The sequence below is a fragment of the Channa argus genome, chromosome 20 (genome assembly GCF_033026475.1).
Source record: "Channa argus isolate prfri chromosome 20, Channa argus male v1.0, whole genome shotgun sequence".
In the NCBI taxonomy this organism is placed as follows: domain Eukaryota; kingdom Metazoa; phylum Chordata; class Actinopteri; order Anabantiformes; family Channidae; genus Channa; species Channa argus.
The window spans coordinates 16,332,125-16,404,213 of record NC_090216.1 but is presented as its reverse complement, the minus strand read 5'-3'; the positions used below and the strand labels follow the sequence as shown (position 1 = coordinate 16,404,213).

The window sequence follows — 72,089 nt, the reverse complement described above, 5'->3', positions numbered from 1 at the left end:
ACCAGGTTCAGCATGCGGTTTCTGTTCTGCAGATTTATGGAGTGAAACCAGCAGGTGTAAGAAAAAGTTATTACATTTTCAACAAAAGCATAATAGAATATGATGAAGAATGCCTTGTTAGTCCCAAATGATTTCAGCTTCCTGAGAAGGCACAGTCTCTGATGGCATTTCTCTGACTTAAAAAACTTCAGCAGGTTGTCAAAAATTATTAATATCAATATTTTATTAATATATAAAAAGTCACTATCATCTCTTTGTTTTTATTTATGTTTAGCTCAAGGCACGAGTTTCCATACAACTCCGCAAAGTCCTGCCGAGCTGAGCTATGATGTTGTTTGTGGCCAGAGAGCAGAGACAGGAGGACTGTGTCTTTAGCAGTTTTCACAATCTGACAGTTTGACTGAGCAGATCCACAGTCGTGTAGAAGATGAAGCAAAGAGGAGAGGGGGCACAGCCTTCCAGAGAGCCAGTGGAGGTAAAGATGATGTCAGACAGGGAATTATTCACCAAGACTCTGTGACCTGTTGGTGAGAAAGTCTATAATCCACAGGGTGAGTCGGTGATCGATATGGACGTGTGTAATGAGCCACTCAGCTAAAAAATGTGGCTTCATGGGGTAAATGCTGACCAGAAGTCTGCAAACAGGAGTCTAGCTGTAGTGTTGCGGATTTCCAGATGCTTGTGGATGGTATTCAAGATAAATATCGCTGCATCATTGACCCCACTGACCAAACTGCAGCGGATCCATCATCGGGTCATTTACCTTAGTGATATGATCTTTTATGATCCTTTCCATGGTCTTCATTACCAGAGAGGTAAGAGCCATGGGTGTGACATCTTTCAGGAACTTACCAGTACTCTTCTTAGGGATAGGAATCACCGCTGAGTGTTTCCACATCATTGTGACAGAGTCACCAGGTTTAAGTGAGGAGATAAATGAATTTAACTGGGTGCTGCTGTCCTTTTAAAATCTGGTGAAGAAAGAATTGGGGTCACTGGGAAGAGAGATGAAGCTACTGCCTGCAACCTGAATGGGCTTGAGGCTCGTGGAGACAGACTTCACTGCTGCCCTGTCCTTTGAGGCCCTGCCAAGCTAGGCGGGTGTTCCCTTTTGCAAAGTTCTCCTCTACTTTGTTTTTGTGTTTCTGCTTGGCAGTTTTTATCGCTCGCCTAACATCTCTGTTGACGTTTTTCTTTTCAGCTTCTAAAACCAAGAAAATTTTCCTTTTCTTATTTAGGACTTTCTTCAAATACTTAGTCACCCAGGGTTTATTGTTAGGAAAGATTGTGACCTCTTTGCTAGGGATGACATTGTCTACAATAAAAACATCGTATGCTGAGAGTGTCTCTACCTGCTCACTGCTACTCCAATGGATCAATGGATTCAAAATGACCCTGCAGCCTGTCAATGCTGTCCGGCACTGTTTAATGTCCCCTAGTGACTCTCTCTATCCACTTAAGCGAAGATAAGTAGGCAGGAGCAAGCAGTGTGCTATTGTGGTCAGAGGAGCTGAGAGTGGTGGGGGAGACAGCTCTGTAAGCATTTGGGATTGAACCATAGCATTTATCCAGTTTTTTACCCAGAGGAGTCGTACAGTTTACATACTAATTGAATCCTTAGTGCTTTGTCAACTGAACAATGATTCAAATCACGTTTGATGAATTTAGGGCCATCTAGGAATATCAGTTTGAATTTGTTTAGCATAACTTTTATATATTCTGTGGCTGTGGATGCATTTGCCCTGGCGTGGATCTAAACTGCAAGAAAAAACAGTTGTGGGAATTCCTTAGGAAGGTAGAATGGACGGGTTGCACAGTTCTTCCCAGACAACTATTTTGCACCAGCGAGGAATGATGTGGAGCCAAACACCAACTCCATGTTGTTTTCTTGTCAACTCAGTGTCTTGGTCCAACCTTGCAGGTGACCCAAACCCAACTATATCCAACCTTATCATTCTCGTTAAGCTAAATTTCAGTAAAAGCAAGAATGGAAGCAGTCCGATATTCATACATATTAAGCATCTCAGCTTGCAGTTCATCAGTGTTATTGTGCAACGGTGTTTAATATTTCTTCTCTTAAAGTCTTTTCTTTTTATTGTTGTGCAGGGTGTCCGTCCTGTCGGGTGGGTTTTTGTGTTGTAAATCCTCCAGTATCTTGTGTGTGACCGCAGCTCGGTTAAAGTCATATTGCATCAGCGTCACAAGATCTCTGGAGTACGTGATCCATTGGTTGTCCGAAATGCTGAATCAGTTTGTTACAGGCTGCACTAAAACAGAATGCACTAAACAGCATCACATAATGAAGCTGCCCGAGGCATCAAATATTGCTGCTTATTAGGGCCCATTTGAGCCTCATACAGATCACAGGTTCCCTTTGGCATCACTATTGGATGCCCCACGAGTGCCAGTATTTGATGCCTCTGGAATGATTGTGGCTGCTTGCAGGACTTTTAACCATGATGTGCTCTATGACAGTTTTGGAAACCTCACAATTTGGTTCACTTTATGCACAAACACAACGGTGTTACAGTTAGATATAAAAACTACAACTAAGGTTAAGTGTAAGATAAAGTACATAAAATCAAAATGTTATATACCTACACAAAGTAAAACTACATACATACTTCTTTGCTTTACTAACTAAGTGCATAATGTTTACCAATTATCATTAAAAAAATCTCACACTAAAGTCAAACCATGGTCTCTGTCCCTATGAGGATTATTTTTATTTTTTTTTAATTCTACATCATTGCTTTAATCACCAAATATTCAAGTACCAGTGTTTTCATTGTACTTAACTGACATTCCAATGTATCTCTGGGCACATTTAGTGTCAGCCTGTAATGTGAAAAGACTGGACAAAGCAACAGTTTTTTTTGACACCTTGGAAATTGGACAGTCATGAGCTCTGATAGCTAGAGGTTTCTAGATCCAAAGCAGTTCCTCTTTGTGCTATGTGTGTCCTTTTTGCTCGGCTTATATTCACACGTAGATTTCTTAAATATTGCTTAAATTTGCATGTATAACATCGATGAAGTTGGCAAACTGTGTAAAATGTAAATAATATAATTTGAAAATATGATCATTTTGAATTTGATACCTGCAACATGTTTCATTTTGTTGCATCACATTTTCTTTTTACAACACACTGCAAGTGTTTGGGAAGTGAGACCTGTTGCTTTAATTTTAAAAGTAACATATTTTCCTATTTTTGCTTGGATTTGAGCTGCTCAACAGTTCAGGGCCTCCTTTGTTGTATCTTTGACTTTATATGCTCCACTTTGCCTTAGTTTATGGGCTCTGGCTCCGCGAAGGTGTCTGGACAGTTTCTGGGACTTATTTGAATGTGCTTTTTTTTCTTTCCATGGTCGTTTTAACTTTAATTTGTAGATACAGAGACAAACTGCGTCACTGGCAGTGGCACTTCTGATATTCCCTGGAATGCTCAATTATTATCAAATTATCATACAGAAGAGCTGTATTTTTCGACGCTTTGTTTGGTCTGTATTTTTATTCTTTTATATTTTACCTGCTTAATTGAAAGCTCTCAGTTATTCAAGTATTACTATTGAAAGTGTGAATCAAGTTTCAATGTGGAAGCCAACAAAGATCTTAAAAAAACATCTGTAATTGTAAAATTATCACAGAGCTGCTGGCAGACATGGATCCATTTCTCTTGATACATTTTGTTCTTCCTTTGTTACAGAAATATGGCAAATGCCAAATACCATTCTCTTGTAGTTCGTCTTCATTTATTTGTTTATTTCACGTGTGTTAAAAGTTTTTTACTTAAAAAATATGAATGTTAAAAAAGAAATAAATTAATTTAAAAAACAGTTCATCCTCTAACGACCACGACCATATTTTCCAATTGAATTGGAAAATATAGCATATATTGTTATATAACAGTTAAGAAATTTCAATAGAACATTAAACTATTAATATGCTGGTGCCACCAATTTATTCAAGATGTCCTAAATCATTAGGATCAGTCCTCTCAAAACCATGAATGTCTTTTCAACATTCATTTTTCCATAGAAGAGCTGGGACAGACTGAAGGTTACTATTCTTCTCAGCATTTGATCTATAAAACCAACTAAAACTTAGGACACCAGCCAAATTTAAAACTGCCCTACTTGCTCTCTCTCACTGTAGGGAACTTGTTTTTGTTGAGTCTCAGGTTGGGGGTTCTTCAACTAAACTTGTAAATATCTAATGCCAAGGCAGGACTGCACAATTGGTGATTAAACAATATTGCGTAGTCATTACAAAATCAATTTGCAAATTAAATTTGTGATAATTGTTGTAAACTTATAGGGGGTCTGAACAATGTCTGTGCAAGATATTTTCCAGCCATCTGCTATTCTATTTAATTTTTTCCCCCATTCTTGTTCTCCTTTAATAGTAGATTCACAAAAATAATCCATGTTTCTCTCTTATTGTCAAAACAGAGAATACAGCATATACAGCCGTGTTAACTTTAAAGCATTTGTCATTAAAAGAAATTATGGTGTTTTGCTACAGACTAGTAGTAAGTTTAGAGATTTTAGTCACGACCAACTAAAACCTTTAAAAGTGACGACAAAAGGCAGATTGTGAGTGAGGTTGATAAAAGATTAAAATGTGTAATTGTGTCAATATTAAGTAGGATTAGTGTGTGATAATTATGCAGATTTTACTAAAGTGATATTGACAAAAGTGACTGTTGCAGGAACAGAATAAAAGGATGGATGACATCAGCAAACCTAACATACTGTTACCATAGAGACGGTCATGGTTGGTGTCGACTTTGATTAGGTTGGATTAGGTCTCTGGGAAAACTGGGAAAAACATCCCAGTCTATGCAATTATAATTTAGTAATTTAGATGCATTTTAGATTTCAACCTTCACGTTCATCTACCATTTCTATCGAGTAACTGCAGCATTTCCTACGGGGTTTATTTAAAGTTTCATTCCGTATTTTATAAGCACTGCACGCGACACATCGCAAAGCATTGAAGGCTTTTATGCTTTCAATATTTCAATTTATGTTAAACATTTTTGGCAAATATTCAGTGTCTGCAGCTCTGCTCAGGACAGTTTTGTTATCCAGAAAAAAGACTTGATTTTGGTTCAGGCCACCTGTGTCTTTGGTCTGCTTCTGCTACAAAGATTCCTTGTCTCCTCAGTCACCCAGACGTTGTCCTTGTGATTAATTGTGTGTGTGTGTGTGTGTGTGTGTGTCTGTGTGTCTGTGTGTCTGTGTGTGTCTGTGTGTGTGTGTGTCTGTGTGTGTGTGTGTGTCTGTCTGTGTGTTTAATGTGAGAAGCAGCAGGTGAGCACTTAGCAGTTTATACCGAGAGGAATTAAAAAGCAAAAACACCTTGCATTTTGTATCACGGTAGAACTGTGGTGACTCATAGACACACACACACACACACACACACACATATTGGGAGGCTTGTCTTGCACCAGTTTGTGTATTATTCCTATCAGATTCTGGTCATCACTGGTAAATGGTTGGAACCACACTGCTTTAGTTCGAATCTGTGGTCAGATCCACGTGCAGACAGCCAGAAACACTGTGTAATGTAATCTCAGCTTGACCTCGCACAGAAATCAATTACACTACATTTTTCTCTCACACACACACATTCAAATGCATGCACAAACACACACATACCCAACGGACTTCAGATTGTGGTTGTGTCCATTAGTGATGAAAGTCAGTGGGCCTAGAACAATGGATCCCTCAAGGGCCCCCATTCCTTCATCTCCTTTCACTCATTCCATTACCTCAAAGCACTTACCCTCCAATTCTTTGCAGGAAAGGAAAACAAATGGGATAATGGTCCATGTAGCAGCCAAAGGAATTCAGTATTTTAATGGCAAAAGCAAGATTGCCATTTAGAAATCGGGCCCCACCTCTAACACAATGTCATCTAATCCAGTGACAACTGTCATAGGCTCCAGTCTAAATAATAAATAAATAAACTAAAAATGTGAAAAATTTTATCACATCATTTCATTCACTCCCAAGTTCCATATATAAAGAAAAAAAAATTTGGTGGTAATGTAAAAACACAATCAAACTAATTAAAAACAACGATCAGTTGGCTGCTAAGTACATGAAGCGACATGGCCCCAAGGATGAATCAAAGGTCAAAGTCCCTGTGGCCTCTTGTTCTTCTTTCTCCTGTAAACGCATTATCACAGGAACACCTGGAGGGAATTTCTTCCAATTTCAAACAAACATCTACTTGGACTCAAGGAAAAACTCCTTTGGCTTTGGTGACCAAACGTCAAGCTCACTCAAGCCCTCTACATTATCCTTTGTCTCTTTTTGTCCCTCCCATTCATGTAAATGCTATACAACAGTAATAAGGCCGTGAAGGAATTTCTTCAGACTTGTGACCATGAGGATTAACTGATACATTTTGTGAGTCAAAGATTGTTTTACATTGGCTGTGACATCACACACAGTTCCTGGCTTAAATTTCAGGTGACCTGCATATCAGTTTGGACAGACCTGCATGTAACTGCAAGTTGACTAGTTTGCAGAGGCACACAGCCATGACGTAGATATTCAAATTTTTTATTTGTAGAATTGTAAATGGAACTGAAAACCCTACTTGCACTGGCCTACACATATAACCAGTCCACACGAAGCTTCATCTGCCCACATCGAATGACAAAGTGTAACTGTCGTTTCCTTATGCACACAAAAGTTGCATGAAAGAAATCTGTTATGAAAAGGCAAAGCAGAAAACAACTTGCTCAGTTTGAACAGTGGAGGCATTGATGCTGTTTGATGCCAGCCTGTTAATATTCTTCTGGGACCTGACCTTTGGCAGCTTTATTTCCCAGTGTATACTCCTGTTGCCTCTTTGCGTTCTCTACCAGTTTAGATAGTTTTCCTGTTTTTGAACGCTGCCTGTTTTTCCTGTTCCCCTGGATTTGGCCGCCGAACCTTTGGACCGCCTGCCGGATGCCAACCTTTAAAAAAAACCTTGTTGTTTGCTTCTGATTAGCCCTCTTTGTTAATATTACCTGAACTCCTGGTAACCCTGTTTTCGGTTCTCAATAAACACTTTGACCTGATCTGCATCCTGCTTTGTCTCTCTCGGCCCTCCACTTCCTGCCCGGTGTTATTTTACAAGATTGTGACATAATCAGTTATTATTTTATAAGGCATGCATGGGTCCACCTAGCCATAGGAAAAAAAACACTTTGTGCTTCATCAAAAGATTTTTTTTTATTACTGTGTACAGACTTAAGCTATTTTATATTGAAATAATGCAGAACAGCATCACTCTAATATCAAGGCAATCAATATTTGCTCCCCCTCCAGAAGCATTTATTTCTCAGGCAGCTACATATATTTAAAAACACTGGGTAGTGATTATATTAATATCACATTACTAATTGCCTATTCCAGCCAGTAAATTGCTGGTCCGTATCTTCTTTTGCTGCCTTTGAGAGTAGTAGTCTCAATTTTGAACTCTAAAAGTGGACGATTGTTTGGTTTGACAGCAATGTGGGAGATATTTCTTTTGAGGCTCCCAGATAGATCCATATCTTACTTTTGTCCTGGCATTATAGAATGATTAAGCTGCATTGATAAGGCATAAAATGACTTTTCCTGGCTTCTCATTTTCAGTATTGACCCCTGCTATTCTATGTTCAATAGAAGAGTAATGAGTTGTGCTGAGATGGTCTGCGGAGAACAAAACCCATCAGTTGTGTTTGAGTCAAATCCTTTTCCAACCTCGAGGAATAATATACACAAACACACAGACACACACACACACACAAACACACATACTTTATTGAGAATGATCCATGTAGGAGGATTCACAGTGATTGTCTGTCAGTGAAATAAATGAACTGTGAGGACAGTCTTTACTGCCAAACACGCACTGTAACTCCAGGCTGCATTTTTTTTTTTTCTCTAGTATTCTCTTTGTGGTGTCATCAGCTTTTTGTGCTGAAAGCAGCTTTGATGTGGCCAAAGTGTGACATCCCCTAATGATGCAGGTATTCACACTAGAAGTGAAGGCAAGCTTTTCATCTGTTTGTCATGGAGTTCATTCTTTGCATAAAGCCTAAAAAGACTGATCTTGGAAGAAGATGGTGTAGCTTCGACCTCTTACAATAAACTGTTAAAAAAAAGAAGAGCTCCATTGGTTTGGCACATTGTTCGTCAAGTTGAAGTTCCAAATTGCAACACTCCATTTTTTGAGGCACTGGGACTTTGAGTGTTTCAGAAAGAAAATGTCTTTTTACTCAATACATTTATCTGACAGCTGTAGTGTCTTCAATTCAACTCTTCAAACTCAGAGACATCAACTATAAGTGAACTTAAACCACTAAAACCAACAAGTTAACTTCCTCTGTTGGTTTTAGTGTCTGTATGATGATTGATGAAAATATGATTCATTTCCAAAATGAACCAACCTGTATTAACCTGTATATTAGCATATGTTAAACCAAACAGTAGCTACAGTAGCACTAATGGTTTTTATCATTTTAAAGCCTGTGTCAGTTTATACCTGATCTCCCTCTTCCAGCGCTATAATCCCTTCCACCCACTGTGCTCTGCCAATGAACACAATGGTGGTACAAGCTACCAAATTCTGCACGCTCAGCAGCCTCACTGCCAATATTCAAAAAAAAAAAAAACAGCTGAATACAAAACTCTTCTGCAACTTCCTTTGCACTTACATCTTAGAATTTCTTTTAAGATTTCATTATTTACATCTGTTTTATCTTGCGCTCTCATCTCATGAGACTGAACCATGTCTTCTCATAGCTTTTTTTCTTTCTGCTTTGATGTTTTCTCCTTGATTTAGATTTTTGTTTGCCTTTCCCCTCACAACATACACTACACTACATTACTCGACACAACTCGAAGTTCTCTCGCCAAGAAAAACGCTAAGCGCTTGGTTTTACCACCAGTAATCACAGGCGTGAACCGAACAAACAAGGTTCTAACTTTAAGGACTATAATTACAGAAGTGCTTTGTGCTGGTGAGATGTGTACTGTACGTTTTCTTTTAACAGTTGGACTTTCGCACTGTGATATTGCTGCTTTCACTGCCGCAGCCCAGGACCAAAAGAGAATCCCACATTTAATACTTTCCTTTTATTCTAAGGACTTCTTACCTCGGACATGCTTTAATGTTCCTTTGATGTGCATTCATTTTCAACTCTTCTTTATTTGTATTCCTCTGTTGTTGTACCATTTCTTCTCTTCTCTTCCTCTCTGTCTTCTACATTGACAAACTTTATCCTCTGTACCTGAGAACAAATGAGCAGAGAGCAGTCGCTGCTCGCGACTTCTTGGAACGAGGAAACATTATTATGTATGTTGTGCGCTCTGACGATGACACACGGCACAAAGACACATCCACACCTGTCATTAGATGCACCGACTCCCACGTCAAACTCAAATGGTAGTTAGGTTACTTTGAAGATGCGTTTTTCGTTCTGTCAACTTTCTGTTTACCACCAGCTTAAGGTTAATATGAGAAAAAGCAGCCGAGCAGCAATCGCTTAACAGTTGGCCTGTCACTTATTGTGCTGGGGTAGGGTAACGCTTACACGTGCAGATGTACCCACGCCGCGTTGGTTAGGAAGAACAATCTGCGTTTGTGCTCTTGTTTTAGACTCAGTTTTTCTTTTTTCCTGCCACCTTTCTTCTTTCCCCCTGTGTGTGTGTGTGTGTGTGTGAGAGAGGTGGCTAATAAGGTGGAGGTCGGCGTCGTTCTGTAAAGTCACTCATGACTGCAGAACTCTGTGACAGCTTCTTGCACTGCATCATTTACTGTGTAATCAGCCAAAAAAATCCAAGTCGTAATTTGTAATAGCTGCTCATCGATGCTCCCTTAATCCCTTTAAAGATCGCTTTTAGTTCTAGGAGGATGACCTCTAAACACGTACCAAGCAGAAGTAATGTTACTTATAAATACAAATACTAACACAAACACACAAATTATTCCCTGGAGAACAGGAAAATACATAACAGCCGATAATTTATTTTCATTTGTTTGTGAAAATGTGGAGAATTGGGTCTAACTTTCTTTGCTTTTGACATGTCAACATCAACTTACATGTGCTCTACTTTGATATGAATTCTTTGATATTTAATTCAGTCATAAAAGCAAATGCTTTTCTCCACGACATTCAGATTTTTGTCTCTGGTGTCTGAGTCATTCTAACCTTTCCATGTTGCTTCATGAATATTACATGGACACTGACCGGAAACAGTATCAGTTAATTGGCTTCGTCAGTGGTGCAACAAAGACTGATCCTATTGATAAAAAAGGAGACTTTGACCCGTGAGGTTAAAAAGGTCACAGCTGTAAATATGGGAGCGTTAAAGGTCTTTCTGACTGTCTCTTTCTGCATATGTTTTGTGTCCTTGAGTGCAAACTCTGATTAGATAAGTGGCACATGACAGAATGCAGGGGAAGGGTGCAATCAAATCAAGTTGAACTGACTGTAAATTGCAAGCTGCCCACTGGTAAAGACCTACCGGTAACAAATTAGGGAATGTGTGGATACGATTATCTCGCTCTCTTTTATAAATACGCATCAATTCACTGTAGAAAGTTAATCACCATTATCATGACCTTTCACCTCACTGGAGTAACTACTCTAATAAGATGTTCGAAATCCCATCTGGAACGTGTAGTGAATGTTACATGTGCAGCAGGTGCATTTGTGGAAATAATGTATGTATGATGTAAGATGTATGTACAATGTTGTATGATGAGTAGGTAGCTACTGGCCCAGATCCATTAAAACTAATACAAATAATAATAATATTAATAATAAAATATATTACAATATATGACAGTATCTTTTTATACTACTAATGCCACCTGCTTTGGATATTTTCACACCATTCAATCATCATCTGTTGTTTTAACCACAATGGATGTGGGCCAGTAAGTATAATAATAATATTAATAAAAATGATAATAAGTGTTGTTATCATTATTATAACTTGGCTGATATAAATTATTTCATTCAATTCAGTACATTCAAATTAAACAATCACATCTCCGTTCCAAAGCACAAAAGTGTGTTTGCCACAAAATTGGATGTTCTCCTTGTGCTCGTGTGGGTTTCCAGGTGCTCCGGTTCCCTCGCACAGTCCAAAGACGTGCATGTGAGGTTAGATGCTCAGTCTAAATTGCCTGTAGGTGTGAATGTGAGTGTGAATGGTTATCTGTCTGTGTGTGTCTCTCTGTGTCGGCCCTGAGAAAGACTGGGGACCTGTCCAGGATGTACCCTGCCTCATGCCCTATGACAGCTTGAATAGGCTTCTAGCCCCCCGTGACTCTGGACAAGACAAGTGGTTACAGATAATGGATGGATAGGTTTCTATTTTTAAATTAGCAGTGTCTGGCAGAAAGAGAAGAAGGGGCAGGAAATACTCCCCTTTAGCATTCTGTGCAACCCGATTAATTCGTTGTCCTTCGCTGAGCAGCAACAGAAGGTCAAAAACATTGCTTAACTTGAATAGCCCTCCCCTTGCAGCAGATGATGTTTGATGACTATGCTCAGGAGCACTGGTGCAGTGGCAGGTGACAATGACCCAGCTGCTAAAATAATGCACACTGTATATCAGATGGAACAAATGCCCAGTGATTTATGCTGCATAAAGTGTTTGTGTCAACAGGCTCTGGACGTGTAATGTGTCTCAAGACCCAGTGTTGCATAGCAGTTCGTGGCTCACACCAGCACTGCATGGAAATAGATGGCACAGGGGTTAGGGAGAGAGAGCGAGAGCAGAACACATTTCCTGCATACCTCCCTCTTGCCTGTTCTTTCCGCCTTCTCCCTCCCACTTTGGTCCTCGGAGGGAGAATGTCTCACTAGCAGTGCTCTCTCTCTCTCTCTCTCTTTGCTCTTCCTTCTCTACCTCTGACAGCCTCCCTCTCTCTCTCTCTCTCTCTCTCTCTCTCTCTCTCTCTCTCTCTCCTACTCTCAGTCAAAGGGGGGGATTCTCCGTAACCAGCTGTAGCTTAATGTGATTCTCACTGCTCTCATCATTTCATTGATGTTCTCTTCCTTTTTTTTTTTCTTTTTTTTTACATTTTCTCTCTGCTGCCGATATCACAGCTGACACAGTCACTGGATGCCACCAAGGTGCACAGAGGGTAGAAGAAATGGAGGAGAACTTTTGAGGCTGCTGTCAGTGCACCTTCCTCTTGATTTGGATTGGTTTATTTGCTGTTGAGAGACCAGTCAAAGATGGAGCGGGTTTTGTTGTAGTGGATGACTCATTTAGGTTGATTTCCCCCCCTAGAGACTGATGTAAATTTTGTATTTTTTTTTCGTTTGTTCCACCTGCATGTTTACCCTCTCAGCTGGTGGATCTGTTAGGACTTTTATAGGGTGTGGAATTTTTTTAGTAAGTGCGAAGTTTGGAGGAGCAAAGTGTGACAAAGCGTGGCGGATGGGACTGTAGCTGAGAGTTGAACCCTTCAGTCCAGGCATTCAGTCCAGGTAAGGCTGTGCATATTCTTATTAACCTGCATTATCAGCTTTAAAACTGTCCCTGTAATACATTTGCGTGTGCAGGCTTCGTGCTGCTATGCTTATCACAGCACACCAGACTGCTTTAATAGTGAGGACTGAAAGTAATATTCAGTACGTCTGACTTCATTTATGCCCCCGGTGATTTTGAAACAACTTAGATAAAAATAGTTTAATGATCATTGGCTGTAATTATTGAGAAAGCTCTGTATTTCTTTGGATAAACGTAGAGTTCTGTGACTGACTAAAAAGTTCTACGTTCTTTCAACAGCTGTGTAAACTCTGTTGCATTTGGCTGCTTTAGTTTTTACGTACGCCCTGCACCACTATCCCAAACCTTTGCATCATTTTTGTTTATATACTCATATAGAGAGTGAAGATGCATTTGTCATAAGCCTTCAGAGGTTGTAGTGATATTAATAGTGCTCATTAGAGTATCAACTATTTTCCATGTGAAATTATTCAACAGTAAGATTAGCTAATTTAATCAGCATTAAGAAATCACGATGCAACCTCGTGAAATGTTTCTTCCTTTGTATTTTGCAGTAATTTTTGTTTTTGTAATGTTTTTCAAAGCTACTGTTGGATCAGAATTCACAATTTGTCCAGCAGCTCGTTTCATGACCAATTTGGGAAAACGTACCATACAAATACAAAAAACATACAAAATAAATACAAATGAGAAATCAATCCAACTTTCTATATAATATGAAGTACATGCTTTTCCTCAGTATGATTAAGTTGCAGACCCTCAGATCTACTTCACATGAAGAGTTAGATTAAAGCTATTTTTTAGGCCCAATATCTGTTACCCATTTACTGAAAGCAAACTTATTAATTGCTTCCCTCATGACATGCGATGTCCCAAGTGAACTTTTGACTGAAACCTGACGGCTGTGGCGCAGGAGGTAGAGTGGTTGTCCATCGATCCCGCTGTTGCTGGGTCGATCCCCAGGTCCTCCGGTCACATGTATTCTTAAGCGGGACTGTGAACCCCAACTTAGTGGCTCCCGGTGAGCGTTGGCATGTGTGATTATGAGTGGCAAAATAAGAAGCAGTGTAAAGTGCTTTGAGTAACAACAGGTAGAAAAGTGCCGTCAGACTTAAAACAACATTTACAACATTCAGAAAAGTACAGTGTAAAACGTAAAAAAGACAAAATTAAATTAAATAGAAAGCATTCTGCAACTTTTGCAGTCTTTTGTTGGCTCTGTCCCTATTTTTCAGATTTTTGTCATGTTGATGGTATCAAATTCAAAATGAGCAAATATTTAAAGAAAATATTTTAAATTGTAATATTTCATATATGTTGTCTTTTTACAGTTTTTAAAAAATAAAAAATAGGTTCAAATGATTTGAATAGTTCAACTCTGGTTTTATTCACATTTTACACAGGATCCCGGTAAAGGTTCTAATTTCTGTGTGTAAGATTTACTCAGAAGACTAAAGCTGCTTAAAAAATTGTAATATTTCTGACCTTTAACATTTTTGTTCCCTCCCACCCAGTGATGACTACAGTTTCCATGGAGTCTGTAGGGGCCCTTGTGGAAACAGGTGGCAATGCTACTGACCCCCCTCTGAACTCCAGCGAAGACACAGCTGCCACCTTTACCATTGGCACCATCCTCTCCATCATGTGCCTCGTTGGAATCTCAGGGAACATCTACACCCTGGTGGTTATGTGCCACTCCATGAGGACTGCCGCTTCAATGTACATCTACATCATCAACTTGGCTTTGGCAGACCTGTTGTACCTTCTTACCATCCCATTTATAGTGTGCACACACTTCCTAAAGGGATGGTACTTTGGGGATACGGGTTGTCGGATTTTGATCAGCATGGATTTCCTGACCATGCATGCCAGTATCTTCACACTGACAATCATGAGCACTGAGCGCTACTTTGCCGTGCTCAAGCCACTTGACACTGTCAAGCGCTCCAAAAGTTACAGAAAGGCCATCGCTGTCCTGGTCTGGGCAGCTTCTCTCATACTAACTCTCCCAATGATCGTGAGCATTCAGCTAATGAAGGTGGGCAAAAAGGCCATGTGTCAGCCCACATTGTCCCCACTTTCATACAAAGTTTACATCTCCTTCCTATTTTGCACTAGCATTGTTGCACCAGGACTGATCATCGGTTATCTCTACTCTCAGCTTGCACGCACTTACTGGATTTCACAAACAGAGACCTTCAAACAGACCAACAAACTTCCTAATCAAAAGGTCAGTGCACCACATAATAGGGTTTTTTACAACAGGTTGGGGACATATCAGGTTTGAATAAAAGTAACTATTGAGAAGACTGCGGAATGATTGAGGTCACGGCTTAAAAAACAAAACAGACAGACAAACAGACTGTTTACAAGTGAAAGAACAATGGATGTTGTCTCATCCAACTGTCCCAACTTCCTCCATCCATGTGTTTTGTGGCCCTTTACTGTAACAATGCCTAACTGTCATGATAATGTTGCACAGGGAATTGCTTGAACCTTTTCCTGATTCACTTTATCTGTAGCTTGTATCACACTAGACCCTGTCCCTCACGACTTCCCAAGTCTACAATTGAGCTGAAGATAGATTCAGCCAAGAATGTTGCCATCATAACTGATAAACAGTTTCTATTTAAAAGTGCGAGTGTAGCAGAATCACTCTGGGTTTCTGCTCAAAGCATTCTGTTGTCAGTCCTCTCTCTGCTGCTGCAGAGTTTTTATTTTCTATCTCCTCATTTCATAGCAAGGCTTAAAAGCCATTTGGCAATTCTGACTGCTCATGTGATTACTTTTACTGCACGTTAAAGCAAGAGATAAGTATATAACTTGGTAATTATTATTGTGCTGCATTGCTACTGGAATAATTATTTCTCTATGAGTAGTTGCAATGCTTTTTCTAAATGTGTTCCAAGACAAGACAGTCAGACTTTGACAAGTCAACCTTGGCTTTTCGGCTTACTGATGAGTTCAAGCAGAACCCCAGTCAAAAGCCATATTTTTATGTCTGCAAAACTATGGTTATGATACGATGCTAACATTAGCATTAGTTCAGTGTGTAATGCTCTACAGTCCATTTTGTCCATTTACAGAATTGTCTTTGAGCCATTACTTTAATGTCTCAGAGTTCTGAGGTGTTTGCAGAAATTGTGCTAAATATGGGACAATACATTTCCACTTTTTAATGGAATGTTGAAAAAATAAATATTTGAATCTGACAACTTATTTTATTCTAAAACTACTGCATGTGACGAACATGCAAATACCTTAGCCTTATTATGTGAGATATTAGTCTTTTTAATCATTCTTCTCTTCTTTGGTTTTATCTTCCTAAAGGTGCTGTACCTGATCTTTACCATTGTGCTCCTCTTCTGGGCATGCTTCCTCCCATTCTGGATCTGGCAACTGCTTGGCCAATTCTACCCCTCGCTATCCCTCTCCACCAAAGCCAAACGCAACATCAATTACCTCACCACATGTCTGACATACTCTAACAGCTGCATAAACCCTTTCCTTTACACACTGCTCACCAAGAACTACAAGGAGTACATAAGGAAGCACAAGCGCTCCTGGTCAGCTGGTAGCTACTTTAACAGAAGAGGTCGTTTTCCACGTTCACCTCGCAGGTCTCCATCTTCCAGCAGTCAGCAGTGTACTGAGAGCTTCATGCTCACGCACACAGCATCCCTGCGAGCTCATAACAGCAGTTTGTGAGGTAAGAGCACGCTTCTCTCACTAACATTTTTGATTTGTAAGCTGATATCAAATCCAAAAGTAGGACAATTTTTTACACTGCATTGCAAAACTTTCCCTAAACAGAGCTTTGCATAGCACTAATTCAAACCTATTTTTTCCGCTGATACTTGAACAACCTCTGAGTTTTTAGATGCTTTAGATTTTGTGCCTTTGTTGGAGTTTATTAAAGGAAATCCTGGGCTTGATGGGTTATGTAATTACAGATGGCATTGATTTCTGGCTCTGTACCACCTTCCTTGGGGCAGCTAGTGCCTCTTCTTATTTACAGCAACAATAAACATTCAATTGCATGGAAAAGTCAGAAACTTCATTCCTTTAATAAACTTAATGTGCCATAAAAAGGTTTTTTATACCACAAACTATTCTTCTGGTTAAAGAAAAACAAATCATTTTCATACAATTATCCCTTGTTGTTTAAATAAAAAAATCTTTCACAATGGCAGTATATTGCTACCTGCCACTGGGACAGATTATACTGTGTCCGTCCTGGTGAATCAATGCGTAGGGCATCAGGTTGTGATGCAGAAAGCCACCGTTTTGATTCCCACTCCACAAGGTGTAGCCATGCTCAGCCATCAGGGGTCACCTTGGTGCTGGTCAACAGCCTGGATAAAATGGGACGGTTGGACAGGTAGGGCATCCAATGTAAAATCTGTTTTGATGTTTAAAAAAATTTGACGTGTTTGTTTTCTTTGCCAGGGATTTTTTAACATAAAATATCCTTGTCCATAAAATAATCTTGGTAATGACCTGATATATTTTGTAAAGAAAAAACAAACTTGCTAATGTAAGTAACAGGTAACAGATGGAACTGTAAGTTATGAGACTCAAAACCTAATTACTCTCGCTCATTTCTTCTTGTCCCTGCTCTGCTACACTCTGCTTCACTCAGCCACTCTGGCCAGCACTTAGTCAGGTAGTTTTCCTTATAAAATTACGACAAATTAAATGCTTCAATATTTCTCATGTACACATAACTGAAATACTCTGGTTGGCCAGAAGGGCAGGCCTTGCTCAAAAGCTTCAAGAACCCAAAATCTCTGCGCTGCTGCAGCACCTCCCCACCACGCGTAGGTGCTCTATAAAGTTCTGGAGCAAAGAAATATTTTATCAAACTTACATATTTTAGCTTTAATTATATATAATGCAAATGAACTAGTGTGTAATCATAAAGAGTGAATGTATTTAAAACTTTTATTAAACTCTAAAAAGAACATGGATTAGCAAGGATAGCATTTCACAATTTCATACTGAATATTAGCTCATTTTGGCAGACACACATCTCAAAACAGTTGGAACAGGATGATGTTTACCATTGTGTAACATCACCTCTTCTTTTAACAACAGTCTGTAATTGTCTGGGAAGTGAGGAGACAAGTTGCTGGAGTTTTAGGAGAGGACTGTTGTCCTATTCTTGTCTGATGCAAAATTCTAGCTGCTCCACAGTCCTGGGCCTCTGTTGCCGGATTTTTTGTTTTATGATGCGCAAAATTTTTTCTATTTGTGAAAGGTCTGGACTTCAGGCAGGCCAGTTCAACACCCAGACTCTTCTCCTGGGAAGCCATGCTGTTGTGATGGATGCAGTATGTGGTTTAGCATTGTCTTGTTGAAATATGTAAGGCCTTCCCTCAAAGACATGTTGTCTGGATGGGAGCATATGTTGCTCTTAAATGTACATTTCAGCATTGATTGTGTTTCCCAGATATGTAAGCTGCACTAATGCTCCCTCACACCATTTTAAATTAGCTTTGGCCCTGAGAACAGGGCAGTGTTTCTGGATCATTTCACATGTGGTTTCTTTGCATGATACAGCTTTAACTTACATTTGTGGATTGCACGGTGAACTGTGTTCACAGACAGTGATTTCTGGAAGTGTTCGTGAGCCCATGCAGTGATGTTTGATAGAGAATCATGCCTGTTTTTAATGCAGTGCAGCCTGAGCATCAGAAGATCATATGCATCCAGTTTTTGCCTTCAGCCTTAACTCTTGCACACAGAGGTTCATGTTGATTCTCTGAATCTTTTGAGATTATATACTGTAGATTGTGGGATCTTGAAAGTCAATTTTATGTTGAGTAATATTTTTTAGAAATTGTTCCAAAATTTGTCGCCAAAATCTTCACATTCAAGAGGCTCTGCCTCCCGGAAATGCTCCTTTTATACTCAGTCATGTTACTGACCTGTTGCCAATTAACCTAATTAGTTGTCAAATGCTCCTCCATTTTTTTTTTTTTTTATTTGTCACAATTACTTTTACAGCTTTTTGTTGCCCCTGTTTGTTACCCCACTTTTTTGAGATGTGTTGCTGTCATCAATTCAAAATGAGCTAATATTAGTAAAATGTCTTAGTTTCAACATCTGATATGTTGTTCTTGTTCTATTGTGAATAAAATATAGGTTGATAAGATTTGCTAATGATTGCATTATGTTTGTATTTACGTTTTTCAAATCTTCCCAACTTTTATGGAATTGGGGTTGTTATCATTTTAATGCTCATGGAAAGGAGCTGATTACTACATTATACTATATGATTTATTATGGCTCATACGCCTTTTCCCTTCCAATTCCTTTGACATGAATTTTAGTCAGATTCTGTTATTTTATTTTATTGTTTTGATTTAAAACCTGTTTTTAAAACTGGTATGGAATTTATATAAAGGTGGATTATTTCTGTGCTTTGTACTGTCACCAGAACACGCACACAGGCACACACTTGTCACTAGCTTGCCAAATAGAGTCCAGCAGCAAAACCATAAATCTGTCAGGATATTGTAACTGAGTGTTTTTTCACAACTTCTCCAACTTCTCTACACTATTTATGTTTCATAATAACATAACTTTTTATTCCAGTTCATTTCACAAAAAGGAAGTATAGAAGGAAATGTGCATTAATCCTATTCATAGCTTTGCAGTAATAATTGGGTTTTTATTATAATTGCATTATATTATATTGAGTGCTTTACCTTCAATTACTGGATGCTGGGTGTCTAGGCTGCCTGCAGAGAGTGAGAGTAGCTGTGAGTCATACAGTATATTACCACTCTTTGCCTTGAAATACTATGTCCTAAGTGACATTTCCCATAATTCACAAGGGCAAGGAATAAGGTTCTACATTTGTGTGCGCACACATTAAAGGCACAATCAGACTGGAACACTTACGCACATCTAAAGTCAGAATGGCTACTAAACCATAATTTTTTCTTTGCCACTGCATTTACTCTTCTTTCTCTGGAAAATAAAGAAAGTGTTCTGTAAAGCTGTGGAGGCTTTTCATGCACCTTTGACTGAACTGGGCCAACACTATATCGTCCCACAGTGTCAGATATTGATGCTTCCTAATGTGTCAAATTGTGCTGCTTTGTACATAATTTGGCGTATCATATTGATGCAACAAGTATCCTTTTGGGTTACTATTGGACACTCCAGGGGCACCACTATTTGACGCCCTGGGCACAACGGCATCTGGTATTTACATTAAGGGAACATCAGAATTGGAGGAGTGCCGCCATTTGCTATAGGAACGACTTTATGCAACAAATACCGTGTTAGGGTTAGGCACAAAAACTTCAGAGTAAGCTTATGTTACAAGATACATTACATACAATACCCCAATACCTAAAAAGTTGGAACAATGTGTAAAACGTAAATAAAAACAGAATGCAATGATTTGCAAATCTCATCAACCCATATTTTATTCATAGTAGAACATAAACATATCAGATGTTGAAACTAGGACATTTGACAATTTCATGGAAAATATTAGCTCATTTTAATTTTGATGGCAGCAACACATCTGAAAAATGTTGGAAGAGGGGCAAAAAAAGGCTGGAAAAGTAATTGCTGCAAATCAAAAAAAAAAAAAAAAAAAATGGAGGAGCATTTGACAACTAAGTAGGTAATTGCCAACAAGTCAGTATCATGACTGGCTATAAAAGGAGCATTTCAGAGGGGCAGAGCCTCTTAAATGTAAAGATGGGCAGAGGTTCATCAATCTGTGACAAGTTGTGTCTAGAAATTGCGGAACAATTTCAGAAAAATGTTCCTTAATGTAAAATTGATTTGAACTTTGAAGATCCCACCATCTACAGTATATAATGCTATCAAAAGATTTAAAGAACCAGCAGGAATCTCTGTAATCAAGGGACAAGGCCAAAGGTAAAAACTGGATGAATGTGACCTTCTGGCCCTCAGGAAGCACTGCATTAAAAACAGGCATGATTCTCTTCTGGACATCACTGCATCACTGCACTACACTTCCAGAAATCACTGTCTGTGAACACAGTTCACCGTGCAATCCACAAATGTAAGTTAAAGCTGTATCATGCAAAGATGAAGCCATATGTGAACACGATCCTCTGAATACTCTGGGTCAAACCTCATTTAAAATGGTCTGAGGCAACATAGAAAACTGTTCTGTGGTCAGATTTCAAAATTTGAAATTATTTTGGAAACTATGGACGTTGTGTCCTGCAGACTAAAGAGGAGAGGGAGCATCCAGCTTTTTATCAGCCGACAGTTCAAAAGCCTGCATCTCTGATGGTGTGGGCAACTTACACATCTGGAAAGGCTCCATCAATGCTGAAAAGTAGATGGAGGTTTTAGAGCAACATATGATCCCATCCAGACAACGTCTCTTTCGGGGAAGAACGTGCATATTTCAGCAAGACAATGCTAAACCACATACTGCATCCACCACAACAGCACGGCTTCGCAGGAGAAGAGTCCGGGTGCTGAACTGACCTGCCTGCAGTCCAGACCTTTCACCAATAGAAAACATTCGGCGCATGATAAAATGAAAAATCCGGCAACAAAGGCCCAGGACTGTTGAGCAACTAGAAGCCTGCATCAGACAGGAATGGGACAACAGTCCTCTCCTAAAACTCCAGCAACTGGTCTCCTCACCGACCAGATGTTTACAGACTGTTGTTAAAAGAAGAGGTGATGTTACACAATGGTAAACATCATCCTGTTCCAACTGTTTTGAGATGTGTGTCTGCCAAAATGAAATTTTCCCTCCTCCTTACTGAAGTGCTATTAGATCTTGAAAGAATTGAAGACAGAAGTCAGCGTGATGAACCATCCCGGTTTAAGACATGCTGGCATGGAGAAGAACACATGTATGTTGTTGTCTTCTGTCTTGTATCTCTCAAACACCCTTCTATTTTTACTCAAATGCAAGAAAGGAACCACCCTCCCAAAACATAAATTAAGTAACCAGGTGCAAACAGTTGATAGTCACCATTCTTGTCCGTTTTTAAGTTATCTGTTCATGCCAGTTGTGAAGCAATATAATTCTTTTTATTTGCACCGTATTGAAGAACTTGTGACCCCAGGAGCCACTATCTACTACATTCTTTTGGCCCTACAGAGATCTCAAACATGACACACCCTGTGACTTCTTGACGTCTTTGTGACTTCCTCTATAAGCCCAACTTGTTTGCCTGTTTGCAAGTTATCTATCCATATTACTAAATTTACTCTATTCCCCCACAAGACAAACAAGATGTGTTGCCGCCATCAAATTCAAAATGAGCTAATGTTTTCAATGAAATGGTAAAATGTCTCAGTTTGAACATCTGATATGTTTTTTATGTTCAATTGTGGATAAAAAAAGTGGTTGACATTTGCAAATCATTGCATTATGTTTTAAACATCCTCCCAACTTTTTGGGAATTGAGGTTATTAAAAACAAAACTCTACATACAGTGACAACAGCTCACACATACTTCCTTTCTATAGTAACCATGTGCTGTGTGTTTTTATACCACCCGCCAGCCTGTCAACCTCCCGTTAAGACTTTTTCACTTTATAATTTACGTCATTGCTTTAGGTGTCAAACATTGAAACGTTAGGGTTTCCATTGTACTACACTGAAAGGTTTGAGTGTCAATCACGCAAAAGGTACCTTAAGCTCAGTATGTGATGCAGCATGAACTGGACAAAGTGCTGCTTTTTGACACCTTTGAAATAAGCACATAACAGTCTGGGTTGGCTGGATGACAAAACTCATTTGGCAAGTAATGTCTTCTCTGTTGAGTAATAAGTAAAGTTATATACAGTAAGTACCTAATGAATACTATGTCTCAGGCAGTCTATGACAAATGACATGACACATAAACTAAATATGCAGCATGGCACACATAGCCTCAGTTACACAGAACTATTAAGCCAGTCTGAAGATTGTTGCTCAGCCCAGTCACCCCACTAATGAATCACAGTCTAACCTAAAATGCTTTGATTTTGTCCTTTTCCGCCAGCTTCACTTCCCTGTTCCAAGCTTTTATTTTGTAACCCTTCAAGCCCATGCCCTGTCTTTCAGCTATCTTTACTACCCGTTATCAGCCCTGATTATTTTCACCTGTGTCCCGGTCTACTTAGACTTAACAATTTCCTGCCAGTTGTTTCTATTGTCTACTGCTGGACACCAAGCTTCGAGATCATCCCCCCCGTTTGGACTTCTGATTACTCTGTTCTACCTGACTCCTGTTTTGGACTCTGTCTACTGTTTTTGTTCTGAGGTTTGGTTATTTGTTGGTCAATGTTTGTCTGTCTCTGTTATTTATCCCTTTACTCTTATCCCTTTACTTTACTGTCCTTTTCCTGTATGTGCCCATTCCTAAGTCTGTTGCTTTTTACTGCTTGTGTTTTCCTTTCTTCCTAGTGGAAATGTTCATTTTTTCCCCCCCCAGTTCCCTACAATTAACCCCTTTTACTTTGACACCTTCTCTTGCCATCTCCTTACTTGGATCCTTAAAGCCCAATACCCAACCCATGACAGATTTAAACCAACACATTGAGAAATATCATATTGCTGTTAATTTACCAATAACAATATAACAGTGTACACAGTCTTAATTATAATGACATATGGACAGTTTATTTATCTGGAGAGTCTGATTTTTACAGCTATTACAAACTTGGAAACCTAACAGCTTGAAAATTGTGTAATTCCTAATTTCCTTTAATAGTGAGGCCACACCATGAAACCTATCAAAATGATTGTGGATAGATTTTATGTCACTCTGTGTAAATACAGCCACTGGGGTTGAATTTAATGATGCAACAGCAGCAAATAGCAGATTCCTTGTGCACGAAGCACTTTCTTTGCAGGGAATAGATAAAAATATAGAAAAGACTAAAAGTTTACCTGACTAATAAAAATGTATATTACCAGGCAAAGTCTCATCAGAATCAGAAAAGTGTTTATTGCCAGGCACAGTTCTATTCAACACTGATGATCACCAGTAGTCACCACATATCCTCATCTTCCTCTCCCTTCTTTAGAAACTACTGACTTGGCTTTAATTCTTTTGGTGAGAAAATGGTGCAGACAAATGCTGGCTCAGAAAAACATTATCACAGCTCCTTTGGCAAAGTAGTTCAGGAATAATTGAGCAGTAGGAAAACTCAATGGGTCATGAAAATGGATTTGCATATTTATATATTTTGAACATACTGTCTTAAAATTGCTTAAAACTTTGAATTTTTATTGGATCCCACATGTCTTTTATTGCTCTAAGTGGATTTTTTTTTTTTTTTTTTGGAAAAAAAAAAATAGTCTCTTGGAAATTTCAGAAGTGCTGGCTTAAATGCTTTTGTGCTAAATTTTAAAGTGACTCGTAAATGTCTCCCTAGTAAAAGTTTCAGGAAGAAGTCTAAATAGTGATAGACATCTATGGGCTATGTGGAAGATGTTGGAGCCCTAAGTCCTAATACATGCTGATAGCATCTTTATTGCAGCACAGGCCAGGTGCTGCAGTAAATCCAGAAAGTGGAATGAGCCACGCGTTCCACAGACTTACTGTGGAGTACATAGAGTCGTATAGCCTAGTTTCAGAAGGCCATAGATTAATATTCATTGCAGCAGCAAGGACAAGCTTTATTATTCTATACATATAAAGGATGCACATTCCCCCCAACACTCAGATCTCGGACTGTTCTGAAATGCGCTCTCAAAGTGTTCGAGGAAATTATCATGGATGAAAGATAATGACATCGGTTCATTTGTACTATATAGGTTTGTATTGACCGTTTGCATCTATGGCAACTTTACTAACTAAACAATGTAAAGGCTCACAGGAATAATAAAAAGAATAAAGAACATACATGGAAAGATATTTAATGTTCATTTAAACTCTGCTTCTATTATTAAGAATAACCCCTCAGTTTGCAGCATGTGCTGAAAACCCGTGACATCTCTAAATGCTTAACCCTCTCCTCCCAGAGATGGGGAGGACATACCGTAGATCAGCAAGGAAGTAGGAATTTTAATCAAATTGTTCTGCACTGTTTTTGTTTAGGAATTAATGATGCCCATGCTCCCAGGAAAAATCCTGTTTTACTGGTGGGGGAAAGATAAAAAAAAATCATAGTCATAAAATAGACCTCAGCAACACTGTATGGCGATAAGGACACCAGTTTCTTGACAATATACTGTAAAGATGGATATCATGGTCTGTCTGCCACGCAGGTCCAGACAGCAATATCTCAACAAATGCTTAATAGATTACCTGTGAATTATTGCAAATATTATAGTTCTCAAAGCAGGATTCTTAATTTTATTTAATCAGTTCAAAGTTTTTACATATTTGTACTTCGTGGATTGGCATTCAATTTTGTGCAAATGACCCATATGAGTTTGGTGATTCTCTAACTTTAACATGTTCTGTTAAGATCCAGAAGTCAGAGTTTTCGCTCAAAATGTGCAAAGATGTAACTAAGACACATTGACAGATATTGGGATACTGGGTTGTTGCACTGGCATGAAATTCAACCAATGCACCAAGCCCTGCCCGGCCCGTTCCCTCACTGCTCCGCTATGCTCTGCTGCAGTATGCTCCAAGACAAGCTGACCAGTGCTTTAGGTCGTCATACTCATGAAATTACATTAGGTGAGAATGATCTAAAACTTACTAATCAGCCTCACAGAGCCTGACATTGAGCACATAAATGTTGTGGCCTGTTATCAAGAATATGTAATAATTTACATTAATTATAGGATTTCATATCTGTGGCATTTGTCACATTACCAATGAAAGCAACAGTCTGTGGCTGAAAAACTGGCAGCTATTACCTGAACATTTGGTACGCTGCTCTACAATATGCTAATATGAAGACAGATCATAGATTACAGATTAATTGGTGTTTGAGCGTAGGGAATCTGTATTTTTAGCCCAGCTGTCACAGACAGCACCAGAGATTGATACTGAAATTATGTAAAAAAGAAAATAAAAGTTTCAATTGTAGCAAATATATTTTTTAATTAGTTTAAGTCTAAATTCTTTTGATATTCTTTTCCAAAGTCTGAGTCTTGCGCTGGGTTGGGTACCCAACAAAAATGATTTGCATTGGGTTAAAACATGGTCATTAGCTGAACTGCACATGTTAAATAAAAGTGGGTGGAATAAAAAGAATTAAATAAGTGAAAATCAGAATTTTTCTTTGAAAAATTTTACCAGCCCTAGTTTTTTATAACATAATTGAGAATATAGCTTTGCATTACATAAGCAACAGCAGCCGAATGTGATTTGCACATCGTAATACAATGTCCAAAGACAAGTGATTCTGCAGGTCCTGCTTACAAACAGGCTACAGACCTGCTACAGACAACACGTTTGATTAATAGGCTCCTCATCATTTAGTAACTACTGGTGCATCTAATCTGCATATTTTGCTGGAAGTGCTTTAGTGGCATCTTCATCAGCATCCAGAGAAGCATATTTCTGTAGTGACTGTACTATAAAATATCCTGCCTTGTGTTAGCAAGTGTGTGTGATGCCAAACTGACAAAGGAGCTCCTCCTAATCAACCGGCTGCGGTTTGTGTGCAAAGCAGTCCACCCCAACAAGTTCCTTATAGAAATGATGTGTGGGGACTTCAGACAGTAGCAATTCATTATAGACAGTAATTAGTACTTGATTAGCCTCTAAGGAGGTTATGCATTCATCTTTTCCCAAATGAGCCAAAAGGATGTATTGCTGAACTTCGGTGGTTGAAAGCCAGTGACAGATTTGTATTTTCAGTTGTTTTTGCCCTGAGCATTCAACATGCACATTTTTAAGTACATTTGAAAACAGCTGCACTTTTGTTTTCGAGTTATGAAATACATAAAAAGCTATTCTCTGCATACAACATTTGCCCAAACATTTAGAAAGCAGACAGTTCTTGAAGAGTATATGGACCCAGGTTTTTTGCTATAATGATGCAGTAATTTGATCATACAAAGATGTATTTGTTAATGTGCTTGACTTAAACATGAAATGGATTAAAATAATTTGTTTACTTAAATATTCTTTGCAGAGGTTCGGGAAATTTGGTTCTGGCAAAGAATGCGGGCAAGCAGCCTCCGTCAAGTTTTTCAAATAAACTTTGTTTTTACACAAATATATGCTTGTTTTTTTTTTGCCTAACTTGAAAAAAGATAAATAATTCTCCCAAGAAGCTATGGCTGATTTCATAGTAAACCTCCTATTAGTATTTTATTAACAGTAATCACATTTACAGTATAGCATACCTACTAAATCCAGTGCATTTTTAAAAAGGGGGTATTTCTGTACACGTGTCTGTTTTTCTACTGAGCTTCAAATAAGAAGTAAAATCATTTTTGTGTAACATTTGCCAAAGAGAGAGAACTGGCTAGTGACAGCTGGACAGGAAGCTCTTTGCTGTTATAATTAGATTTTCAAAGGAATGTTAAGCCCCCAGTTGTATTAATTATCATCGTAAAATTAAAGTGGCATAATTGCTATTTAGAACCCCCACATTTTCCAAATAATTCAATTATTAGCTCTTTAAACCACAAACAGTAGTTTTAATGAAGAAAGATTCTCCAACCAAAATTAAAATTGGTCACTTTTTAAAAGGTACGTTACAGCCTGTTTACTCCATAGACTTGTAATGGGTGAAAGCTCATATTGATTTAAATTAAAATGTCTGTACTGCAGTAAGAATTTCATGTTAATTTTTCGATAAATGGCACCGTCATCTGTGCGCTGGTGAATAAATAAAGGGCTCACATTGAGAATTTTTGCAATTTTCTGTAAAGCTGGTCTGCTGCCAATTATTTTGCATATGTTTGTGCTTGTTTTGCACCTCTTTGTAGGTCCTTTTTATATTTTTGTTTGTATGAACTTTGCACCAAATAATGCTAAGCAGGAAAACGTCGCACAAGACCTCCTGTTCAGAGCTTGGAGATAAAAGTCTGCTGTACAAGGCAGGGTCACATTAGAATGCAGGACCTGTTGTAGCGGATATTCAGCTTGTACAAAACCTTAGCAAACTTGCATTTAAAATTAAGTATATCCACTTGACGCTCCTTACTTAGAGTGTCTGAGGGCCAAGAGGCAGCTGCCCAGCTGGTATTCCAGCCTGGTGAGGGTGTCAATCAGAAAGATAAGGCTGCTGCATAAGATCCCTTTACTATTCAGAGATCATTCTGGACCTTACTGGAACGTTTACTGCAGTGTGACGGCATCGCACAACAATCAGTCTGCGTGCCCTTAAGCATTATCTACTGCTTGAAGAATGTGGCGCTTCAAGAAGCAAAATGAGGGAAAACAGAGCTAAGTGCTGGGAGAGGAAGGATGGAGAACTCGTTAAGAAAAGATGAGGATGAGAGCTCTTTTTGATTTGTTCTGCTGTTCTTGTGCAGCAAAGACTGAAAGGAATGGAGAAAGACAAAAGTAGTAGATTGAAGTTGACAGTGAAGAAGCTAAGGAAAACATTTGACCGAGGGACAGCTCTGTGTCTTTTTACTTCTCATCCGAAACTGGGGAGCAAGCACTGAGTGTGTCACTCAGGGACACACCTGGTGGGTAAGGTTGCTGCTCTACCAGGCCACTACGATACAGCTCAGCCAAGCATGTTACACAATGTTCCAATGTTCCATGACTGAAATTTTGCATTGTGAAGGGTTTTTGCTCTACCTTGCTCTCTCTCACCTGTCTATACTGTATTACTGAGATGAGCTGTGAAGATCCTTGCTGCAGTAGTGTCAGTCAATGTGAATTATTATTGCACCTCATAACAGCAGTGAATGGAAGTGCAGAGCCATCAGTTTTCCATGTTCAGGCTGGCATCTTGGGATGGATGGTGACCTTGTAAAATGAGCAATATACCTTTAAAAATAGCTGCATGTGATTGATAAAGGGAAGTAGTGCAGTAAACGGCCAACAGTCCCCCGTACTACTACGACTACTACTACTACTGAAACAGAAGCCTGAGTCCATGGTTTTGTAAAATGTAGATGATATTGTGGTTGTGGAAGATTGGCTATAGTTGCATTATCTAGTTTAAGTCTTTAATCGTTAGATTTTCCTGCTTGTTGTCTCATTTATAGTACAATTAGTTACATTAGTCTAAAGTCGAACAATTGACCCTGTGGCTGATTGACAACTGCTGTACCAACAGAGCTAAGGTCACCCAGTTGATTGTAATCTGTATAGATTTCCTTCATTTCAGGGTAATCAGGAAGTATTAATAAATAGTTCTAATGATAATATGTGAATTTATCTAGTGATTATTTATCCTATTAATCAATTGATTGTTTGCTTTGTAGAGATAGTGAGAAATACTGTCACACGTGTGCTGAATGATCATAAAATGCTGCCAATTTTCTGCAGGTGTGCAACAGTATAGCCAGGCTGCTCTGATCTGTACTCACACACACTCTCATTTTAGTCAAAGTAATGGTTAAATGTTATGATGCTTTTCTGTTAAATAATACATTCAGAAACATTAGAAATACTTTGAACATCACAAAGGGAGTGTGTTCTCCAAGATATTTGAGGGGTTTCCTCTGTGGGCAGCCACTGTGCGTCTATAGCAAACCTGACATCTATCTGCCAGGTAACTTACAAAGCCAACATCTTCTATTTCCCAAGCTACATTCTGCAATTTATTAGTATCCCAAATGTATTTCAATGAAATTCCACTAATGAAGAGGAAAACATAAACCAGTTTTTATTTACTTGTTTGGCCCATAAGCACTAATAAAATAAAAGTAGGCCAAATTAGGTCCATGGATATGCAAACACCTAACACCGGAATGTCTTGAATTTTTTCCATGATTATTGGAGTAGGAGTTATGGATGTTTGTTCGTGTACATCAAGGCCAAAATCTCACTCCAAATCTAAAATATGTTTCATATCTTTGACTGAGCTATGACTCACAGAAGTATGAATTGAGTTTTGTGCATATTAAGTGCCTCTGAGAGCTGTGTGTGTGTTGCTAGACAAACAAACCACAGCATAGTTTTCTCTAACACTGGCAACCTCACGCTGTATGCTTCCATCTGTGCCTCCACTTCACCTCTCCCACAGTCCCCTGAGAAGGAACGCTTTAGCCTGCTATTGAATAAACTATTGACGATTGTGCTTATTGCAGTGGGAAGAGGGAACAAGGGATTATTTCAGAATCACATTAGCTGTTTTTAATGGTAGACTCATTGACTCATCATAGCAGAAAGAACATAATGCTTCTATGCCTTTTGACTGTCCGCTAAGCCACAGCTGGAGCCTGCGATTATCATACCTGAATACAAACATTATTAACGTTGTTAGCTACACCTGTCTTCTCCTTGTGTGGTCAGCTAAATCTGATGCGAAAGGGCCTGTGTTGTCCTTAAAAGTAAATCACGTGATTGACACAAGACCGGGAAGTCGGAATGAGATCGTGTTAAAATGGATGCAGTTTTTATCATGAAAAAGCATTTTACAATATGTGATGTACCTGAGATTAGAAAGCTCTACGTGAGGAGGTTGCATTATTCAAACCCTCCTAAAACAAAATGCTCTCAGTTTCCTTCTGCTGACTTCAGTGAATTCTTGTCACTCACTGCAGGGCTTTGTCTCTCACGGTACAGCTGCCCATCTTTTTCCTGTTCAAACACAGAAAATCGATCAGAAACAGTGAAGGACAGATGGATCAAGGATACTAAGAAGCACCATTGAATTGCTGTCCTGATCACCAGCTGAAATGTTGTCCATTTAGTTGTGCGTTGTTCACAAAAGATTCCTGCAGGAGCTGTCATACAGGGACTTTTTGTCATTTCAAAACTGACTGACACTAGTTAGATCAAATTGCAAACAAACAAAGAATGGCTTACATGAATGCTGGAAGGTGTTTGCTGGCATACAAGTGTATATTCTTGGACAACGGCAGTGTCATCTGTGTCAATGTTCACGCACAAGGGGGCAGACTGGAGCCTAATCATTCCTGGCCAACAACGGCATTTCTTCCTCATAAAGGTCAGCTCTTTAACTGCATTAACTGAACCCAGGGCAACACTGGATGAGGTTAATGTTGATTACAGCAGGAAAAAGAAAAACACTGTGGGGAAAAAAAAATCATTCAAAAACGGTCAAATGACTAAGTGCGACGGCTGCCAACTAATTACTAACTAAGCCTTTACAGATTTTTGCTAATTCATTCTGATTCAACACTTTCAATAAAATGACAGCACTAATAGTTCACTAGAAAAACACTTATTTTAAAGCTTAACATGAGCTGCACAATCGGAAAGCAACAGCATGTGTGCCTACACAGGAGATGTTAGGGTCCAATACAAATTGAAGATAACCCACATTTAAAAGCACTCAGAACTCAATACATCAGTGGCGACATGAATAAACAGGCAAATATGCTACACGTTGTGTGTAAGCATGTTTGTTTGTGTGAGATACACATGACACACACACAGTTGAAATGCTTTTGGTGTAGCCACAGTATTAATTGCGGGATAACTTTTCAGTTTTTACAGTGCTTCTCTGTCTTCTCATCTCAGTAACCAGTGGCTTCACTTAACTTCGTTGACATCCCACAACATAGATTTGCTGTTTGTGAAGTAATCCAGGTCACTATTGGACCAACCAAGTAGGAGCAAGAATGCCCTGCAACTAGAATCACCAACAGCCACCACTGCTACAAAACAGATGCGGGACATATGGATCCTTATGACCTATTTATATAAGCCTAAAACAATTTGATGGATTGACATGGAGGTGACATTACAATTAGATTCATGTTTAAATTCATGAAAAATCCACATCCAAAAAATCTTAACTTCATTGTATGAACATAAACTTTTATTCAATGACCAACTATATTAAATCACAGATAATTGTAATTTAACATAAAATAGACTGTATTCTATAAACTTTGAAAAAAACTTAGAGCTGAAATAATACAGTAATTGTACAAAAATAGGAAATACATGTTTGTAATGTAGTGGGGGGGTTTTTTTGTGGTAATGTTAGGACTTTTTTTTTTTACTGTGAATGTCAACATTTTGCAACTACAAAAGATGCAATCAAAGGATGTAAAAACAAAAAATTAAAATAAGACACATTTGAACCTGTAAATGATATATAAAGTTGCTGCATGTAACTCTTTGAATTCATTTTAGTATAATTAGCCACACTTATTTAACAGCGGTGGCAGTGCAACGATGCTTTTAAGTGTGTCATGAGCCTGACTTCAGTTCCACTTCCTGCCCAGGACTTTTATTTTGTAGCCCCGTTTACCTGCTTCCTGCCTCACGTTAATTAATCAGCCTGATTGTTTTCACCTGTCCCCGGTACATTTATATCGAGCTCTCCCCTCAAAATGCAGTCAAACAAAGACATCCGACTAGTTCTGCCTAATTCTAGAAGTTTTGGTAGTTTTATTCCATAATGAAGACAACAGTTTTTTTTGGGGGGGGGGGTCAGCATCACCATTCTTTAACTTTCCATCATCTGAAAAGCACTTTGAATTCCATTAATCTGTAAGAAAGGTGCAACATAATGCTTCGATTAGGTCTTGGGCAGAGAATAAGTGTAGAGCAGGGGAAAGCAGAGTAGGTTCAGTGCTTTAGTATCAGTTGAAGTTGTCTATATTGTAGCTTAAAACACATTAATACTGCTCGATACTGTAGGAGACCCAGATACTTACAGTATATGCAGGTGTCTTGCTGGCGCTTGCTGTGGAACCTTGTCTCTGCTTCTTTTGCAGTATTTTGCTTTCAAAATGGGCCAAATCAGACTGTTAGCTTTTTGAAAACTAACAAGTGTGAGCAGTCACAAACCAACAACTTCGGGATTGGTGGACCACCGCTCTACCTTCCTGCACCGCAGCCCCTATACGTTGTTTGAACGACTGCACAAAGTCCGCTTAATTCGAAATGACTTTGTTTGAAATAATTCTGAGTACTCCATGCTGACTTACAAGTACTCTATAAGTAACTATAAGGGCTTTACACTGTTTTCTTTAGTTGTGTAAAGTAAATTGTAAATATACTGCACTATATAAGCAGTTGTAAGTAGAAATACAATTCCTATTCCAGTTAACTCTTTTTTTTCAAGGCAATAAGTTTGCTATTTTTTTTTAGCATGGTCAACTTATCAGAATTTACAGTGGAAGTTGTAGCAATCTTGAAATGCATGTGGAATTTGGGCCCAGTCTTTAAAATTCATTAGATTTTAGTTGTTTGTAAGTAACTGGTGAACTCAAGAAGGGCTTTGTCCAGCATGAGATGGTTTTAAACTTGGAATAGCATTTAGACAAAACCTCAACAATCTTGGACGATCTATTCGGCAATGATTTCGTGCCATGTTCATAATGTTGCTGTGCAGTCACATTTTCCTCTGCAACTGCATGCACCACCGTGGCAACTGATAGTCTTTTTAATCCTTCCTGCTTCATTTCAGTCAATTGACTTAAGTCTCTGCTCTCTTATATCACTAAAAATATCCATCCTCTATCTACAGCTGATTAATGGCACAAGGAAAGATGATCACATTGCACCAATCTTGGCTGTTTTAAAGCTGCATTATCACCTGTCATTACTATCCATTATCCAGTATTAAAATTCTCCAGACATTTTGGTTTGTACCAATTAAATTTTACTACATGGAACTTGCATTTACATGTTTCCCTGAAAAGTCTCACTGGTTTCTTTATTATTGTAATTAATTGAACTATGCAAATGATGACGGAAATGGGAATTATGTATATCTCTGCAGACAAGTGAAGTCCATTTTTAATGGATTTGCCTTGTAAATTGGGGCATTGCCATGTGGAAGCAGAAGAAGCCATTCTAGAATAGTTGCTACACTGGATGTATTTACTGTGAACTAAGTACTTTTGAACTTGTTACATTCTAGTACTCAGGCAGACCCAAGTGAAGAGACAAAGAGGGACTGAACTAATAACCATATTATTGTAAAATAATCAATAATAAACAGAAATTGCTCCTAACAGCAGAGTACAAAAAAAAAACGACAGGTAACAGAAAATACTAAGCTACAAATAAAGACTAATGAACCCTCAAAGATAAAGGCAAACCCACTAAACCTAAACTACAAACGGGGAAAACAAACTAACGCTTGGAAAAGACAAAGGGGATAAATGAACAGAGACACACCAAAGCTCAGACCAAAAGTTGCTGGGAAACAGTCCGGTTCACAGGAGTCTGGATTGCTAGGGTCAATCATGAGTTCAGTATGTAGGCTGGGAGTGAGATGGTATCTCGCAGGAAACTGATGGGAAAGCTGGACCTAAATTGTGGCGGGAACAGGTCTAAACAATAATAAGGAATAACGAAAGGTAAAGCTAAAGGAAAGGACTAAGAACAGGAAGAAGGGAAAAAGGGCTACAAAATAAAAGTCCAAAGGCAGGAAGTGTAATTGAGGGCCGGATTGTTACAGAACTTTAATGAAATAATGAAAACAACTCTTCATGAAAAGTAACGTATATGATGTGCTTGATATAGAAAAAGGAACTAAAGTTATTTTTTTTAAACTTTATTCGTTTATTTCAAACTGTAGTGTTTTTTTCCGTTGTGTTTTGTTTGAATGAGTTTTGTTGATAAATCTGGCGAAGTCCATGATGTAAAAGCCTGCAGCTTCTGGACCTCTTCATTCACATTTGTACTGTATTTTTCTGTCTTTGTTCTGCTTTTATGCGGTTTATTTTTAATATACCAAATAAACTAAAAAAAAGCTTGAATATTCAAATGCCTGCAAGCTGTTGCAGTGCCTAATAACTCATTAGGTGATTCTAAAATTGATTCAGTTTAAAGGCTGCTCATATATAAGCCTGAACATATGGACGTGAAGCTAAAACTAAGTCCACACGCACGAATAAAACAAGCAAAAGTAATTTCATGTTGAAAACAAGGTTCCAAACAACAGACGTATCTTAAAAAAGAAAAAGCCAGATCTTGACTTTCATTTTATCTTTGCTCTTATGTTTACTGGGATTTTGCTTTCACAAAAAGCAAATACCATCTGGCCTCTGAATCATACAATTATTTATTTTTCCCAAGTGTAAATAAATAGAAAACAACAGATCAATTTTATTAGAATATAAGAAAAAAAGTAAAAATGAGACTGGAATTTTAATAGTCCAGTGCAAAGTACATCCAATCATCCATCTGTTATCTAAGCCTCACATCCTGTTAAAATTAAAATGTTCACATGTTTTTTAAAATAGAAAAATACTCAACCGATATCCTAATGTGAAGACGTGCAGTGGGAGTTCTCTGTGACACAGACTCCTTGTGGGTGCAGTGCAGAGATATTTAAATCTAAATGCGCTTGAGTGTGGCTCACATTACTGACCAATCCGAGAAGAGCATCATATTCTGATTGATTAGTAAGTTTATTAGCACTGCTATTTATTATCCTTAAATAGCTATGACTACCTGACTACTGTGCAGAGTGTAGTGGGGCAGAAGGAGAGTCGGCTGGACGCTGAAGCTTTAAAGCTTGCGGGCTGGCTGACCATTCCCCTTCCCAATTAAGCAGGGCTGCAGCTTGGATGGGTTTCCTCTGTAAAACATGACTACATAAGTAAACATTAACACCGAGTAACCTGTAGTGAAACTAAATTCACCAAGAAAATTTTGCCAGGTGGTACAGAGGACACATGAGTCACCAATGCGAAGCATCGTTATTCTGCTTAGTTGGAACAAGCGACATGACGTAAGACATGCGACGCAAATCATGTGAGGCATGTGGGGAGAAAGGAATTGAAGCAAAAGCCTGACATTTTTTACAAAACCTAACTAGCTAACATGTAACGTGACCTTAAAGACCTATTGGACAGTTTTAATCCTGCATTTTGTTGGTTGTTGTGCAACAAAATTATGTGAACCTGGACGTCCCAAATAGACAGACAACCATTCACCCTCTGTCTAACTGAGTGGAGGAAACCTACACACACACACACACACACACACACACACACACACACACACACGGAAAACAAACTGGTGACTGGTTTGAATCCATAGCTGTGAAGTGGGAGCTACTTTGTCGCAATGCTTCACCTACAAATTACATAAACAGATTATTCAGTTACTGAATGAAAGTGAATATTTTTCATTAACACACTATTTGGTTCACTTGGCTGAAAAAGTAAAACCAAAAAAGGTCAAAACGCACAAAAGCCTGCGATGGACTGCATTTAATGTTAAACACAACCCTTAAACACTGTCGGCTTTTTTTAAGCATTGTCACCGCACCTGTTTTTATGTGTTCTCTTGTTGGGGTTGGAGATTAGGGTTAAGGTTCCACAAGCTTTGCATAGCACTGCAGGAGTACGGTTCCTCCTTCTCACAGAAATGAATCAGTTTTTTGGGCCTACGGAAAGTTAAAAAAATGAAAAATAAAAAACTAGAGAAGCTCCTCAGCTACAAGAGAAAGAAACAAATGACTAAAGGACATGGTGATATTTAGGGAGCATTGTGATATCAAAATATTTCTACAGTATTAAACATTGAGATAATAATAATAAGCATAATAGTAGTGCACATTGCAAATACTGCATGTAGTGATCCTGCAGAGCTGCTGCTGGTTAAAATGAGTGCAGAAACAGAAATCGATTGTTTTACCTTGTTTTCTGAACTAACTCCTTGTTAAAAGGTGCACACTTACAACCTCCTAAATCCTGTACTTTATGCACTGCTGGTTTAAAGTAGATACTGTAGCTTCATTAATTATTTAAGTGTTTTGAAGAGATGCCGGAATTTGATTTTGAACTGATCGTGTGAGTTTTTGACAAGCAAATCCATTCATTCAATAGACAGACAGACAGCTACTTACAATCACATTCTCATATTAGCGATTTTGACCTTCATATCACTGGACCATGGGAGGTAACCAGAGCTCCCAGAGGAAACCCGTGCATGAGGAGAACATGCACACCCCACACAGAAAGGCTATAGCTTAATCCCCTGACCTTCTAGCTATGAGGCAGAAGGGCCAACTGCTCCTCCACCTTTCTGCCTGAGTAGAAAATCTCCAAATCCCATTTGGTATTTGAATGTTGGAAGATTGTTTGAAGACATTTATTTTTCCCAGTGGAAAAATAAGGTGTGATCCAAATTTGGTCATAACAAGATGTGAAGGTTAAAGGAATTTGCATTTAATGAAACTCTTACAACTAAAACCATTCACACCAGTATATAAGTAGATGCAGTACCAGTACACATCAGCTTTATGTTACTTTTACCTTTGACAGTCTGCTCTCTTTTTCTCAGACCTCTGCCTCTAGCCTTCCCTTAATCCCCTTAAATGACAAAATGGGTATTTAACAATTTTCTTAAATGTTATCATTCCCTTGTCCCACAACTCTGCCGCAATGATTTTAAATTAACGTTACAGCACTGGTTTGATTACTTATTTAATATGTACTTTAAAATGGTGTAGCCTTATCTTAACACTCAGGTTAATGTTATGGGAATAAATGTTTGAATTATTTAGTGTCTGTTTTGACAAATGACATGAGTAACAATTGGGACACACAGTTCACACAGGGAGTTTAATTGTAGACTTGGCAGATCAACACGTTCTCATCCCACAGTATCAGATATTGGTGCTTCCTAAGGCAGCGAATTGTGCCGCTATGTACATCTTTTGGCGGCAATCATCAATAAAGTTTGTCGTACCATCCACCACCCCGTCCACTTCCCAATGGACAAAGCCTCGGGAGACCGGGCTGGGTAGATGAGTGGACAAAGTGGAAAATGCAATGAGACCTGTTGTCATTGCTGTTTAGTTCGTGACTGCAATAGTGCAGTGAGCCATTGGGACCAAATTGCACCGTGATGCCTGGATCCCAAAATTACATGTTTTCATGTCTAGTTATATTTGTGTGTGTTTTCCTTTTTTAATTTATTTATTCATTTACATATTTTTACACAACTGATCTACCACGAAACTTTGAAAAAAGAAATCTCTGTTGAGTTCTAACTCCCCCTACTCCCTAATAATTTCCTCATACTTAAATAAGTTATAATACCAGTCTGTCAAGATTGGTACTTTTGTGCTTCTACACTCTCTGTCCTTTCTCACCCCTCCCTTATTGACCTGCGTCTCATGCTGATATCTAAAACTGTTGACTGCTGTAAGCCTGCTGTTAAAACGATGTGTTTACACCTGAGAGACAGAACCTAAAAACAGCATTGTCCTTTTTGTCCTCCACCTTAAGTCAGCAACTAAATAAACTAAGTGATCCATCACCTAGAAACTTTAAAAGTTCCAGTACAAAACTGAAACTTAATTATTTATTGTTTAATTAATTATTGTTAATTGCATTACTTACTGTGTATTTTAGAAACTACCTTTTACTGCAAGTCTACTTCTTTTAATAGAAGCCCAAATTAATTAGTCTTGCTGTTTCAAAACTTAGGGAGGGAAATTTTATTTGTGAATGAAATGGCATGTTGCGGACACATCCTGAGGAAACTATCTTGGTTAACATTTCCATTAAAAAAGCATAGCATGAGAAAATCCGTTAATAATTCCAAAAAAATAAAAACTTTAATTACTGTTGAAACTGAAAGAAGAGCTAATGACATTTTGCAGTTGTGTGCAGTAGAATGAAATTTAAAACCTTAAATTAAAACAACAATTGTAATAGATATATTAGAAAATGAAAACTGAAAATGGTAAATGAAAAAAGTTAATTTTTTTTTTTTGGTCTTGCGCTCAGTGTTGTTTGGAGCACTGGCCTCATTTGACTGAGATGCTCCCACTATGGAATCCAATCATTATTATCAGCCGTCCTCCATACAGTACAGCAATCATGCATCTAGCCTTGATAAATATATTAAATGAATTTTGCAAATGTTGTTTAATTGGGAAATTACACATGTGTATGAAAGTGTGTGTCACTATTTTCAAAGAGAACACGCTCAGAAATATTAATATTCTCCCAAATTCACAGACACCTCTTTACACTTCTTTCTTTTCTCCATGCTCAGTGTGACACACAACACAAAGGTTGAGTCAACTTTTCACCATTTTAACTGGTTGCAGTTGTGATTACGATATTGCCCACACCTGTTACTTTCCACAGGTGTTTCTAAATACAAATTACAGGACCATCACATGCTTTCTGTTTTTTGTGTTGTTCCAGAACAAACAAAGACAATAAGTAAATGTAAATGGAACCATTTTCTGACAGAATTGCAAGGGTGCTGATAATTTTGGCCACAACTGTATAACAAACTTCTATATGAAGTAAATAAATATAAATTACAAGATGCATAGTTAGCATTTGTATTGTCTCCACCAGCTAGAACATGTGACTATTAAAAAAAATCTACAATATATATAACAGACAGGAACTAATATGCACAATGAATGAATGAAACACTAATGCACCTTTAAGTATAATTTTTTTATAATTGTGAACTTTTTTAAGTACTACTCTGGCCATTTCTGGTGTTTAGCTTAGCAAATACTAAATTTTTTGTTTTTTTTTAATTGTATACTGTATGTCATCATTGTCCCAATAGCAGTTGTTGCATGTTACTTGTTATCTAACATTTAAAGTTTTTTTTTAACCATGTCCTCCACTCTGTCTCCTTGGCCTTTGTAAGCTTGACCTCTTGTGCTTAGATTTTAAAATCACTCCTAAACGTTTTAGAACGGGTCTACTTTTCATGAGTTCACTAAAGTCAGGTTAAACATTTAAAATAACACTTGAAGTGAGCATTGTCAGAGCTGGCTCTCAGTTTATTTCAATAGTTATACCAACCAAAAGAGTTTCAGGAGTTTGATAAGTTGTGTGTTAAACTGTGTTGTGTGCACATTATCAATGCACCAACATGTTGTTGTAACTATTGTCATCACCAACAAGGGCGTTTTGGCTGCAAGGTTACAGCCCAGGGACATTTGTTCTTTGTTAGACATCAGCCAAATCCAAAGTCCCACAAGAACATTTTAACATGAACTAAAATAGTTTTGCATTTTCATCTTCTCAGCGTTAATTATCAATACATTTCAACAGTTACATACTCTTAAGAGCTCTGTCTTTGCCAAAATCAGTGACGTTTTTATTTCTTCTAAAGTATTCCCAACTTCACTGCATCTATTCACCCTGCCTACATTTTTTATAGACGAGCCTTATTTATACATGAGTCACTGTCTGACCATTTGAGCTGTTTGAATAGATTAGTAGATGTGCCTAATTATTGGATGCTGAGTGTACTGTGCAGTTTTGTCTGTGCTCTTTGGTCCCGTACAGTACAATTTGTGTCACAGAGGTTAAAGCTGTTAAAGCACAGAACTTGAGGACATAGTTTTATTTCCATTGTGAATTATGAATTTAAAAGCCGTCAGTTTTCACACAGACAACTAAATGATATTGTTATATTTTAAACATCAGGCAGCAGAATCACACATTGGCAGTAATTCACACAGAATAATCACAGTACTTTTCCTAGCTGTTGTAAAACCGAGTCGTTCAAACAAACCAACATCCTCACCATGTAAAGATTTTAATTTACAGCAGGTGTTGGGCCAGAATGGATTGAATTTGAGCCTCATGCTAACACTAGTTTTAATTGCAAAATGTAGCTTTAACATTTGGTTCTTTGCAATCTAATAATCCAATATTCAACCTCATTTCAGCTCTGTTTTACTTTCCAACAGCTACGAGGAACATATGGAGCTCTTTTACTGCTAGATATGCCTATATATTAAATAAGTATTTGCAAAATCTGATGCTGTGTAGGCAGATTCAGAGAAAGTGATGCTTCATTCATAGTTTTCAGTCCAGTGACTTGGTGAGCAGAAAAACAGGAACTCCCCTGAACAAACCTGTTTATTTACCATCTGTTCTCAGCAATGAAAATCAGAATAAACGAGAAATTTTGGGCACTATTTTGGGCAATCTGTTTAGAGTACTTGCAGCAGATTTGTAGTGATGGAAAACAGCAAAGTCCCTGTTAGAGCACGTTGGCCATGTCTGCATTGATCATTCCTTTTTTACACCGCTGCCAGGATGAAAGCTTACAGAGATAGTGATAACTATTTTCTATGAGGATAATGCAGCCATTTGGGAGGAGAAGGACAAAAAACGAATTATTGTCAAAGCACTGATGAGCACTAATTAAGTTGCTCTCTAATGTTGGTGTCTAATGATAATGTCTTCTCAACAGTACGGAATAGGCACTAATACAGTGTATTGGTCAGGTTGACAAAATATCTTATGATGTATTTAGAACCAAAACCAGTGTCGGTAAAATTGTTCCCACACATTAAACGACCCACTATTCACAGTCTGAGCTGCTGTGGAGAATAAGAACTGGGGACACTTATTGCACTTGTATGGCAGCGTTAGGAGAAGTGTTTTCACATATAGGTGCCGTACATAAACTTCACTAGCAGCTGTTAATAGACTGAGTGTGACAATCGTGACAAACGTTTTCTCTTGCCCACCAACTAAGTGTTCGGACAGGGGTGTGACATCACAGGAAAACTATCAAGAAAGCTGAGGGAAAGACACAGCAGTAGGCATTAATTCTTTGATGGTTCACCTACAGTAGAGCCTTGTTGCTGCCATAGCCAGAAATCAAAATTCTATCAAGATGAATGTGAGAAGTGTTGACAATGACCAACTTATATGGGGAATATGTGCAGAAAACCAGGTTAAGGGAGAATACAGGGGACTCTGGTGTCATTGTTCACATGTACGGCTAGAGGATTTAACAGGTTAGGCACAGGGGGGCAGACTCCAGCCTAATTTCTTTAATCTGCTCATGAGATTGTTTGATACTATCCTGTCGGATTGCACCTCATTTATCATAAATTTCAGACTATGTTCACAACCATGGCTTTTAATCAACACAGATCATGCAAAAGCTTAATTTTGCATGTTAACAGGACGTATATCCGAAGCCTTGGAGAATGTACTGCTGCATTCTGCACGATCGCGTACATACACAGGTTATGTCAGGATACGTTCGCACGTGCTTCTTTTATACTTGCACAATAGACGTACATGTCCACAAGGGGCAGTATCGCATTTAACAAGCGTCAATTAGCTGAAAATTAAGAAACTAATCTAGAAATGAAACTTTTTTCTTTGTGTAAACACTTGACAACACTCAGCATCTGTAAAGGTAAACGTGGATTTCAACAGTAAAATGAATAAATCCTTTTTTTCACGGCTCTGCTGAGGTGTGGTCTGCTGAACTGAATTTTCCTACGGAGTCCGTGATGTTCCCTTGTTTTGAGGTGTTTAACAGACAATGTCCTGTCCTTTGTTGTTATTGAAGAAACCTATAAATATTTGGAAGGATAACAGCAGTGGTAATTTTACCAAATGTTGACTGGAAACTATTTCAGTTTTTATCAACCAAACAGTTTTTGTCCCATGTGAAGTATATCGTGCTATCAAACCCAACCTTTTCTATTTCCTTCTCTTTTGTTTTGGAAACAAAAAGTAATAAGTTGAAGTACACTTCTCAAAACTCTTTCATCAAAACACAGTGAAAACAAAATTGATATGCTAAAGACTGAATAAAGCAGCAGTACAACATTAGAATATATAAAATATATATTAATATTTATAAAATCAGTGTGAACATCTAGACTTGTTGAACTTTTCCGTTCTTCTTGCTCTACAATATCCAATCAACTTGCCTGCCGCACATTTCCGCCCAATGCATTGTTGAGGTATGGAGGCGAGCACGCCAGCCTCTGCGGTGTACGATTACCCATAATTCCCTTCTGTGCGTTTTCCTGTATCGACAGAGAAATATATTTCCGCCTTTAGAGGGCATAGCTGTGAGATTAAAACGAGACCAGCGAAGCTCAGGGTGTGTGGCACCAGAAGCAATCCTGAAGTTGTTTTTGATGCAGCGGAGTGTGAACATACACGCTCTAAAACAGACCAGTCATTTTGACATTATGGACTCCAGACCCAGAAAAAATGTCAGATGGAGCCAATTAGGGAGAAGACAGATGATGCTTGAGCAGGCTCCAGCATTCTTGAGTGGAGACATTGGAAGTAAGAGATAAAAATGAAGATATCTGTCCAGGTCTAGAATCTGAAAGTAGAAAAATGTGTAAGAAACAACTGAAAGGCCAAGAAGCACCCATGAGGTTAGATTGGGAGGATTAATGATGGGCAGTATTTTATTGTTTAGCATTTATCAGAGTCTGAGATTAAATGTTTCTCATTAATTTTTCTCACAGACTTATTGTGCTGTGAACTTCATTGGCTCTGAGAAGGGCACAGGTGCAATCATTTTGCCATTTCTACAAATACAAACAGGCTTTTCAGGTACAAGAGTAAATGACTTTGTATAGCCATGGACTCCTTGTTTCCCACAGGCATAAATCAGATCACATAAATCAGAAATCCCATATTTGCTCAGCCTAATCTTCCCACTGCCGTCAACCAATTTGAACATTATGAAAACCAGAAATAATCCTTTTGTCCCATGTCCTTGAGGAAACATTTTATCTCAGGACATTTTTAGTGTTGATCCTATAATTGTTTTCATTGAAATCAGTCAAAACTATGAGAACAGGGTGAAATATTTTCTCATGTTTCCAACACAAACCAGACACATCACACTGATATATTTTTTTTTCAGAAATGTAGAGTGAAACTGTTGGAGAAACGGTTGAATAAAAAGCTTGAACCCGTGGAATTGACTGATTGCATGTATGCACTTTGCCACAGTGACTCAAAGTATGCATCTCAATCATGGTGGGTTTCCCAGTGGAAATAAAAACATCCAAATTTGTGAAAATGTGGCCTCAGTTTATTTAAATCATTCCGAGTCTTGGCACAAAAGCTTGTGCACCAGTTCCCAGCAGGCCCAGGAACATTCACAGGGGTAGAGCTGCATATGTGTTTTTTTTTTACTTGTAAATCGTTTCTGGCTCTTTCTTTTGAACAGAAAAAAAAAAAAAAAAAAAAAAAAAAAAAAGACATGGATAACGGGGTAGTACTACTGCATAGGAATGTATGATTGTTGTAACCTTTGCATGGGTGCTGCAGTAATAGTCGTAATGCAATTAGATGTGCAAGTCAAGGTGAAGGAGCTAAAGCCAAGAGAGTATGACTTTGAGACCCTGCTGTGGGTTAAAGTTTAAATTTGGAAATACTTTTACATTTTTCTTATAATAAACAAAGCTTCTTTTGCCATCAACTTATGTGCCATAGAGCTCAGCCATACTAGCAACTCTGTAAGGGTAAGGCACATCATAGTTTTGCATGTTTGCATATTAGCATTTGCTAATTAAAACCTAAACAAAAAGTGCTGCTGTGGCTGATGAATGTCCAGCAAGGTGCTGGACAAATCAAAACAGACATTGTAAATATGCCGTAAGGTATAGTGTCACTGACAAAGTTATATGAATTTAACCTCTAACGGGACCTCAAGCATCTGCCAAATATCTAAATGTAGAATATTTTTACTTTGATTTATCCGTTAGTTATTGAAATCTTTCAATCTGGAGCACTAAAGCAGGATCATCAGTGTGTGAGGGTGGAAACGTAGAAAAGCTGCAGGGTATTTAACATTTTTTTTAAGCTGATGAAAGGGACACATCTTTCAAATTCATTTGGTTTTAAAGGCAAACGTACTGTAATAAAGCTGCATGCCTGCTGAGAATTACATCTCCGAACCTAACCCTGAACGCAACCTTGCCCTGGCCCTAGTGACACAGGGGAGGATGCTACATCAACCCCACGTTAAGTCGATGGAAACACATATGCATGCAAAACTTGGCATAACACCCCTAGTGATGTATCTGGGTTATTTACTTGGAAGCTCCTCCACTGCCACAGTTGACATTATGCAACTGCTTCTATAGGTTTTGAACTACAAAAATGGAGAAGATGAGTAAACTCTTAAAATAGATTTAAAAGTATTTTATTTTAAGCTTGAAGTTATGGTACCAAAGAGCTGTTCTGCTGCTTGCTGTAGTTTTATGTTTTAGACATTAGCTGAATAACCGCTTGTTGATGCACTGAATTTTCCTTATTTTGTACAAAGCAAGGATGTTTGTTGGAAGTCTGAAGTTATTTTTTACACACATATGATCTGCTCTGAAGTTGCATTTCTATCACAAGTCATTCATCTGTGAGCAGTATTTTATGTCTTTGTTCATAACCTTTATTTAACCGGGGTCTCCACAATGAGAGAAACATCTTGTGATGTGAGACTCAGAAAACTAATATAAACAGCAAAGCTTGAAACAGAGAACAGAACTGCCGCTGTTAAAATGCACTTAAACATTTGTTAAAATTTGTCAAAATTAAACTGGTAAAATTGTGGATCACCAACATTTATGCATTTGTGCTGTGTTGTGTTTTGCTAGATAGCATAAAACAAGACCGAGGACGATCCATAGTTAAAAGGACATTTACCACAGCTTCACTTCCTGAGGCAGTGAGTCCCTTCAGAGTCCAGGTCTATTTAAGATTAAATGTCTTTATGGTGAATGGTCTGCTTTTCTACCTATTGGCACTCAAAGCGCTTTACGCTGCTTCTTATTCAACTATCACACTCACCATCACACTCGCACACATCGAAGGGGGAGCCGCTATGCAGCTGGCCAACACTCACCAGGAGCAACTAAGCCGGGGATCAAACTAACAACTGCGGGATTGGTGGATGGCCGCTCTACCTTCCTGCGCAACAGTCACAGGAAGGTAGGGGGCTATGGGAGGCTGATTACACCAGTACCTTTGTGACACAGTGGATCATAGATGTGTGCAGTGGAAATGTACATATACACATGCAGTATGTACTGTAAATCTGTTGAAACACAGCAAATTCTCAATTATAGACTTGCAGATGCTACATTACAACTAAACATTCATGTTGTCAAAGCGGGCATGATACAATCTCATCAACATCCTGCCAGTCTTCATCTTGCCTAGATAAATAGATTACCCATCAGAATGAAGCTGTGAATCGAAGCAGCTGGGCACGATGGAACCATATGTGGGAGGCGGACTGAGCCAGTTGAGAGATGAGCACACAGCAGGAGATCGAAAGGTGGAGGATGGCTCGAGGGAGGGAGAGGCTGATGGTACACAGATGCAGAGCTTATTACACTCAGATCACACAGGGTGAAGATGGGGCAGACAGCGACGTTTGCTTAATGGGAACTTTTCCCAGCTCCCCGCAGGGATCCCTTTAACATGGAGCCAAAACACACCAACAAACAAAAACACGGCACAGATGCTTGCCCCACATGTAACACACATACACACACTGAGGTTGTCGGCATAAAATTATAATCCAGACATTTGAAACTGTGGTGACCCAAAGGACTTTATGTACATATAACAGCACCAGAACTATTTTGGAGAGCCAGAAATAGTTCAGCTCGTCACTGTAGGTCAACCATTGATACTGTAGCACATCCTGAAACTCTTTCATTGTTACTGATGATTATTTTATCACTGAGATGTGTGTGAACTGCTGGAAACAATGTCCCTAAGCTGAAAAACCTCAAATGGCTGTGTCTTTGGGAAGCCTCTGCAACCTTGGGCTCCCTGGTTTTCCTTGGTGCCACCTTAACAAGACTGACAAATCACCTCCTTCTCTGTCTAATGTCCAGGGCTGCAGGCTCAGAATAAAAAAACCCAAAGTGAAGGAGATGCTATGGATAAGGTGAAATCCTGAAGGGGATTTTATTTAATACCTATAGATGAATGACTTGATGAGTTTAAAAAGCATAACAACTGCACATGCTTCCATTCCCGGTTCACTGAAGGGTTTGAAATGATTTCAATCAGGGGTCACCAACCTTTTTGAAACTGAGAGCTACTTCTTGGGTACCGATTAATGTGAAGGGCTACCAGTTTGATACGCACTTTTGGAATAACAAATTTGCTCAATTTACCGTTAATTATATGTAATTATTAATAATTAATTAAATTAATGATATTCATCCATGTGAAGACACAGATCATCTTAATGATTTCTCACAATAACTTTCAAATGTGATTTAAAAAAGAATAGCAACAAAAAATTCGATGCAGCTCATTTGTAAATGGTGCTATGGTGAGCTATTTTTAGAACAGCCCCGCGGGCTACTCATGTGGTCCTTGCGGGCACCACGGGCACCATGTCGGTGACCCGTGATTTAAATTATACCACACAGTTCACAGTTTTCGCATTTGCACAAAATGTACAGGCATGTTTCCTCCAGTAGACTGTAACATGCACTCCATTTGAGATTCCTCAAATGTTTTGAGAACGTGCAAAATAAGATGGTTGCTGATACGTCAGATTACAAATGCAGCTATCAAACATTGGAATTACTCACATTATAGTGTGTTGACATTTGGTAGGATTCAATCAGATGCCTGCTACAGCTGACTGTCAGACAGTTTAGGCAAAAATGTGTAATGGCTAGAAGAGGTGATAACATGATCTTTCTGCATAAGTGCAAAGTTGATCGGTTGCTCTAACTTTCAGCAGCTAATGTTGCTAAAGTGGTCAGTAAACTAAGGTGCTTTATGCATCCCTTTACTTAAGATGAACTTCTTCCAGAGTATTGGATTGATTCCCACAATTTCCTTCAGATGATGTAGTCTATCACAGTAGAAGTGTAAAGTGCTCAAAACTGAGCACTTCAGGTCTTCTACTTCATAGCAGCCAGCTTTATTTATTCCAGAGCTTTAGATATTGCACTGTCTCCATCATGAGTTTCAACAGGTTCTTATACATATAGCATTGCTTATGTAACAATGATTTTAGCCATGTTTAACTTTTGGGAGGACATTCCAATCAGAAGTGGAAGCTATCAAATAAAATAGCTTCTTATAGAAAGTGGATATTTAGTCAAATTTGCCAAACGTAACAGTGATATAACCTTTCAGTTTTCACTTGGTGCTGTGATTATCCCACATTTAACCTCATGTCATTTCATAGGTCCACTTTTGGTTATCACAAATTATTATTTTATCACTGATAACAACAAAAAGTTGTTGCAATATATATATATATATATATATATATATATATATATATATATATATATATATATATATATATATATATATATATATATATATATATATATGAACTGTAGGTAACTTGCAGTCTAATAAAAATGAAGCAATGGATCGGGGGAATTGGGTTAATCTGGAGAACACGATATGATTCAAAGGTCAGAAACAAGTTGGAACAAGCTGCTGTTTCCAAAGCCAACAAGAATTCAATATTAAATGATATAAATAGCATTGGTTGAATATCATTTTAAACCGATCTACATGTATAGATTGAGTTCTGACCCCTGATGCACACCAGTTTCTTTATTATCATATTAACATACAATACACTAATAAGAATTTATGTAGACATTGACTAATATCAGATTGGAAGAAAAAGTGTGTATCTCATTTCATAATAGCTTAGCATAAATTGGAGATGCATAAGTCACAGTTAGGAGGGAGATGGTTGTCTGTAATAAGGCAGTTTTCAAAAGCTGCAGGAGTTTGTGACCCCTGACTGATGGGGTGACAGTAGGGTGCTTTCATCCTGTTAGCTTCTTCTGTTGTTGGAAGAACAAAGGAAGCCAACACTTTTTATCATGGTGCAGGAAGTGTCTGAGGCAGTCTTATCCCATTGTTATTCCTAGGGTCATCCATGGTGTCTGAATCCATCTTGTAACATTATGAAACTACTTCCTGTCAGGAAGTCTTCTTCCTGTCCTGCTACTCTTTGTCTGCTGTCACTGGTTGTAAACTACACCAGACAGTAGAGGACTTTCAAAAGTTAAGAGTTGTTGTTTTCTCAATTTTCAATGAAAGTCTCCAAAAGGACAGAGCCAGTGTTGATCTGCATGTCCAGCCTCTCCGCGGTTACTGAGCTCTTTTAATAGTTGTCTTCTGGAGGAACTGTGTGACTGGTTATGTTTTATTGTATAACTGATCACAATCTGTTGATTGGCAAGAGTCTGTAGTGATTCTCAAACAGCAGATGTTGTGGATAGCTTTTCTTATTTTCTTATTTTCTTTCTTCCAGATATAGAAATAATCTAAGCTCACCAGACTACTCACTCCCTCGAAATACTGTTGCACAAGTAAATGCTAAAACCAGCCTTAATACTTACCTATGCTTCTATGAATGAATGTTTGTTTGGTTGGTTGGTTGGTTGGTTGGTCTGGTTCTTTGTTGAAACATTGTCTGGTAAATATAAACTTATAACTGGTGAGTTGCGTGGGGTTATTTTTCAGACAATTTAAGTCCAGAAGCAGCTGCAAGATAACCAAGGCTCCAGGAAGTCACAGGTTCCAGCCAAGGACTCCTGCCAGTAAACTAAAAGCTGTTTTGACACCTTTCAGATGGATTAGCAACAACCTAGATATAACATCTTTTCAGAGGTGCTGGTAGATACAGAGCCAAGCAAATGTAGCATAATAACTTAGCATAAGCATATTGCCCAAAATTGCAAAGTATTCCTTTAATTTTAATGTGTTTATAGTTGTCTTGAACAGTATTACGCGACTGTCCCTCTAACAACAAACAATATTTTTGATCAAATGCGTAATATCATTTCTGAGCAAAAAATATATTTTAGTTTTAAATCACCTGAGGGAAGAAAGAAAAAATGAAAAGTGGCAAAAACAGTGAGTCAATGTAAAGGCATTTTCTAATAAGGGCTATGTTTTTTCCAGTGTCCAGTAAGTTCCTCTGAGTAATGACAAGCTTCCATGAGAGGCTGGAATGTTTTTGACAAGGGGCATTAAATTTGTCATAACAACACTAGAATGTTATCGGTGAAGAGCATATTAACGGTCTGCCATTTCAGAGAAGGGCAAGGTCATTGTCAGAGAGACCTTAATTAGGGATAGACTGCTGCAAACACCAACACATGCAGGTGGTCCAACACATACTTGCCAATAAAATTAATTGGAAATGCCATCAGTGCATGTGGAAAAATGTCATTAATTCATAGGCACGCAGCTCGCACAGGCGGCATGGGTTGTTTAATTATACCCACCACAAACTTCAGCAAAGGAACAAAGGTTGGCGTGCATGACTCGTCTTATATTACAGCAAAACATCATTGCTAAATGGGGTGAAAAAAAAAAAGGCAACAAGCAAACAAACCAACACCAAAAACATATTTCAAAACCAAGCCAAATCGCATGTGCATGAATTTATTTCCATAAGAACAAAATGAATAGAAAATAAATTCAATCCGACAGCAATAACAGACAGCTCTATCCTGAGGGTAGGTTAATTAGACCTGACCTGGAATGTCATTGAAGCAAACATAGACAGAACACTGACACCTCAGCAGCGTAACGTGCTACTGAGGTTTCAAGCTCTGGAAAAGTAAAGTGGTTAATAGTAGTGATAATTACTCCTGAATGTGACGTTACATGAGAACCGTTCTGTAGCCAAGTGGGTGATTATTCAGTTTGTACTTATTTAATATCAGGGCTCCTAAAATAACATGTATTTTCATCTCTGTATAGTACAGAGGGAGATAAAAATGGAATAATGAAATGAGTTGGTTGATGGAATAAGGGCTGCTCTGAGAAGTGCTTTAACATCATGCAATAATTACATGCTTCCCTAGACTAATAAAAGAAGTGGTAAACAAGCAGATCTAATTACTTCTGAGGTTTTACAACTGCAGTCAAGTAAATGATCACAGGAGGAGGTGGGATACACAGGATGAGCAGCTGTATGATCACTGACTGGGGGGTTGATGATGTTAAACTTTGAGGAATGAGTAAAGTTCAGAGGAATTTAAGCTCAGATTCATTAAAATGTGTCCTGTCCTGGTAGGATGGGATCTCAGTCTGGTTTCACTCAAAACTAAGCTGGGACAAAAAGGAAATGTCTAGACTGGAGGAATAGTATTGTTGCCCAGTTAGTGCACTAAGAAGACCGTGGTGTTCTCCTTTCTTTGCTTTACAAGGCCAACACATGGTTTCCTCGTGCCCTCGTGTGCATAAACTACACATCTGGACACGTTTTCATTCATTGTACAGTTCCGTATAAATACATGGGCACATTGTTACGTTTGGGTTAAAACATGAAAGAAATATTGTTTACTGTGTGTAAATGTGTACTGCTCACACTGCACAATAGGAAAAAAAAAATAATTAAAGTTCCTGGAATGGGATTGTTGATGATTTAGCTGCTGGGACCCTGCTCACACTGCACGTCAAATCCCATCTGGTCCGTCTGAGATTCAGCCCAATTTAAAATCAGTTGACTGAACCAGAGCTTAAATCAGCTCAAATATCTTTGGTGTCTGCCTGGATTTATTGTTTTCAATATGTTGAATAATGTACAATATGTACATCCCAACAGCAAAACCGGCACATAGGGAAATGGTATTAATAAAGTAATATTTACATCCCGGTGTATACAGCTTTATGAAGACGGATAGAGCTAATACAGTGTGTGCATGTAGACAAATCATGGCTCTGTGAAGCTTGTGTACTTTAGCACACACTAGCACTTTTGTCAGCCTGTTGGTCGATGGAAAGTTCTATATAAAAAACTCTTTGATTTGATTTTGACACATATCAATGCACTGAATTATGGGAGCTGTAGCTCACTGTTAGCTGCATGACAGGAAAATGGGAAAAGATGAAAAATGCAATCATAGGGAAGAGTATGTAACATTTTTAATTTGTATGCATTGTTGTATGATCTAATGCATGTGAATGAATGAAAGTAATAATTTTGTTTCTATGTAAAAAATGTATATTTTCATGCATTATACTGACTAATTTGAGTGATTTATACAGTGCATGCAGTGTTTCGACGGGTTATACTATTTCCTAAACAAGGAGCTGTTTATCTATGTAATTTTGTTCTGTCAGTCTTTTGTAGGGTTTAAGATTATTATATTGTTGTAAATAATGTGTGTGTTCGTGTGTGTGTGTGTGTGTGTGTGTGTGTGTGTGTGTGCACAGCTACATGTGCCTAACTAGTACATGCGCTTCTCGTGACACACTCTAAGTCACTAACAAAACGAACATCATGATACGCTTAACTGTCTCTTCGCTGAGCCACAAGAACAACAGTAGACATCAGAAGAACCTTTTCATGTGTCTGCATCTCCCTGGATGCTTTTACACGGTGCCACATAAGGGAGGGGAGACAACAAAGGGAGGTGAGGGAAGGTCGACGGAAAAGCTTCCTTCAAAAATGTAATGATCCTGGCACCGCAGGAGGATGGGACAGAGCTCTTAGTTGTTTCACTCCAGGGATATGTCAAAGACAGATCTCTAAAGTCACAAGGACGATCATCAAACAGTCAAAACCCAGAAACTTTGATGAGTCAAACCAAAATCACTAAGTCTGAACAAAGCAAGCCAGTACTGACACACGCAAGCTTTTCCTCATCTGGGTTTGCCAAAAAACTCATATGCCTGCTCTTGTCTTCTTTAGCCCTTCAGCCTTTTCTCTCCCACCTGTTCACCAACTGTTCTTTAACTTTCTCTTTTCCATTCGGGAAGATCTCAGGTGAGATATATCAGCTCTCATCTGTCCTCAATCCTCCTTTGCTTGCTTAAACACTCTTAAGGCTTTCCACTTGGCTATTTGTGTCAAGGGGGAAGAATATAGCCTGGATGGCTTTATATCCACACGTCACATTTCACTGGACCAAAAACAAGTCGGGGTCACCTCAAGTTGTGAGCACAACCAGACTATTGAATCCATCTTATTCTTCTTTTTAAACAAGAAAAACCCATTTTCCAAGAATTATTTTCTTATAATTTCTGGCGGCAGCACCAGTCAGTTTGAAAACTGGCTTGGTCTTTTATTCTGTTTGAGGCATTTTTCCTATTGTGGGGCGACTGTAGCTCAGTTGGTAAGGCAGTTGTCAACGGACCACAGGGTCCGTGGTTCAATCCCTGGTCCTGGCTATAAGTCGAAGTGTCTCTGGGCAAAACACTGAACCTCCAACAGCCCATTCCCATCCCCAGCTGTGCAGTGGCAGTCCAAGCCCAGTAGTGTTTGCGGAGGGTTGCATCAGGACATCCGGCAAAAAAACTGTACCAAATCAACACGTGGACAATGATCCACTGTGGCGTCCCTGAACTCACGGGATGATACAGAGGAAAAAATATATATAAATAGTTGTTTGACTGTGACGAGTTCTAATAAATACTGGTTAGTGTTTGCAAAAGCAACTCCTTGAAAGCAGCAACAACGCTACTGACCGCAGAAAGCATAAGAGCTGGATGCAGCTGATAGCCAGAAAGCATTGGTTTGATTGTGTTTGCTACATCAATAGCTGTTAAAAAGAATTTGAGAAATTTTTAGATTGACTGATTTCATTTGGTGCATTTATCAGACATTCATTTTGATAGGCTTCATGGTGTAATAGACCAGTGAGGAGTCCTCGAGGACTCATCTTTGAATAGGCCTGTCGAGTGCTGATGTGACTTTCTGTGAATATGCTCTCACCCTTCCAGCATAAATATACCGATCGATGTACTAATTGTGATACAGCATTGATGCTGTGCTTTAAATGACTAAGGGCTATTTCACTGTTTATTTCCCTGTCAAATATCATTCGTGGTCATGATCTCATTGGGCATTTGTCGTTTTGGACCAGTAACTCTGTGTGTTTCTGTGTGAGTAGTGCATGTGACGCCAGACTGTATTTAATGGAAAACCTTTCTGCCCACACTTTTTCCATTACACTGCACGTATTAAGGCCTAACTCCTCTCCTCCTGTTGTGGTTGATACAAACACCGATCTGATAGGTAGAAAGTAGGTGCTACAGTGTGCAATGTATTTTTCACATATATTTCTGCAAGAGTTTTCCACTTCTATTTTCCATATCTATTTTAATCACAGTATTTCTCGTAATCATGGGAGAAATTTGGAGTTTTGAGTGAGTCTGTTCATGTTAGTCACATTTTGGATCAAATTATCCCAGAGCCTGTTCTGGCCTTGCACTGTCTTCGGTCTTTTGGGGTTTATTTATGCCCATGGATAGGTTTTGCAAATTTATTTGAATCAATTTTTTAAAATGTCATACTCACCCTACAGTAGAGAACGGAGAACATGCTGCAGTTAGATCATAGAGCACACAACTACAAAACATAGAAATGAAGAAAAAGTATTAAAGTATTAAATGCCATTGTAATTCATTGTATTTTCTAACACACCGCTACATACCTAAAACTGCACTTAACAATATTTCAGATTATTAATAACAAGAAATGACTGTGTAATATGCAATGACTCATGCAGTTATAGTCAGGTGATTTTCTCAGCTCTGTCGAACATTTTAGCATATTTGAGACTATTATACTGGTTTTACTGACATAACGTCATGGTTTTGATTCACTCCCTTTGCACCATAATTGATGTCAAGCACCTTTTCTGCACATTAGCAGGTCAAGATGCCTCACTTTATAAACCACATATCATAGAGCAGGTGTTTTTTAGCAGTAGACTTTCCGACAAGAAATTGGACTTTAAGTCCAGTGTAACTACTCCTGTACTGATGTGACATTAAGGAGGTAGTAATTTGTGTAACTCTAACTAAACGGCTGTGCGGCATTTAGATCCTGCAATTTCAGTGTTTAAAGCAAAAAACCTCGGAAGCGACATTATTTGCCATTTTGTTGGCTTGCACCAGTTAGATAGACGCTTGCATCCCTGTGTAACAGCGCTATTTCAAGAAACGGTTGATTGGGTTGTATCAAAGGATAGAGACAAACAACCTTTACAATACAGGTATTAATATTGGAGGACAGGTTGTGATAATAATAAAAAAAAAAAGCCACATAATGCAATTCTACCGCACTTTTTTGTTAATAATTTGTTCCAGGCAGCACTCCACAAATGACATGTGAAGTCTCCAGATGAACACATAGTAACCTAATGATATTCTGGGTCTGTCGTAGCATTCTTTTTTTTTATCTGTTTATATCTGCTGGTTATATTAGTTGTATTTTTTATTCCATGCTTTTAACTGTATAATAATTTATTATCAATGCAAATATACACAGGTTTTTTAAATAGTAATAATAAAATACAGCACAAAACAAGCAAAAGCAAACAAACCACCAAATTTATTAATGTGATTTGATTTTATGGAAACAAAATAACAAAGTGTATGCAGCAGAAAAGTTGATAGGACCTAAATGAGAGCAGCCATGTTAACCTTTGTGATGTCTGGCGTTCTGAAATTAATTATAAAACATTTCAAGTTACAATAAATGCCACTGGGACATTTTGTAGTTCTTTGTATTTCTAATTTGTAAAGTTAAACTTGAAATGGCAGATGTTTCCTGCAAATATCTGGTTAAATACAAATACTACAAAAGTATTTAATTATCTTCTTGGCTTGAATTATTTACATTAGTGGATAATTTGAATATAAATAAAAATAAATACAGAGGTTAAATTATCTTGGACATGTAAGCAGAAGCACAGACTATCAACCTACACCCATTTTTAGTGGTCTGTGTGCATTCGTGCAGCTGCATGTGTGGATGAGGCCTGCTGGGCTGCAAGCCTAAGATAAGAAGCAGCCAGTGTGTTGTGTGTTAAGCCAGGCAGGATAAGCCAGGTCTGTATGTCCTGCCAGAGAAGGAGGGAGCAAGGAGCAGAAGCCCCAACAGCTGGAGAACCAGCAACACTGACTCACAAGCCCTCATGGTGCAAAAAATAACCTGGAGTGCAAACTCTGCTTTTGACCCATCTTTGAACTGAATTCAGCAGAAATCTTACACAGGCCCAAACACACACATATGATTTAACACTCTCTATCTCTCAAGGCATTTTTCATCCAAAATCTATTCCAAATATAAATTGGCTGCCATCCAGGCTGAATATGATCCAGTGTATGTGAAATACATAACAATAACAACCCTGATAATAATAACCCCGTAAATCTTTTATCCAGCTCTGCCGGGAAGAACATTTATTCACTTTGATTAGTAATGTGCTTCACTTTGCAGTTAAAAATTTTAAATCCCTAGTATCTAAAACCTCCTTACAACACTTATGTACAACAACAATAATGCTAATATTGCTGATATTCTTTAAAGATGCAGGGAATAGTTTTCAAGCAGTTTCAGGAAATTGCAGAGGAAACCACTTTCAGTCAATGAACCTTTACTTCCTCAGCACACCGAGATCCACTCATGGTCTCTGATGAGCTGCTGCTTATGTGGCCTTGGCAGTGAGGACAAATATGGACCTCACTGCCTGATGGGTTATGCCAAGTTGGCTGCTGGATGGTTGGCTACCATTGGTGAAACAGGACAGTGGCAAAATGAGAGGCGGTGGAGGGTGTAATGAAGCGGAGACATCAATGATAGGCTGCACAGCCAAAGGCATAGCAAGTCAACAGGTGTCCAGTGAATGACTACACTGTGGGACAAGAGGCATCCAGGTTTCTATTTTCTGCCCACTGCTATGCAAACAGCAAAGGAGCATGAGTCTGTTGCTGTGAGCATTAGGAGACAGTCAACCTAAGCCCCTCCAAGCTTTATGACACTCTAATGAGACAGGCTCTGGAGGAGGATTCCCACATGAATACACTCTTAAATGTCTGTGTCAACACACACACATCTAGTAGCCCAAACATTTATGTTCCAAATGAATTCAGCTGCTTTCCTTTTTTCCCACTTGAAATATGAGCACATATGTTTCTTGCAAATATCTTTTAGCAGAGGTACATAATTGAACTACATGTTACCAGTGTTATCCATAAAAAGTACTGTTAAATTATGTATTGCTCAATTTGAAGAGTAAACGATTATTTTAGTGGTCAGTCAAGTTGAGAAATTTAATCGCAATTCAATCATGTGTTTTATCTACTCAGAATTTAACGTAAAGGGACTTTTTTTGTACTTTTGTTGGCTTTTTACTCACCACGTTTTTACTGTGCAAATAGTCAAAAGCCTAGATTTATGCTCTCTGCTGGCAGCAGCCTGCTGCTGTGCATTAAGCTCTGCCCTCGGTCCGATGCAGAGAAACTGCTTCAGAAACGCCATCGTAACAGAACCAGCATTACTATGAAAAAATAAAACTTTAAAAAGAATTTACATAATACATTATCATTTATCACTTTAACGGTTCAATTTTACTCATTGAAGTAGCTTTACTCTACTCGACTACTGATCTCTGATCTGGTCTGATTTATTTAGATCTGCGACAGCTACATGAAATAAAAACCCACTTTAACAGAACAGTAAGTGAACTTATTTGAAGTTATATTTTTTTGTGCATATATTTACTGGTATTATTCAGATTTTACTACTCATAAGAAAGCAACTTTTTATATTGTAATAGCCCAAATTGTTCTAACTTTACCATCACAGTTCGTCTATGGCCCAGTGAATCATAGTAAGAAGCCAATTGTGATAATTATTTTTTGACATTACTTTTAAGGATAAAGACCAGCCGGTAGCTGTGCAGATACTGATAACAGAAAGCAAAAGTCCAAGCTGTGATTGGAGTTATCCTGTTGTGATAAGGTAGCCACCGTCTATCAGAACACATCATCCATCAGTTCCATGATGTAAAATGAAAAAGAAAGTGTTTCACCTTTTACTATATGACAGCAGCTTCATGTACCTGACCAAAACACTCATACGGTCTTACACTCATTCCTAACCTTGAACAATATGCTCTAGTTGCATCTGCAGACAATGAAGAATTTGAATCAGTGGTTCGTGTTCAACTTTCTGTGCTTTGTTTTAACACTGTAACATCCGTTTGAAATCAGTGTGATGTGACACCATTTGGTCTTTTACACCATCCTCCAATTTCCCCAATTGAACTGAAGGGTTTCCATGTTTGTAAGGTAGACTGGCTAGAGGAGCCTCATCTCCTGAAGCAGGACATCAGGCTGAGCTTTGTAATAACAAAATTTTTAGGTGGACGTGTAAAGGCTGATAACTAAACTAACTAAATATGCCAAACCCACATGTGTCATATAACCAACAGAATTAAGATAAAATGGATACGTATCTTACGTTAACTAGTAGGAAATTGCCTGTTTTATAAATTGTCACTAAGCAAATGTATTATTTACAACAACATTGCAAAAAAGTTGGGAAGATTTGTAAAACATAAAAAATAAAACAGAATGCAATGATTTTAGTATTTCGTGGAAAATATTAGCTCATATTGAAATTGATGGCAGCAAAACATGTCAAAAATGTTGGAAGAGGGGCACGAAAAGGCTGGAAAACTAATTGCTGCAAATCAAAAACAAATGGAGGAGCATTTGACAACTAATTATGTTAATTGGCAACAAAAGATGGGCAGAGGTTCACCAATCTGTGACAAACATCTGTGACAATTTCAGAAAAACATTTCTCAACATAAAATAATACGTATGTATCATTGTGTGTCTTGACAGTATCCTGATGTACTGGTGGATCAGGTTTAGTCTTCTAGGCCCAGTTTTTAATGTTAAACATCTAAAATATGAGTACAAAACAGAACTTTAGTTACGCAGCCCCAAAACTATCCTGTTACTGCGTTTGGAGATATAAATCAAGTCATACTGCTGTACCATGAATTTAAACAGCCTCTGTCTAATCAAAGCATAAGGATTCAATGAGCATTTTAGCTGCTGTGTGATTAAGAAAAATGTTTAATCAACTACAGACAAAAGATCTCACCTTCAGTGTAAGAACTTTGGTCTGCATCCATCTCAAAGCCTTTCATTCAGCTTTAGCCTACACACATTCTAAGCTGATATGTGGAATCACTGTAAAATAAAATCTACCTGTTGCCTGTAGTTTTGGGCCAAAACTGACCCTTGCTCTTAGTTAGTTTGGGCTAAAAAGGTACAATAAGGTTAGCCAACCGTGGCCTAACAGAGTTGCTGCCCTGCTTCTTTCCAAACTATCTTTGCCCAACCCGCTGCTGGTTACCTGGATCAGGTGTGTTCAGTCAGTCAGAAACTGGAAGGTACAAAAAAATCTGCAAGGCTCTGGTAGATCTGTTCTGATTTTGGGCCATATGTAAAGTCCATAACTGAACTATGCCAGCAAGTTGGCAGCAATTGTCAGCAATGGACCCACAAAACAGACTCATGCTGACATGTGTATGAAGACCAGCCCAGCTCATTTTGCTCTTTCCAGGCCAGATTTTATGATGTACTCCGTTCTGATCTGGCCAGTCTTTATCAAGAATTGTTTTAAGGTTTCTGACGTTTCTGCAAACCTCTGTGTTATAGGATTGTGCTCATAATGTGTGGGTATATCTTCTTACCTTAACACATTTATTGTGATGCACGTACAGTATTAATTTTCAGCTAAAAGTCCAACGAATGAAAAGAGGTTAACTTTGACATATTTTAGAGGTGTTTTTTGGATTTTTGTCAGTTCCTGTGTGTGAACGTCTGTGCCAAGCAAAGGCACGAAAACCACAGTGTGTCTGGATTTGCAAAAAGCAGGGATCTGACTAGATTTATTGCTAACGCTATTTTGTTTCAAATGACCACCAACTGCTAAACTAATTAGTGTAAATACTAAACTGTTTTTTACTTTGCAAAACACAAGTCATGCTGCTGCCTTTTTCGTTGAACCACAAACAAGTTTTTTTTAAAGCAACACTTTACCTCTTTTTTTAATTGTTAGTAGAAAACTGCAGGATCGTGATCCTTAGCGTAGCTACTAAACAAAAGAATGATAAACATCTTCAAACATTTACAGTCACAAGAAAAAGTAATGGCACTGCTTGTCTTTTTTGGATAAATTTGTCATAAAAGGTGAACTGATCTTCACCAAAAACACAATTAACAAACAATATTTCGAAGCTAAACACATTCTTGATCTTTATAATCTTATCACTAAACAATGGATGGATTAACCACCTTTGGGAGGACTAACCAAAGGCAAACACTACCTGTACAATGTTCAGGAGTTTTGGAATCCGGTCATAAATACCATGCCTGATCAATATTTAGCCTAATGTTGAAACAAGAACACAGATGTTAACCAACTTCAAATGACTTTTTTGAATCTTTGTTAGTCTATGTTGGTCTTTTACTTAATTGAGCATTTTGGATTTTGCCTGTTTGGATGCTTTCTTTAAAAAAAAACATACTTATTCAAATTGGGCCAACTAACATGAAACAACTAACGTGTGTACAACTTTGAATGTCTTGAATTGTAGTCACTTTAACAGCAGTCTGATTTACTTGGTAAAGCCATGAAAACTCATTGGCTTAAAAAAATCAGGTAATGGTTACTTGTGTAGTATAGTGCCAATGTGCAATACTTAGTGCCACAGTAAGTAATATTTTCCTTCCATCAATCTATGACTCTTCACTCTGAGATCAGATTCTCTCATTACATTTTTAACTTTGTATTTTATTTTCATATTTAGCTCTTTTTATGTTTGTGTCAAGTTCTCGTGCACAATTTCCTATATATATGTATATATATATGTATATATGAAATGAAATGTGTATATATATTTATATATGTATATATGTATATATATATATATATTTATATATATATATATATATATATATATATATATATATACACATTTCTGATTCTGATTTCAAAGATCTGATTAACGACGCCCATCACCCCAAAATTAATGAACAGTGCCAACATTATGTAAAATGTACTTGCAGCAATGCACTTTCGATAAATGTAATCTGATTTTCCAAGACCAGAAAAAGGTCAATAATCAACTGCACTGGCTTTATGAATTGCACCAGGATGCTTTGACCCCATTTATACTTAACTTCATGACCCTGTTAATACCTGCCTAAAAGCATCCTGACAGACTAAGCCCCTTTTTGTGAAATGCTCCATTCCACTGGTTAAGTAGTGTCATTGCCTCATTTGTTGCTACTTTAGTTAGCTTCATTTAAAAATAACGTGTAAAGGGGTTTGTCCACCCTGCAATTACCTCTAACTTAATCAAAAGTAGTGAGAAGTGCATAAACATCTATGTCAGGATTACAATTGGATTTCACTGTAAGCCAGACAGACTAAACAGAACTCGAGGGCTTTTAAAACTCTTCATAACACTGCAGAAATCACAGGTCACATCTTCAGGTCAGGAGTCCAGTCTTCTTCAGCTCATCCACTAAAACTGCTAACAGAGTTTTTCACCAGGACAGATCTCACTGTGAAGGTCTGTGTACACTGAGGACTGAGTGATCGTGTGTGTGTGTGTGTGTGTGTGTGTGTGTGTGTTGACAGATCAGGAGAGGATTCCATCGCATAGCTGAGGAAAAATTGCATTAAGTGATAATTGATAATTAATGAATGTTTTTAATTTTAATTTTTTTTTAAATAATTTTCATTGTAATTTACATTTGGCCTTTTTAAATTTAGAGATGATTTCAAAAATGAACTAACAGATAATGGGATCTCTGGTCACCATGCCAACGTTGTATCAAAGTATCTGTGTTTTTATTCCATAGAAGAGCTGTGTGTCCATCAAAGTGTTAACTTTGATCCTTATCTGATTCACAAAGTCTAGTTTAAAACAACATGACACTTCATAAACAGAGAGTGAACGTTACAGTGAAGGAGACGTGTGGTTTCCAGCTTGGAAAATATGTAAAAACTAAATATTTGGTTAATCAAATTTTAAGAACATCCAAATTGGTGTAATTTAATAAAAATGTTAATTGATCCTTTTTGTTAAATTCTTCTTAGTATAAAAATGTCTGGAAACTGTTTCAAATGTCAACTGTTTGTTTATTCAGAGTCAGATACATGCAGAAACCTGAGCTAACTGTTTTCATCTATTTTGGATCCATTTGATTGGTTTGGGGATAATTCAGAGTTTGGGCTTAATGTGCTGCCCTGAAGTACCCACCCAGGGAAGGAAGGAGGCAGCTACTGCGATCCAATAGCCACCTCCTCCACCTGGTCGTCACATTTCTGCTTTGCATGCGTCCAACACCACAACCTCGTCATCCCCTCCTTTTCTGTCGTCCTCTGCGCCTCCTTCTCTTTTTCCTTTTGTATTTTCTTCTCCTGCTTTTCTCTTTTACTCCTGTCTTTTTCCAGCACTGCAGCCACAGTGTCCACCTTGTTATGACGGTGGAACCAAAAGCCTTTTCTTCTTCTGTGCATTTTCATGCAGAGATCCTCAAGTTCTGTGATGTACTCCCCATGTTTCTTCTTATCCGCTACCAGTTTTGGGATTTTAACCTGGAGGTTTTTCCTGTCCTGCGCAAGGTTTTTGTTTTCCTCTACCAGTTTGTTCCTCTCCTTTACCAGCTCGGCCTTTTCCTCTTTCAGATGAGCATTCTGTCTCTCAAGGTTTGTCTTCTCCTCAACCAATGCGCTCTTGTCGTTGTCCATTTTCCTCTTTTCCTCAACCAACCTGGTCTTCTCCTGCTGGAGTCTTTTCACCTCCTCCTCCATGTTTTTCCATCTCTTCTCCCAGTTCCAGTATTTCTCTGAGAGTTTACTCATCTGCTCCTGCAGACATCTTTTTGTTTTCTGCCAGTTTTTCTTGTTCTTTTTGTTTTCAGTCTCCTTGTTCTGTAGCAGCAAAGCCTTCTCTCTGAGCTGCTTGGTGAGCCTTTCTTTCTCTTTTCTCAGCTGCAGGTTTCTAGTTTGTTTCTGGCTTAACAGGTTCACCAGCTCGTTTATCTTCTCCCTGTGTTCCTTCATGATGTCGTAGTTATTTTTGATATGCAAATTACTTACTTTGGTCTTTTCCTCCTCCAGCTGAAGACGCTGAGCGAGGTCAGAGACTTTTGACTCACTCAGTTTAATGCTCTCATTTAGCTTCTGTTGCTCAGCATTGAACTCCATGTCCTTGGCCTCCAGAATGACTTCAAGCCTGCAAACATTGTCCTTCGCACTGTTTGCCTCATAGCAAGCCACTGCGTTATCGTTCTTTAATTTTTCTACCTCCTGCACCAAGCTGCTGACTTGGTTTTGCAGGTCTTCATTATGCTGGCGAGCCTTGTGCAGGCGACGTCTGAGACTCCCCACCTCCTCCTCAGGATAAGATCCTGGTCTATAATAATGTCCATGTCTCTGGGGAGCAGCTTCTGCATGTCTTCTAATTTGTGTTGGGGTCGGTCTTCCAGCCATGGCTCTACAAAAATCCCGATCCTTCAGAGAAGTCAAGTAGTCAACTGTGGTTCTGTAGAAAGCAGTTGTTCACACTGAGACACAACTGAATGAGTGTGTGAACTCTGAGCTGAATTAAACTGAATCTGAAGAATGATCGTCACCATTGGTTACAATGTACCGGCTTTGATTAGGTCACAGGCCACGCCCACAAGGCCGTACTTTGATTTGATTGTTTTGATTTAAGAAACACACAAACATGAACCCATTCAACTCAGAGAAACTGGTCCCATCATTAACTATTGTCTCATAAAAAGACATATTCAAACATACCACCACTTCAACTTATTTTACTGTAAAAAGTACCAATTCTCCTCTAAAACAGTTATTTCTCTGGGCCTCAGTCAGAGTGAACCTCTGATAAAATTAACGTATTTAAACCCTGTTGAACTTGATGCTGTTGATAACATAAATGTACAAGTGTGGTCCAGGTTTCTGCAGAAATCAAAAATGATCAGGTCTTGATAAGTTTAATTTACTAATTGACCGTTTAAATGCAAATCTTGGAAGTAAACTGCAAACAAACATTTTTTTTTTAAGAGAGAATAAAACAACGGCAGCAAGGTAGTGAAGTGGTTGGAACTTTGCTAGGTGTCCACCCACTGTCCAAAGACATACATGTCTGCCACTGCTGCTGCAGGGTTTTAAAAAACAATCTGGAATTATTTCTGGATTCCCTTCAATGATGATATATAAATGAATGAGGAAATGTTGTATGTTCAATTAAATATTAGAAACATTTCAGTAACCTTTAGATAAAATGTCTACATTGGTGATTCAAAATATCAAAAAGCAATTAAAAGAAATTCATCAGTAATTTAAATATTTTATAAATACATTTCACAGTGTATGATGAGTAATTAATCATTTTATTTACATATTTGTTGATGAATCCTTGTTAACCAAATTACATTATCAAAAGTATATGGACAACTTCTGCACATGACGTGTCAACAATACTGACAGCAACATACACTGTATGGCCAAAAATATGTGGACGCCTGAAAATGACACTCACGTCTTAAAGCACAGGCATTAATATGCTTCCATAGAAGCCTCCACTCTGCTGGTTTCAGTATTTCCAACAGATACTAACCCTGGCTGCAGGTTTTGATCCCACTGTGTCACCAGTGGGATCAAAGACCATTAGTGAGGAGCAACACTGATGTTGGGTCACATTGACTGAATTACAGCAGCATCCATTCCGAAGTGAGAATTACGTTTTTATGAACCTGACGTTTTGGGTTGGTGTCATGTTAAAATATATGAGAGAATTCCCCAAATTATTGAGACAAATTTGTCAGAGTAAAACGCTAAGTGTATGTTTCATTTGAACTAAGTGACCCAAACTGGAAAAAAGTTGCTGAAGAGTGGTGCCAACATGGTTTTGGCCTTACAGAGTATTGTTCCTATTGAGAAACAATCGTAATAAAGAAAGCAACTTAAGATCGAACTTGAACTGGTCATTGATCCAAGATTAAAATGACAACGATGTACATGAACATAAAAGAAGTATTATTAAAATAATTATTCAGTGATACAAAAATACAAATGTAAAACATATACGATAATCAGTAATGATCAGTTTAAACTTTTTACATTTAGGCCCCATGGTCAAACATGTCAGACCTTCAGCACTGAAAAAACATTAACTTGACACATTAACTATAGCTATCTATTAACTAATAGTGTACTCAGTAATCATACATTTTTCCACAATCAGATAAATATATTAAAATTTTTCAGCCAGAACTACTTTTGTACAAGACCTGAAATCAGTCCACTCTGCTCCACCCAGCTCTCTCTCTCCTACGCTCTGCACAGCCCTTCAGGAATTAATTGCGATAACGAGGATACAGTAAAACTTACTAATCAAGCAGAAATCACTGAAATTCTGTGATTGGTTAGAAGGACAATCCTCACTCCATCATTTACAAGGATATATATTAGTGAGTCATGGGCATCAAGACCACCTCTTTGAGATGCGTTTTTAAAACATATGCCTGTAAAAAAATGACTCTGCAAGTGGTACATTCTGTAGGTTCAAGCTTGTGGAGGAATATAAATATTTCATCAGGTGTGTAAGTGAAAAATAATTTTGTAGAAACTGGTTTTGATCCTCTGTGTGTGATAGCGGCTCCAGCTCACCGTCTTTTCATTTTCAGCTCAGTGATCTCCTGCTCTTTGACTCAACTCACTTCAGATTTTCTGCTATAGGATCTGATAACTGGAACCAAAGACCAGAGCTGGATTCTTAAAATATTCATGTGAAATCACACTGGATCCGAACTCGGCAAACACAGGACTGTTGTCGTCTGAAAAGAACAAAAAAGTAACTTTGTTAAAGATTAAACAATGTTGTCCTAGTCACCCACACAGATATAATGACCAGGTCTTCAGTAGTGAAATTCTGATTGGACGTTGTTACTGGGAGGTCAAAAGGCGCGTTGGAGGAAAATTTAGTAGTGGTCTTATACAAAGACACTGTAAATGAAACATTCGGAGATAACGACGAGTCTTGTGCATTAGGTTTTTACAAAGGGTGCTCTGAGCAAAACCTGGCTCAGGTCCTCAGTCCTGCAGAATATGAGTGTACCTGGATCACAGTGTAGGTATTCTGTCCTTCTACAATATCTCTGAAACCATGACTCTCCTGCACATTCACTCAGACTGTCTATGATGGTTTGTATCTATGTGGGTCAAATGGAAAAACTGCTGAGTTGTGTACGATGAAGTAGACCTTGTACGATACTCTCAGTATTGTTTGCACGAATTAAAATAAAAATGAACGCTCATAAATATTATTATTATATCAACATCACACATATGCCGTTTGTGTAACAATGATTCACCAACAAATATGTAAATAAAATGATTGTGAGGACATTTTATCTAAAAAGTATTAAAGAGTTTCTAGTATTTAACTGAGCATTTAACCTCTCTTATTCAAATTAATTTATATGTCACCATTGCAGTGAATCCCGAAATGTTAATGCATGATACAATATTTATCTACAGTACTGTGAATGCATTCACTGTAATGATATTTTAATCATAATCCACTGTGAAGGCTTCTATTATACTTCTGATTTTCCGTGTTCTGTACGTTTTTCGGTGATTAACTACTTCAGCGTACTTTCAGCTGGAAACAAACTTTAAAAAGTTCAGCTCATTAAGAACATTTGCTCTTCCATTCAGCTTTTTAACATCTTTGATACCTTTTTTTTTTAAATATTACGGTTATTTCAGCAATGTTTTCTCTTTTAAATGAATGGAGGAACTCTTATGCTTCTCTTCAGGTTTGTCTCTTTTCAGCTTCAACTATTAGGGCATACTTCAGCCTAGAGAGACTACTAATCACAAGACTTTTGTCTATCAGCCTTGTAATCCACTTTTTTATTATATTTGATGGTTTCTGAATTATCAGTTTTAGTTTAAGTTACTTTGTGGGTGAATTTTCTAACTTCTCAATTAGTGTGTGTTGCAGAACGTTGGTCCAGCTACAGTGGGCGACATCACATGCTCTCTAACTTCTCAGCTTCAACCTTTTCACCTTTTCAGCACTGACGCATTCACAGTGCAGTTTCTGACATCCGTTTTTTGGCGCATACCTGCTTCAGTACACTTTTAGCTAGAAACACTTCAAACTTGAAAAGCTTCAGCTTATAAAGGACACTATTGCTTGTATACAGCGTTTTAAATATCTTTTGAACTTTTAAGATAATTGCGTTTGAAGTGATGATGTCATTAACGAAGTGATGATGTCATCAATTGCATCACATAATTGCCTTTGAAGTTTTTAAGGCTAATTGGCTTTGAAGTTTGTCTTACCGGTGTATATAAGGAAGCAACATATTGTTTCAGCTATTTCAGCAAAATTAGTTCACCTTTTCTCAACTTTGCTTGGAAAATCTCTTTTAGTGCCAAAGCATTCACAGTGCATTTTCTTTATCTAGTTCAGATTTTTCTTTAAAACCCAACAGCAGTGGCAGAAGTCCATGTCTTTGGACAGTGTGAGGACACTAGCTTAGCTCTAACCACTCCACTACTGTGCTGCCATTGTTTTATTCTCTCTTCAATAAAACAGTGAAACTTTTTTTTCACCTTTCACTTTTGTTTGCAGTTTACAGCACAAATGTGAAATGTGTCCTGCCCCAGTATTTGCTTTTTTTAGTGCTACTAACTAGGGGTTAGGTTATTGAACAAAACTTATCAAGACATGAATAATTTTGATTTCTGCAGAAACCTTATTTATGAACTAATTTATTTATGAACTAATTTACTTATGAACTCATCTGGACCAGACTTGTACATTCATATTATCAATAGCATCAGGGTCCATGGGGTTTTATATACTTTGATTTTATCAGAGATTCACTCTGACTGAGGCCCACAGAAATCACTGGAGAACTGGTACTTAACTTGAATTGGTGGTTGTACTATATATGTGTACTGAGTATGTTTGAATGTGTCTTGTTATGAGACAATAGTTAATGATGGAACCAGTTTCTCTGAATTGAATAGGTTCATGTTTGTGTCTTTCTTAAATAAAAACAATCAAATCAAAGTACGGCCTTGTGGGCGTGGCCTGTGACCTAATCAAAGCCGGTACAATGTAACCAATGGTGATGATCATTCTTCAGATTTCGTTTAGTTCAGCTCAGAGTTCACACACTCATTCAGTTGTGTCTCAGTGTGAAGAACTGCTTTCTACAGAACCACAGTTGACCACTTGACTTCTGAAGGATCGTGATTTTTGTAGAGCCATGGCTGGAAGACCGACCCCAACATACATCAGAAGACATGCAGAAGCTGCTCCCCAGAGACATGGACATTTTTATAGACCAGCGTCTTATCCTGAGGAGGAGGTGGGGAGTCTCAGATGTCGCCTGCACAAGGCTCGCCAGCATAATGAAGACCTGCAAAAAAATTCAGCAGCTTGGTGCAGGACATAAAACATTTAAGGAACGAAAAGGCAATGGCTTGCTATGAGGCAAACAGACAGAAGGACAATGTCCACAACCTGAAAGTCGTTCTGGAGGCCAAGGATAGGGAGTTTAATGCTAAACAATAGAAGCTAAATGAGAGCATCCAACTGAGTGAGTCAATAGTCTCTGATCTCGCTCGAGAGGGAAAAGGGCAAAGTGAGTAGTTCACGAAAATAACTAAGACATCATGGAGGAACACAGAGAGAAGTAAAAGGAGCCAGTGAGGGAGACGAACAATCTGGTGGCAGAAAACAAGAACCTTGTGGACAATGGGAAAACTGGCACAAAACAAAAAGAAACATGGGGAGTACATGAAATTGCACAGGAGGAGAAAAGGCTTTTGGTTCTTCCGTCATAACAAGGTGGACACTGTGGCTGCAGTGCTGGAAAAAGACAGGAGTAAAGGAGAAAAGCAGGAGAAGAAAATACAAAAGAAACAAGAGAAGGAGGCGCAGAGGAAAACAGAAAAGTAGAGGACGACGAGGTTCTGGTGTTGGACGCATGCAAAGCAGAAATGTGACGACCACAGTAAGGTGGAGGAGCTGGGTACTGGACAGAAGTAGCTGCCTCCTCAACCCGTTTTTAGGTGTTTTAACTCAAAGCATTTCCGCATTAAGCTTCAATTCATAGTTTCATTGATTGGACTCCCAAGTTTGCTAACACCTGACTCCAGGTAACAATTAGATATCAAAAACCCAGTGTCGCTGTTACCTATGCCACCACTCATTTGTTCAATAAAGACATAAAAGATCAAGACCTCTGGTTTTTTATCAGCTTTGGTGAAGATCAGATCACATTTCATCACCAATTTATGCAGAGTAACACAAAACTACAAACATTGCAATTACTTTTTCTTGCTACTATACATAAAAATGCCTTCTCTTAAGCTTCTTTTAAGTCGTACAGGACTCTCAATTCATTTGGTTGACCAATGAAACACTTCAATAAAAACAGTACCAAGCTTTCCCAAGCTGCTAAATTGTGCCTGTCTGATCAGGGCCTAAGTCCCCCACACCAGCGCAAGCACGTTTGCTTAGTGCCACCAAAATAGCAAAACAGATGCAGACCTAAAATAAAACATAGTTGTGCTGAGGAAAATCAAGCGTTTGGATGGATACAGTCCTGCAGGAAATCGGAGCCCTGTGCCACTTTAGTCCTTGCTGAGATATGCTCGACAGGTACATGATGAATTGTCATAAAAGAGTTTTAATGGGCTCAAGAGGATAAATTCTACTGACATTGAAAGAATCCCCTCTTCGGGGGACATTTACTAATTCTTGTATCTAATGACATGTCTCTAATTCTTATGCAACTCTGTAATTCTTGGTAATGTCAGTGAGATTGGATTTGTTTGGGGAACAGAGCATTTGAGTGGGAGGTGAAAGAAGCAGACAACAAGAGCGTGTTCAAAAACGTGAGAAAAAACAAGTGAGCATGAGAGAGAAATATGTTAAGTGGTGACTCAAAGCCCCAAAATGTGCACATTGGTTTGATTTACGACAACTTATTTTATTCATTCCATTGTTGGTTTTACATTGAGGAACATGAATGGTGTGTAATGTCATCTTAATATTTAGACAGAGGCTAGTTGGTTCCCCATCCTCTGTTTTGATATCAAGCTTAATTTAACAATCTAATGTCTCTTTAGCTACATGCATAATATGATCATTAGTGTAATGAGTATGTACTTTAAATCATAGTGAGCTTGATAATAAACCTTTTCATATGAAGGACACAAATAATATGATTCAAACGACTGTCATGGTTTTTAGGATGATCACCTTATTGCGCTGATTCTTTGGTCTTTTCTTTTTTCTGGACTGATTAAATTCTCAAGCAGACATTGAACAAAAGCTCCTTCAGTTAATGGAGGACTTCATCAATATGCAGCTTTTGCTTCATTGCACTAGATTTCATGTTACTCTGAGTCCCAGCAATGAAAAGGGAGGGCAGTGATACATATCGGTTCTTTGTTTGAAAAGAAAAATTGTGTCAAAATAGTCCAAAGTAAGACATGATTATACATTAATTACAATGTAAACTTTGCCATTTTTTCTTACATTGTACTATGTAGAAAGTACTGAGGTTTTCCTATTATGGATTGTTGTGAGATTAATGAAAAGTCATGTGAGACTGATGGATTGCATTTATATGCTGTGTGTCCTATATTGGGGCATTTGTGCCAAATCAAGCCATTTTTTAAAGTGTTTAATATTAATATAGTGGAGATAAATCTTGCAAAACAAATGAATAGTAACTGAATTGGAATGTGATCCTCTGAATAGGCACAAGTAAAGTTGTATGACTGAGCTATAATACAGGTTTACAGTACACGATGTGTCATTTGACCTGAAAGGGAACAATCACATTCAAAGTTGGGCTGAATACAATTCATGGCAATGAAGTGGGTTTAGAAAAAGTGCTGGACAGTAGCAAGTTATCAGTGTGTTCCAATACACTTCCTAATAGCAGATCTGTTTTTTTAAACCCTGTAACATTTTCATGAACAATTGTAGCTATGAGATAAAATAGTGTTTTCTGAAAAACATCGGAAATTATTACTAAAAATCGGATATTATTTCAGAAGAGTATTGTTGTTAGCCAAACTGTAGTATTGGTGTAGCTTAAATACCTCCAGTGAGGAGTTTTCATAGCTATGGGTTAAAAAGTTGGGATGCCGTCTCACTATCTCAACATCATAAAAGTCAAGTTGGTGTCAAACGCAGTATGATGATCCAGTTTCTTCCTTTGTACCAGTCGAGTCTCATTGAGGAGCTAATGTTAGGAAATCAGCCTGTTTTCCAGCTCACACAAAGTTAGAATAACTGTGGTTCAGAATCAATGTGAAACAAAGTCAAAATGTTGTGAAAAATGTCCAAAAAACAAATACATAAAAGGCATCTCTGAATATGATATAAAGGCTGTATGTAGAGCTCAGGACGACTCCATTCTGGAGAGACTTGCTTTATCTTTGATTATACATAAGATATGAGTGTAAAGTATGTTGTGGTACTGTATAAAAAGGACACCTGAGGGATAATGGGAGTGAAAGCAAAGACAATGTAGATGTGATTCAAAGCTAATTTAATCCTGCCAGGAAATCCTCTTGACTATGCTCTAAATCATGCTGCAATGATTTCTTCGAGTGTTATATCTCTATGTGTGTAAGTAAAAAATCTGTAAGTACCTTTCTAAATACACAGAGGAACTGATAACTGCTTCACTGCTATTTTTACACGCACACTGTTTCCACAGAGAACATGTGCAAATAGTGGGCAGTGTGACTGTGTGTGTGTGTGTGTGTGTGTGTTTAGAGAATTAGAACCACAGTATTAATAGCCACATGTCTCCCTGATAGATCCTTCATGAGGAAGAGGAAAAATTGACATGAAGAACCTTCTGAAGATGATACGATCTACAGCAGCACCTGAAGGCCTCATTACCTTTACTGCAAATTGGATAAGGAAGATACTTCAGTTTTTCTATTTGCAGATCATCCTTGGACACAGAATAGCATCGTATAAGCAACAGTGGCTGCACATTTATTAGTCACCCCAGGAACTTTCTATGACACGAGGAAGAAATCAGCATTTTACATGACAACAGTAGCTTTAATGTTTTCTTGTATATCTGACATTCTTAAAATGCACATCCTGTTGACCTGCATGTGAAGGTGTCTCCGGAGCTGTTATATCCTATCGGGTGATGCATCAGTGGTTTGACTTTTCAAGAAAAAGAAAAAAATAAATCATAAATATCTTCAGTCAAGCTGCAGGGGAAAAAAAAGTGACTTCTGTGTCTTCAGGAAAAAGCGTATTTGTAGAAAGAGGGCCGAACATCTGGTTTGACTATTTCCAAAGATCACAAAATACGTCAAGCAGCAGTTTCAAAACTCACTAATAACCCCCATCTACTGTAAAGCCGAAGTTTAGAAATTATAAGTTATGGTTGCTGTTAAGTAATTTCCATCTTCACCTTTACATTCTTTGAAAAAACTAGGGTTCACTTTTTCCGAATCACTAAAGGACTAAGAGGTTAAAATAAAGCAGCCATCTCATTAATTTTAACAGGACGACTGTGATGCTGTGATATGCCACAAAAACTTTTACTGCAATTTAGTTTTTCTCATTTGCTTAGACACTTGGGTCCACTCTGAAGTCATATTTTCAAAATACTTAATACAGGTGTAAACCGAATGGCATATTTTTATGTAAGTGTTTTTACACAAAACATGCAACAAAAGCAAATATTTCCTTCAAACAACACAACTTGTGGTTAAACTACCAACACTACACACTTTAAATGTGTCACTACACAGTATACAACAGAATACAACATGCTGTGAATTTCCCTGATATCCCATGGTGATTTTAGAGAACAATGACTGCTGCACCTGCAGGTGTTTGAGATGGTCTGTTGAATTACTGTAAAATTGAGTTTTACTAAGAACCTTTTCTTGATTCATTCCTGTGTGCAGGTCCAACTGCATCCAA

The 72,089-nt window shown here is 38.2% G+C and overlaps 1 protein-coding gene across 1 annotated transcript; it reads left to right on the top strand.

Annotated features, from left to right (window-relative positions):
• The first annotated feature begins 11,926 nt into the window (after positions 1–11,926).
• On the top strand, positions 11,927–71,344 carry LOC137106145 (urotensin-2 receptor). The gene is made up of 4 exons (XM_067489180.1): positions 11,927–12,499; positions 14,036–14,751; positions 15,852–16,230; positions 70,955–71,344. The coding sequence occupies exons 2-3, from the start codon at positions 14,038–14,040 to the stop codon at positions 16,227–16,229; spliced, it is 1,092 nt and encodes a 363-aa protein (XP_067345281.1). The 5' UTR covers positions 11,927–12,499; positions 14,036–14,037; the 3' UTR covers position 16,230; positions 70,955–71,344.
• Positions 71,345–72,089: the final 745 nt, after the last annotated feature.

What these genes read in the sequence shown, in the direction of transcription:
- LOC137106145 (XM_067489180.1), top strand. Translation starts at nt 14,038, where the DNA reads ATGACTACAGTTTCCATGGAGTCTGTAGGGGCCCTTGTGGAAACAGGT. An exon ending in ACAAACTTCCTAATCAAAAG is followed by an intron (nt 14,752 to 15,851) that starts GTCAGTGCACCA and finishes ATCTTCCTAAAG; the next exon opens with GTGCTGTACCTGATCTTTAC.